Here is a 56,648-nt window from a genome sequence, read left to right on the forward strand (position 1 = left end):
CTTACTTTCAAACTAAATATCATGAGAGAAGTGTTTTGTGTAGTTGAAATAAATTAATAGAAAAATTAAAACAACTGTAAAGGTTTTAAAACTTTGTCAAACAACTGTAACTTTCAAGCTATTAGCCAGGCACATTGCCAATGGAAATTTCCAGTAAGCTGCTTAATAAGCTAGGCTTCTAATGGCTGTAAGCCATGACTTTGCGTCTGCATTGTTGTCCAGCTCCAGCTATTCTAATAATAGCTATAGCCGGAATGACAGACAGATATACGCCATACTGACATACTTTGAGAAAGATATAGATAAACTATGTAATAATGCGATAACTGTATTGATTGCTCTGTATATCAGTAGAAATAAACAATCCTGTTTTATTATAACTTATAAAAGATATTAACTTTGCCCATAAACTCTCATTAGATTCCTTTCGGGGAGAATTCAATAGACATCAGGTATAGTTATCAGCCTTGAACATAGGTTAGTCAAAGTGCAATTCTGGTCAATTCTGTCTAGTTTAAATAAGATTGGCATGGTTGTTGCATCATTACATCAATATACATATATTATATAGCCTCACTCTTTCATACCACTAAGATAGCCAAAGTGAGCCTCTTTCACCTGTTGTTAGTAACATATTTGCTTACAAAGGACAAAAAAATGATCGCACACAAAACTAATAACACGAACCTTGAATTCATCAGTGTTGATAGAGTACTAGGAAGAGGTATAATACACATGGGATTGGAAATGAATCTGCTAAGACAATCGATATTATTAACAGCTAAAAATTATATATCAACGTTGCCACATTTTTTCATTTAATTGTCTACAATAATGTAAAAATATACTTCACATATCACATGCACAACCTCAAGTAGTCAACTTTCTTTGGGTAAAGCCAGTTAAGCATTCATGAGTCATTGTGCATGTACCGGAGTAAACAGATGTGCTGACAAAAACTATGTATGTTGAAATACCAATAACAGTCATGTATTGTTTACAACTGACATGGGCATGATAAACATATGCTGGTAATCTTCATGGTATATATTTATACATTTTATATGATGAGCTGTATTAGGAATATGCATGTAAATATTCTGTATAAAACAAGTAAAAATGGTAAAGTTATCTAAAAACCGGGTCCCAATATGAAATGTTTATAAAATGTTAAATGGTATGATCAACAGCAGGAAATTACTCAAACATTTCCAATTAAAAAATAATTTACAATAAAAACAATGAATTGCAGTGGGAAATAGCCAGCACGGTGTATATACATGTACATATGAAGAATGGTAAAAGAATATTCAGTGTTAAAAGAAGACTTGTGTCTAGAAGCAGGTCAGAGCCCGCCAGAGCTCATCATACAGCTGAAATAGCAATGACAACATGAATGGAGATTATTGTTCATATACAAACCATAGCAAGGTCAAATATGCAGATTTTATACAGGCAAGGGTACAGAAAACACTTAATATTTGCGGCATATTTTGTTGAAATCAATATTTATTTGGAGAAATAAATTTCGCAAATATTTACTTAATTGTATTTTATCATTTTAATTCGTCATTAAACTCTAATCCCATATTTATATGTCAAGCTTCATAGCTTCAAAACATCACAAATTTTCTGATCAAAAATGTATTTTTAGACACAAATAAGAATTTATTAATACAAGTAAATGCTATAACTGGTTTACATATTTAATAAATAACAATTATTGAATAGATATGAAACAAATTACATAAAATAATTTCAAATGTCACATTATTGCAAACCGCAGCTAAAACCCTTATGACCAATAATTGGCTGATGGCTAAACTATTTGAGGGCTTCTGTGGAGAGCTGTAGAGAGGCTTTTAGAGAGCTTTACTAAAAACTCCATGCTTTAAATATTGAAGAAGAGATTTTGTGTTCAAAGGTTTGCTTCAGTTGCATCATAGTAATTCGCGTCTCTGCATTATGAAAGTGAAATTTACAGTGTACGCTGTACATTCATTATACAGTAAATTTAAATTAAGTTTGTATTCTTACAGCGAAGATTGTAACGACATCTAAAAGATCAAGTGTTTTGATATATGAAAATCCAATATGTTCACATGTGTGTAGAAACAGTTGTAGAAAATGGGAAAGGTTGATAACAATTCCGTGATCTACGTAGGCTTAAAAATTGTGTGGAAACTGAAAATATATGATCCAAGATTGCAGGTTATTACCTATGTAGAGGCATATTGGAATGTATTATCTGGGATAATAAAGCATTACTCTAGTTATTTAACAACAAAGACCTCCAAAGACTTTCGTTTTTATTTAGCTAGCTAAAAGCATCTCGGTGAACAGAGTGACAATTCCAAGTGCAGTGAGAAGCTTTTTCCTGCACTTACAAGCAATCTATCCGTTAGTTAACGCTGGACATGACAATAATGTTTAACCAGCTAGCTGTATAATTGAAGGTACGTAAACAAACACTAGACAGTGCCTAAGGCTATAGGGCAAGCATATTCTTATTAAAATATAACTTATTAGATGAGTACATACGGCATCATCAGTGCAGAGAATAGACCTGGCAACACACAGCCGCTCCCTTGAGCTGCTGTATTTCCATAGATGAATCACCCTCCCTGTAAATAGAAATTAGTAATGCTGGCAAAGAATAAGTGAACTAGGGCAAGCTACGAATTTGTTAGAGCACAGGCTGATAACCAATCACGAGTACAAGTGAACCTAGTATAACATCGTATAACTTTATATATATATATATACACATTTTTGCACAGCACTGTATTAATTACTATTCGACAAACAGCTGTTTTTAAGTTTTGCCAGAGAAATTACAATAAACCTTATTAAACTTAATGAAACTATGGATATGCTTCTCTGGACTGGTGGAAATTGAAGTCTATAGTTCAAATAATCTACATAGTCCATAGTAGCAGCTAACGTAAACCTATACATTGCATACATACATATGAATATGCATACATACATATGAATATGCATACATACATATGAATATGCATACATACATATGAATATGCATACATACATATGAATATGCATACATACATATGAATATGCATACATACATATGAATATGCATACATACATATGAATATGCATACATACATATGAATATGCATACATACATCGACATGAAATCTAGTCGATTTTATAAATAGACATGGTAGAACCTCAAGCAATCTAATACATAATGGTAGACTAAATAACATGTTCGTTTGGATGTCTAACAAAACAGAAATGGTATAATAAGATTACATAACCTCTATTTCATAATAATAATGAAGAATTTATAATCCAGAATGATAAATACAAAAGGCAGATGGCTAGAAGGATTCATAAACGAGAGAATAATTTGTGGAGCTGACTAGGCTTCATGTGTTGAGATACTGTTTTCCTTCAAACTCTCACTACTAGTACTAAAATCAAACTAAAAGGTTTTACGACTTAACAAGTTAAAGCTCCCTCTATAACAACGCCAGCTTGTCTGTATTGCTATTAGCAACAGACAGTATGCTTGCATGATGTGAATAATGCTGATTTGGAGTTGTGTGCACACGATGAGTTGCCACACGATAAGCGTATAAATGGACACTCGCATGATACGGATAGACGTAGACGCTTTGTTAAAAAGATAAGGATTTAGTCATAGCGACGTGTTCGGAACTGTTCAAATCAAGATAAAAATGACTGAAATGTGAAAAATGTTTGAAATGGAATAGCTTGCATGGCATTTTCTTACACATCATCCACAAGTTCCCCGTTTCTATCTTTTGCAAACATGAAACATTCAGTAACAATTTGCGAGTAAGAAAACACGCTTGACTTATTCTTGCCTTTTCCATCTACGAATGACATAAACCTGCGGATGAACCGTGTCATGGAAACATAGCGGGATACTTAGCCTTAAGACACTTGGCCTGCAGTCATAATACTCAACAACATCCTTAATAGTTTAACAGTTGTTGCGGTACTCCGCGACTAATCAATTGCATTTGAAAATGAAGTACAAAAGGAAGTACCGGCAACAGTCCCAGTGTATTTCTCTCCAGCGTCGCCGACGAAGAAGGTCTGTCGAGCATGATTACAGGGGTAGGTGATTTGATCAAAAGCACGAATCCTGAGAGATGTGTCTTCGATTAGCGGAGTAAACAAGCTTGTGTCTTTGTTCACCCAATTCTCCGTGTGAAGCAATCCTGCCTCCCGATGCAATGTTATAAAATCCGTGCCTAAAATATCCATAACTATAGTTTGTGTGTAATAACTACTACATAACTAGCTAAAGCTAAGGATGAGCAATGGTCCAATTGAAATCACATTTTTTCAGTTTCAACTGGTACTTTAATAAACTAATGTTAAAAAAACTGTGTAAACAAGAAAAAATATTTCATCCTATCGATTTTACAAAAGAAAAACAATATACTTAAAATGCAAACTTATATATTTATTAACAGGTTTTATGTGACACAGTTTCAATAATACGTTTATGCTGGCCTATCTGTTTCTTGCATTTGCCAATTAGCCCGAAGCGCTATTCACATCCTTTATAATGTATGATCAAATAAACCAGCTATTTACCTGCTATGTTTTAATGAGATACTATTGAATTTTGGCTAGAACAAAACAGGCAAAGGAGTTGGTATGCTGGATGCTTTGGCCAGGGAGACCTATAACCAAAGGTTTAATATTCAAATGTTGCAGAGGTTTATAAAAGTTTTGAGCTCTAAATCAATCTGCTGTATATATTGACAAAACAGGTATTCATGAAAATGACTAGCAAACAGTTTTACTTTGAGATACATTTTGGTACGCAGTGAGAGTACCGACTGTTAACGTAAACTTGAGAAGGAAATGCCGTTAGAAAATATTTGCAATCCTACCAAACAATACTAGCCAAATCAACAACAATGCATACCCGCTTTAATTAGTACTGGAGACTCCGCTACTGGCTCGTCTACCCATCTACGTTTGTGTGCAACAGGAATCATAGCCACATCACTGTTCATCATCGTCCCATCAACTAATGTCAAAAGGATTGTATAGTGTGAGCTAACGTGGTGTGGTAATAGAAAACAAGCCATGTTCATAAAAAGGAATGCACTGTTACTGTTTAGTTACTGAGGAACAAACGAGTGCCAGCTGTCTACCTTGGTAGATTGACAGCAAATTGTATTGTCACTAATAGCGTGGTTCAAGCTGTTCACCAATAATTTCAAATTTACAAACTTTTCAATTTAAGTGAAATTATTGTTTGAGAAGTCATCATATGTTATTTTAGTAACTTTTGCGATATATGTAACAATTCAACAAAACGTGCACTTTACTGTCCATCCTCATAAAGTGATAAAGCTTTGGGAAATAATTATTGCAATAATTGGAAAGCTGACTTTAGTTCCCTATTTCCAAAATAAATAATTATTAATTACTATTTGACAAACAGCTTTTTTGAGTTTTTGCCGGAGATGTATGACAAACAGTGAAAACATTTATATACTTCTCTGAACTAGCAGAACTTATGATCTATAGTTCAAATAATCCGTATGATTCATACTAGCAGTTAATGTAAACCTATTCATTGCCATAGACATGGTAGTCTCTCATGCAGTCTTATACATAATGGCAGATTAGATAACGTGTTCAAAAACTTATACAGCTGATAGAACCATCGACTAGACATTGAGAAGTAAAAATATTTTGAACATTTTCATAGAAACTGATTCTACTAACAACAATATCTTTCTAGGAGTGCATTTTTTTAATAAATTTCAAATCAATGTTATGCCAGAGTTAGAACATTCTAGAAAGCAATTAGGTGAGAGTACTGTGACACAGTTCAAATATTATCATTAAAAGTTTATTCCTCAATCTGTCAAAACATTAGCCAAACATTTGTTTTTGAAGCAAATAATCTATGTTTATTAATCTACTTGCTACTTTAAAAAATTCTTGTATTAAACGGAAAAAGTAGAATAAGAAACGAATGTTTGTCTAATAAAGTACATGTATTAATTATTAAAGTACATATATTGTATTAAATGTATTAGTATTAAAAGTATTAACGGTAGTAGGTAAAGTATATAATGTATTACCATTGAACAACTACTATTAATGAAACTGAAAAGGTTTAACTTCTTTGTTTGTATCCCACAACCAACCGAATTCCAAATGTTGTATACTGGTCGATTGCTCAGCACTCGATTTTCTTTATACATGTATTTCACAAATGCAATGGGTACAGAAAAACATGACTCGTGATAAAACGTTATAATTTTCAGTATTAGTTGCTCAAGTTTCTCAAATCTGGAGACCTAAGGACACAAGTATACAAGCCTGCCAACTCTCACGCATTGGGCGTGAGACTCACGCAATAACACCAAAGAAAAAATAAAAATGAGTTAGAAATGCGTGAGATTTTTGCTCCAATTTCCACAATTTTATATATACTATCATCGATACATCAATTGCCCCAACACCAAATCTCAAGCATTGCCACACTCTTGGGTTGGCAGGCCTGCCAGTATACCTCGAGAAATCGTTTCGACTAGACTGTTAAGAGCTTTACTAAAAAAAACTCAATGCTTTAAATTTTGAAAAAGAATTGGCATTAAAAGGTTTGCTACATTTAGTACATTTTCAATAGCAATTTGCGTCTGCGAGCTAGCTGAACACTACAGTTTGGCTAAGGTAATGCTGTATCCTGTTCGAACAATCTGAATACATGTAAATGGGATCGTTGTGGTAGCCTTTTGGCGCTGTAATGGTTGTATTTAATTTGTGGTTTTTATCTAGGTCTAGGTCTAGGTAAAACTCGAGCCTTTAGACCCCGCTCGCGGGTAAAAGAAGGCCTTCAAAATGTCTGTCAAAAATTCGATAAAATTTCATGGCTTTCCTCGCAGGTTGCGGGAAGTCCTGGGCATAAAACTATATTGATAAAAACTCGAATTTGACTCAATGGCGGGGGGTTCCCCGTTAGTTGTTGACCTTGTATTATGATCATGAATTGTATCTTGTAAATGCTTAAAACTATCAATAAAAGAACTGTGCTTGCCATTTGTTAAGATTTCTAGCATCAATGTCATGCGAGCATTCTTACGCCTTGCCTCCAACAGCTCTAGATCTAAAAACTGCCTTGCTTCCGTAACACTCTGTTTTCCCCTCAAATCTGAAATAAAACGCACAGCCCTTCGCTGCACATTCTCCAACGATGTTATCTGCCTAACTAAATGAGGGTCCCATACCTCACCTGCATATTCCATTATAGGTCTACACAAGGTGAGGTATGCAACCCTCTTCACCTTTCTGGGGGCCTTAAAAAGCACATGCCTCATCATACCCAACCTCTGAGAAGCCTTTGCCGTCACCGAATCAATCTGCAAGTCCCAACTGAAATCACTAGTAATTTCAACTCCAAGATATTTAAAAGCTGATACATTCTCTAACGCTATTCCTCCTAAAAAATAATCCACAGAACTATCAAGACCGTTCTTACCAAACCTGACTATTTGACACTTATCAGTGTTAAACACCATACCCCAATGCTCAGCCCACCTTTCCAACAAAAACAAATCTTCCTGGAATTTTTGGGAACTATCTAAGCTGTTAACCGGGCAATAAAGAAGGGCATCGTCCGCAAAAAGTCTTATTGTCGATGTCTTTATAATGCTACAAATGTCATTAATGTAAACTAGAAAAAGAGAGGGCCCCAGCACGGAACCCTGAGGAACACCAGAAGTTACTGCAAGAGAACCAGACGCTGCTCCCTCTACAACCACTCTCTGCATTCGGTCTGCTAAAAAATGTGCTATCCATCTAACTACTGCTGAGTCAATACCAATAAATAACAGCTTTTCAATTAAGAGACCGTGAGGTACTCGATCGAAAGCTTTCGAAAAATCCAACACTGCAGCGTGTACCGAGTCATTTCCATCCACCATTTTCATAATGTCATCTACTGTTGTGACAAGTTGGGTAGTGCATGAGAGACCCTGTCTAAATCCATGTTGGTTTGGGTTGAGCGTTACATTAAGATGCTGATTAATATTGCTTAGTACTATATGTTCTAAAAGTTTGCATGCAATACATGTAAGTGAAACTGGTCTAAAATTACTGGGGCTGTCTCTCGAGCCTTTTTTAAAAATTGGTACTACGTTTGCCGCCTTCCAGATATCAGGCAGCTGGCCAGTATTAAGAGAATGTTGAAAGATAAGAGCTAAAATCTGACTAGTGACCACCACATCAAGACTGAGGTCCTCTTTCCTCAGCTGGTCAGGGCCTGGGGCCTTTCCGGTCTTCAGACCAATTAACAATTTCCTCACCCCCTCACTAGTAATTGTAATCGGACAGTTCCCTTCAGCCCAAAGCGGCTCTGAGTATGAACTGCTCCCAGAAAAAACACTTTGAAAATACTTGTTAAAAATCTCTGAAGTCTCAAAAGCTGATTTACCCTTAAAAATAACAGAGCCATGGCAGCTCTTCCCACTTTTCCTTCTATAAAATGAATAGAAAGGCTTGCTATCTCCCAAACTCAGTGGTTTGAATAATATTCTATCATAGTGGTCATATTCCATTTTCCTAAAGAGCTTTTTGTTTTGGCGCCTAGCCTGTTTGTACTGTTGTAGGTCTGTGTCCAGGCCACTTTTCTTGAATTTATCATACAATTTTCTTTGCGATCTTACACATTTCCTGGCAGAATCATTAAACCATACGGGCTCGTCTTTGTTTCTGATCTTTTTTGTGCATTTAGGTACATAGTTACTGACTGCTTCTTTCAAGTCAGTTTCAAAGATTTGCCATGTTGTGTTTATGTTTTCTTCATTTTGAATAGCGTTTGACACTTTAGAAAGTGTTTTCTCTAGAGCCAGAGTGATAGCTTCAAAATTTGCCTTAGCGTATATTTTAAAAGAATCATTATGCTTACTATTTGGCCTAAATTCCCTGATTTTTATATTTATGCCTACCATGTAATGGTCACTTAGTCCAGGGTTGATCACATTCAAATCTGTAAAAAGGCTGTCATTATTAGTAAGGATTAGGTCGAGTGTATTGCCAAGTTGGTGTGTAGGCTCAGTCACGAGTTGGGTCAGGTGATGGGATAGCAGACTGCTCAAAAAAGATTTGTGAAGTGTTTTGTTGTGAGATCCAGAACGAACTTGACCTATAATCCAGTCTATGTCAGGCAAGTTAAAATCACCTGGAACAAATATAGTAGATTTAGGAAATCTTGACACTACTTGTCCCAGTAGATCGTCAAGTGGATCAATTGTTTGTCTGATAAAAGACGGTGGGATGTAAAGGCACAAAATTATCAAATCTAGGCCACGATCAACGCATTCTATTTTTACACAAACTACTTCTATTGGAAAATATGTACCCTCTAAGTGGATCTGGTGGTGATTAATACATGGTGAAAGGGCAATCATAACTCCTCCGCCATGGCAATCTCGATCACATCTATAAATACACTTTTGCGATGAGCTCAAAATCATTTCATTATTGAAAGACGAATCAATATGTGTCTCTGTAATGCATAGTATATCATATTCCGATGCTAAAACTTCTATTTCATTCAGTTTACCCTTCACTGACCTTGCGTTTGCTAAAAGAAGGCTTATTGGTCTACTTTCACTATTTTTTTTTTGATTATTTTGTAACGATTTGTAGAATTTTCTGCTCTGATTTTCTTTAACGTCTGGTATAACTGAAAATCCTATCCTATCGATTCTTGTTTGTATTTATTATATTATTAACATTCATTCTTTATTTTAAAAATCATAAATGTAAATTTAAACATAAAAACTTGCATCGACACAAACGAGTTAATAAGGCAATAAAGGAGTTGTGTTTTCAATGTATTACTACGAGTATACAATTGCTACTGGCTAAGCAGTTTCTGTATCGTGTCAGTTGAGTTACGAGTTACAAGTAGGACATGTGTTCAGTGTCGCTTTTTTGTGATTGTGCTTCGAAGTGCTGTCTGCTTCTTTACCAAAATAGAAGCTTGTTTAGGTGCAGCTAGCCACAACACAAAGTTGTCCACCGGGCTTTTCAGGCCTGCCATCCTAGCACAAAGATAAGAGAGGAATGATTGGTTCCACAGAGTCCACCAACAGCTTTCATTCCTGTTTTACATTGTGTATATTTTAAGCAAAAAATGTGTTGAATCCATCATTCTAATCTGCAGATATAAAAAAACCTTCCGAGTTTTTCAATATTGGAGACATTGACACTTGCTTGTTCAGATCAATGATATACAACCAACCACCTCGTTTCCCAGGAGGTTCACTTTCTTCTATTCATCTCCAAGGGCTAGTCTGAGATGTTATAAAATGCACCCTTTCTACTGACTTACACGTTAATAAAAAACTACCTCTTATCACTTCATCACCACAGACTAACTGCCCCTTTTTTGCTCATGAATACCCCTTTCCACTGTGTGGAAAGGGGTTTTCATGAGCAAAAAAGCTCATGAATTCATTTTTAGCTTGGTACATGAATACCCCTTTCCACACAGTGGAAAGGGGTATTCATGTACCAAGCTAAAAAAAACATACCCTTTTTTATGTAAACACTCCAGAGTGTCAGGCCACCAAGAAACACCCCATAAAGCGTGTTTTTTTTTGTTGAGCCCTCGGGGATGAATAAAAGAGAGTGAGCCTCCTGGGGCTCGTTTGGCTCGAGCCTATTTAGGTCAAAGCAAAAGGAGATTACCACATCACTGAGTCAGTAAGTAGAAAACAACTGAGATTAGAACCAATAAGAGTATAAATTGCTTAGCCGAGAAAACTTTACAATGCCAATTTGCAAATCACTTCTCAATCGCTTGTCGTTTTATATCTTTAAGCAAATATCTAATCACAAGAAAGTTATAATTGTCCAATTACAAACTCTTTTTCATACTTTGGCCATAAATCAGATGCCTCTTAGCTCTTGAGAGGTTTTACACCTCATATTTTACTAGCAATATTTCAGGAACCTTCATTATTATGGAATTGTGTGTTTGTTTCATTCACCTCATTTATAATAGTTCAAAGCGCTCTTCTGATCAAGATTGATTGACCACACTGGCACTCCTTAAATTCATATTAAATTATATGTGTATTCTTATATCCTTAAATGTATATTCTTTCCAATAAAATATTTTACATTTTCCATAAGCTAATTTCAGCCCCATTTCAGCAAGCGCCAATCTACAGTTTAAAAAGTGATTATACTTTGGTTGTTCATTCAGTTCAGAAGTCTTAAACCCATCTCAGGAAACTAAAAGGACTTCGGGTGTTAATCTGGAGGAGTTTCAACAGTGTGGACATTAAAAGATGGTTCTCAGATTTATTGAATCAATTTATGTTTGTGCTAGATGAGTGGTGGTCTAGACTTCATTATGTCATAGCATCCACTTTGACTAGCTTGTGAAATATGTAATTAATGAAACCATAGACATACTTAACAACCATTCGAATCATCATTATGATAAATGAGCATTATGATACTAATTACATTCAATGAGCTCGTTCTGTGGATTTTATTTAATGCTTCAGCTGGATAGTAACCTTTGTTTGGACTAGCTAACGAGATGCAAAACTGATAATATCATAGACATACCATATACCATAGATATTCATGTTTATATAATTGAATGAAGGTAAACAAACTTTGAGATATAGGTAACATTTATTTCTAGCCTGAGTTCCAATATAATTAAAGTAGTAATAAATTAACGTTGAAACAATTAAATAATTTAAGTACCACAATTTGAGTGAAATCTTTACGAATTAAAAAAAATATTTGCGACTGTTTCAAATCAGAAGTTTGGCCTTAACTTCGGATGTGTCTTGTTTATATGCACAGAATTGGAAGACATTGGTGTACGCTGAAATGTTTCAAAGTTTGTTATCAACTGTCAAACACATTTTATGGAATCATAGGAATGACACAAGAAAGGGTGGAGTATTATAAGCTATATGATAGTTTAAACCTCTATCCCAAGTTTTATTTTACTTCAATTAAAGGTTTCAAGATTTTTCATGGTTTGTGTCCTCGTTTTTCACATGACAATTACAGGTTCTCAACTCATCTCAACTTACGTAATATGAGCAAATTGCATACAATCACTAACAATCATTTTGAAAATGTCATTGCCAGCTGCCTTTAACAATCTTCCACCTAATATTCGTTCTCTTAGCAGAGAAAGTCATTTTAAACACTATTTGTTAAACTGTTTATTAGATTTCAATGACTCACTGTTGCCCTTTTTTTCTTTTCTGTTTTACTATTGTTGTATGCCCTAATTTGAAAAACATTTCTATTTGAAATGAAACTTTTGCCAATAAAGTAATATATATAGCCTATATATATATTTAATAGCTGTGCTACCCGGCGTTGCCCGAGTAATAAAAAGTTTTGACAGAAAATTGATTTGTATTATTTAACATATAACCACATTTCCCATTCTAACTTTCAAACTACTTATCATGAGAGAAGTGTTTTGTGTAGTTGAAATAAATTAAGAGAAAAATAAAAACAACTGTAAAAATTCTAAAACTTTGTCAAATAACTGTAACATTCAAGCTATTAGCTTGGGACACTGCCAATGGAAAATTCCAGTAAGCTGCTAGGCTCCTAATGACGTACTCCATGACGTTGCATCAGCATTGTTGTCTAGCTATACAGTTATTCTAATAATAGCTATAGCCGGAATGCAGACAGACATACGGACGGACATACTTTGAGAAATGTATACATATATATAATATATATAATGGAATAGATTGCTCAGCAAGACTTGACCTGAAGCCAATCGAATGATAGCAAGTTTGTCTTAGTGACTCTACATGCATCTATCTATTATTTTTATCGACTCATCACAACTGTTCGAATTTGTGCATAAAAATAAACAGCAACCATGAATTCATTATTACTATTGGCAGTTTCTTAGAGATTTATTCTGACTGTAAAAAATAAATAAATCATGCTTGATCAATCGTCTATGTAAATGTGTGAATTGCTTCATAAGTGGAGCCACATCTCCAAACCTCTTAACATAAATGTACTTTACTGGTAGCACTACAGTTACAGCTTCAAGTCACAAATACACTCAAAATCTTCAAACTGACCTTAGCAGTGTAAAGCAAAAAGTTGAGGTCACTGCATCCTTACTCATTTGGTTACAGACATTTTAGCGCATAGAGTATCATAGGCTACATATACATGCATCTGGCATTTCCTATCCTGTGTGTAGTGTAATCAATTCACAGTTCTGCAGAAAAGCTGATAGGAGTAAGGCACAACTTCCTTTCAATACACATCAGCCAATAGTCTGACATACCAGACAAGTACGTGATATACAAGAAGCAGTGTGGCATAACTCTACTCCGCGCACACCCTGGCCAATAGTCTTTATACGTAATATACAAGAAGCAGTATGGCATAACTCTCCTCCGCGCACACCTTGGCCAATAGTCTTATTTATAATATACCAAAAGCAGTATGGCATAACTCTCCTCCGCACAAACCTTAGCTAGTCTTATATACATGATATACAAGGAGTAGTATGGCATAACTCTCCTCCGCGCAGACCTTGGCCAATAGAGTCTTACACACGTCATATACAAGGAGTAGTATGGCATAACTCTCCTCCGCGCACACCTTGGCCAATAGTCTTATATATGTGATATCCCAGGAGTAGTATGGCACAACTCTCCTCCGCACAAACCTTGGCCAATAGTCTTATATACATGCTATGCAAGGAGTAGTATGGCCCAACTCTCCTCCATACAGTTTCTGTGGCTGCATGCTGGCTTAGGTAAGTATAATAACCATGCCTATAGGAAGGCACAGCACTGAATCTGATAGGGTAAAAGAAACAGTAAATACTTTGCTTTTGAGTTTTTAAAGAACTTTCTTTGCCCTAGTTGATTAATCGTTGCTATAGAATATCAATCATGCCGAGAAGTGTAGGTTTTTGGGCAGGCATGCCTACCACATAAGGTCTTGTAACACATTGAAGTCAGCCATTTTTCACTTGCCTAAAATTTCTGATTTTAAATGAGTCTCGAATGTCTTGTTACAACGCATCACATGTTTCAGATGAACCATTACATATTATAATCCAATTTTGCAAAGCGATTACACACAAAATCTTCTCCAGAAAATAGTGTACCTTCAGCCATCAAACACGGAGAAATGCTGCTCGAAAGAATTCATCGAGCAGATGCATATGAACATTGAAGATTAGTAATGAAATGTTAATATACAAACTCATTTGCCTAGCGCCCTAGTTGTGCCTTGATGATGCTTGTCCACTATGTAAGGAGCCATCACACAATAGTAATGATATTAAGTGTATTACAGCAACAAGGACAAAATAGATCAGCAATAGGACTAGAATAAATGAAGCGTTGTAACGGCATTTCTAATGTAAGTAAAAAATGCGTAGCCAAAATCGACATTGTTATTATATTCCAAAGATTTTATAAAAAAATATACAACTTTTATGAGTAAATGCATCAAATGACAAATGCCTTACACTGACTATTATGAGTAAGAAAAACAAGGAGAACATGATGATAGCCTTCACAAAGACCATAAATTTAAAAGATACTGTACGTGATTGTTTTTCGCTGAGAATTATTCAGTAATAACGCAAATAAATAAATTAATAGTTAATAACAATAGATAATAAATTGAAATGGCAGTCAGAGTAGGCCTACTGCATTGGAAATTGCAAATACTATTTGGGATTTAAATGAGCCAAGCAAGCCTTGGAAGCAATGCCTGAAAAGACAACAATTATTAGAAAAGACTAGTAAATGCTAATTCAAACGCGATGCGACTTTGTTACAAGTCGATAGTCAGTTCGTTGTGAAGTTTTCTTCGAGCATCTATCCATTGGATTTGCAGACTGGCTGACACTGGGAAGAGACGAGTACTGTGATGAAGCAAGAGGGAACTGACTCTGCTGCTGACTTTGAGGAATCTCGGCAGACTTTCGAGATTCGAGATCGCCAACTCCGGAATCTTTGCTCATTCTGCTTTGAGCGGCAACGCTCTTCTTCGTTTCTTGCATTGACTGTAGCACTCTCATTTCCTTAAGTTCAGCTATAGAGTCTATCAAATCATCAACAAATTTATCTCGATCATGGTTGTTTCTGGCATTGAAGTAAATCAATGGTACCCTGTCAACCTCGTACACGAGTTTGATGCCATATTGATAGTGTTCGGTGGTGAAGCATTGCACTATAACATCGCTAATACGAACAGTTCTTTTGTAGCTGTATGTTATGGCATCCTTCTTTTTAGCATATATCTTGGTTATGACTAGAAGATCATTAAAAAGAAAAATCTCTCGCTGGTGAAGCTTCTCTTTTTTATTGGGATCAGAAAGTTCATATAGGCGGCAGTAGCACACCAGCCGTCGTTCAGGAATAGCCAAAGATGGCACATTGCCTACCATCGTGCGCTCCACTTTGCGAACTTGTGACACATGGTCTGGTCCAACCCTCAGCTCGTTCTCCGAAATTCTGTTGTAAATTCGAGTTAACATGTCTATGGGTATGTCTTTACCTTGGTCAATCATTCGCAGGTTTCGAATAAATGCTTCCAGTTTCATCTTGCTAGCGGATTTGATGTTGGGATTATGCAAGTCAGTGTTGACCATAATAATGGCATATGAGACTAGGAATATTGTGTCGACAGAATTGAACAGCTTCGTGTAGCTTGGGTTGCACACGCAGTACCACTGAGCAAACCTCTCCATAATACGCTCAATTTTTTGTGACTCACCAGGAAGTCGGAAGAGATGAATCAGCTGGCGAAGCGCTTGATCTATCTCAAGGTCTGCAAAGTTTAGTTGTTGTATCATACACACGAGAACATCTTGATTGAACGAAGTACTAATATTACCCAGATATTCACCAATCATCTGCTTGCTCAAACCCTTCCGACCAATCAAAAACTCTGCAACTGCTCGAGCTGAGTTAGCCAGAAAGCGATGTTCCATTAGATATCGAATACCTTGTGTGGGCTTCCTGTTGAACAAATTTAAACCTATCCTATATTGCCTTTTGCGAGATCGACCACTGCAGTTACTATACCTCAGCTGAATGTCATGCAAACGAGAGTCGCTCGTTGAGTGACTTTTCACATAACTCAAAGAGTCATCATCCTCATCGGCCACAGCCTGGAAACTGTCAGGCGAGGGAGGAGCAGAAAATTCCAAACTGTTTTCATCTCTGGATGCATTCTGCAGGTTGTTCAAGGTGAATGTGCTAGGTCTTTGTGGAGAATCTGGCTGAGATGTGACAGCCACATCGCTCCACACCGAGTCCTTATCAGAAGCAATGTCAGACATAAGAAGACGTTGAACACGCAATTCATCGTGTGTATTCCGGAGCCTTGCAAAGTTTTTGGATAACGTATACTGTTTAAAGCTGGTTTGAATGATCTGGGCAGCTTGTCGTGTGTCAATGCCCCCTCTGTAACGACTCTCTAGTTCTGCCTGTGCGGCACAAGCCTCTAACGACGCAGCACAGCACGGATTCATCTGATGGTATTGTGGAACATGGTGGAGACCAGTAACCGTACCATTACCAGATCTCATGGCAGCTTGACGCCGAGTGTGATTGCCAGCCATCTGTAGTAAGTTTACATAACTCCCTGTAACAAAAATAGTTCGAAACGTGGTCAGATTAATTAATCAAAAACAAAAGATGGCACGACGACTTCTAATTGCACCATAGACAGTTGAAAAAGTAATTACCTAACAACTTTAATTAGTCTGTTACAATTGTGACAGAATGTGACAAATATGTAGAGAACCGGCATAATTTAAATAGCAACTATGCTCATTTAATTATGGGGCATATCCATATTCCTAACAACCACAATGGCTGAGTCCACCAAACCATTTAATGGCCGAGTCACAGGCTGAATATAAGCAGACCACAGTGTTGTTTGTGGTTTGAGCACATTTCCATATAAAAGTTCCTTTTGATTCAGTAGAGGCAATAGGTCTATCACCTTAATCACTTAGAGTGTTTCCTTTGTTAGTTGAATAACTATATATATAATAACTAGTTGTGCCTCCCGGCCTTGCCCTGGGTGTTAAAAATCAGCTTATAAACTAAGTAAGCTTACTAATTCTAAGCTAGTAAGCTAGTAATTCCAGTAAGTTAGTTAATAGGCGCTAGGCTTCTAATGGTGGTAGGTCATGACATTGCGTCAGCATTTTTGTCCAGCGACAGCTATTTTAATAATAGCTATAGCCGGAATGACAGACAGACATTGAGAAATATATATATAGATTAACATATGTAAAAGAATTAATACAAAAGAACATACTGCTGTTATATGATGTGCCTAGTGCCACCACAAACACCAGATATCATGCGACCACAACATTGATAACATCTTACAATGATGTCCCACATGAATGGCACAGCTGTCCACACAATTAGAAATAAAACTATTCACATCGCCGGTAACATATGTTGTAGACCATCATGCTTCAGATTGATTTTTATCAGTAAATGGAATGTGGGACAGCGTTACAATTTCCAATATTAAATTTATAGTTGTATGAGTGAGTATTGAGCAATTTGTTTCACTTTTTGCTGCTGAATGCTAATTTCTTTATTCAGCAGTAAAACTGATTAGTTGTTTAGCCTTTCATTTTAGGTCAACAGTAAAATTTATGTTACGTGTTAAATTTGTTTTCATGGGACCATGAAACAATGGTAGTAGATTTGGTAGTGGTGACCAAAGCACCTCATTAACCAATGGTAGTATATTTGGTAGTGGTGACCGAAGCACCTCATGAAACAATGGTAATAGATTTGGTAGTGGTGACTGAAGCACCTCATGAAACAATGGTAATAGATTTGGTAGTGGTGACCGAAGCACCTCATGAACCAATGGTAGTATATTTGGTAGTGGTGACTGAAGCACCTCATGAAACAATGGTAATAGATTTGGTAGTGGTGACTGAAGCACCTTATGAAACAATGGTAATAGATTTGGTAGTGGTGACCGAAGCACCTTATGAAACAATGGTAGCAGATTTGGTATAGTGACTGAATTATTGATAGGCTAAATAGGACCAAGTTTCGATCTGATGCTAACCGCAATACATTAAATGCAATTTATCATATACATACATCTATCATTGGTTCAAGATTGAGCAAAAATATTGGTGTCTGTTAAAAGCTCAACAAAATTTTTCACACTATATAGATACGTTTGTTAGTACTAACAGCATTCTTTAGCAATGCTTTTTTAGCATTTATTTTCAAATTTTTACAAAAAATAATAAGCCGCCATTATGAGAAATTTCATTTGCATGAAATAGGAAGATATCGAGAGGATGCAACTTAAATGGCCAAGATACAACCGAAAGGCGTATCACTTAAAAATTGCTGTTTGCATAAAGTGTGAAGAAGCCGATGTAAGCAAAATCTATCTTGGCTGCCAACATCATCTGGGCAGTGCTGCTATGAGTGAATACACATGTAAACAAGAAGTAATTGCTCATAAAACTGATTACTCTAAACAAAAACAAACGTTTGTCTGGCGCGGCAAAGGTTTACAACTTATATACTCATAACTAGCCCTCGAGTGCAACACGCTAGAGCTATAGGTTACTGTTAGAATTCAAAGTTTCACATTAATTAAGTTACTAAAGAGTTCAACTAGACGTTTGTAAAGTAAGAACATTTTTGAATGATAGGTTTTGTGTTGACGCAAAACAATTCCTTTTGAATGGATAAAAAAAATTATGTCAGTGAAAAATAAACAAGGGAGTCTTTGACAACAAAGCATAGCACATCAAGCTGCAAGCTTATCCACTAAATCAATGCGCCATTCCAGAAAGAATGCTGTGCATATCGTTAGCTACAATGACAGGCTGCGTAACTGTACATCAAGTGCCTAGCAGCATACTAGCACATTCAACACATTCCATAGTAATTGAAAGTGATTGCTATGGAGTTTACACAGACATTTAGCACAGCTCGAATTCATTATAAAAGGGAATGCATGTGTAAACGCATTTTCAAACAGGTCAAGGACATGAACAACAGAAAAGACAAATATTTTTATCCTAGGTGGAGGCGCCAAGAGCACTTCGCGCTCCAAGCGGCAGTACAGGCCCCAATAACAGCATCATTTATCAAACTACTTAAGCCTTTCCTAAACCTGATGAATTTGAATAACTTACCATGATCTGGGTGCAAAATTTAAAGCCAGTTAGTTGTACATCTCACCAAATAAAGGTCCTGGTGGAGAAGGACTTGCAGAAGCACACCTACAAGGTAATGGTCAGCTAGAGTGTTGTTAGGTTATTTCCAGAATAATTACCAAAACGATTTTTCAAGGGAGGAGGATGAAGGCGTGATGGGTTGAAAGTTGGTACCACCCAGCAAGTTGATAGGAAATGCAGCCTTACGACAAAGCGTACAAAGGAAATATTCCTGCCAGCACGCAATTGTATAGACTTTGATTATAGTGATAATATATGCAGCTTGACAAGCTCTTAACGTTCTATAAAGGAAGTAAGTGGTAATTTAACTGATGACAAACAACATTCACTCATTATTCAGCTTCCATAGGAACCCAGTAAACAGTAAAGCTATTTCAATAAACATAATTGATGGCTACTAATGAGGAAAGATGACAAACCTATCGCAAGAATAGCGGCTCCAATAACAGAGTGCACATTCCTCTTATCATAACAGACTTACAAAACACCTGAGTAAATACTATTATCTCATTTCATAATAGTTCTGGCACTAATATATGACTATCATTTTTGCAAGCAAACAGCTCCTCATAGCTTAAGCAACCAATAAGACAATGAAGGAAGATTGTTAGCTAAAAAGAGCAAGTGAATCATTTATTGCTGTCAGGGATATTTATGACCCTCGAGTTTAACATAATTTAGGCATTGTAAAAAGCTACAACTACAATGCTTGCTAGTCAGTCAGCCATTCGTGCATACCATTTGTAACCATTAAACCTCATGTGCATGAGCACAATTTTAACTCCCTGCGTACCACAACCCACGCATATGGCTCGGCGTAACATTTGCGTATGGCCAAGAGTTGAGTGGTGCGGCTTTAGTAAGCTTCACACAAAACATTTCTGACTAGTGAGTAGTTAATTGACCTAGTGTATCTGTACTTGAACAAAAAAACAATCATCTGTCTGCGTTCAGCAAATAGAAAATTTGTTTACAGCCGACCTTGAGCTTAGTATGGCTTTGCAAAAAAATTATTTTTTATCACGATTTCTTCTTCGCAATGACCAGTCACATCAGACGTATTACAGCTACATAGATTTCACTGATTGTTGATCTATGGACTTTGGGTGATTTATCTATTTAACAATAGAGCTAAGGAGAATGGTTATTTTTACGTTTAACAGTAATAATTTTCCTGTCAGCTATAATAATGCTGATAACTCGTCCAACTAGGAACATGCTCATGGTAGTAGCGAAAATGACTGAAAAGTGTCTGAGCTCATTCTGCAACATAGCTGTAGCCTTTTTATGATATCAGCTGACGTAAAATTTTATGCTGATTAATGTGGTATCTAAATCATTTTTGTAGACCATGTGGTTCAAAGATTATGACAATTTATATGTGCCCTGGTCAAATTACGTCCTGGTAAAAAAATTAATTTAGTAACCACAAGAGTTAAACTAGAGACTGTGACTTCAGAGGCAATGTAGGATACTTTACTAGAACAACCCCATAGTTCATAGTGCTTGTTTGTAAGTGAACACTAATAGCCTGACAGAATCCAACTTATGGAAACAATGCATAATAAATGATTTGATGCAGTGGTATAATAATATATGTATTTTTAGTCAGTACAAAGCGGAGAGGTTTTCCTAGAGGGCATAATATACTACAAGATAGTCCAATACTATTATGGAGCATACAAAATACATCATGGGCCTCCACAATGTTAAATAGCATTTAGACAAGCTGCCAAGTTAAAATAAATACAAAAGTCACAGCAAAAAAAAGCTGGGAGCTTATTTTAAACATCAACACCCTATTAATTACTATAAGCAATGGCGAAATGGCGGTTAGCAACTTTATTTAGGATTGGCACTGGAAATAGTAAATCTTTGAAATTATGTTTATATATCGCAACATGGACTTTTGTTATTACCAAATGTGAATTGATAAAATTTTAAGCGACCAGTACAGTAGACTCCAAACTTATCAAGTGTATCAAAGGAAGCAAATTACTTCGAACTTTCAAATATGTAAGCCTTGTTTGTAACAATAAACGAATGGCAATTGAAAATTTTATATAAAACTGATGGTAGATCTTAGTGTGTTTATGTCTACATTTTCAGCCCAAAACTGTGATCAACTTTTGCTATTTTTGATAGATATTGATAGATGGATTCAGTGGAATCGGTATAAAGAGAGTTACATTGTTCAAGTGCATCTGCATCTATTATTATGTTTCTATTTACTGCATTACATAGTTTTAGCTGAAGGCTATGTATCTTTACGTTTAGTTCCAACATAAATTTGAGATCAAGTGTTTCAGAATAAATAATAAATTTCTCAACTAACTTAACGTTTATAATTACACTGTGAAAACATTAAAAAGCTGATTTATTGGGTGAAACTTATAGAAACAATAATGTCCAAATGAACGCGAAGTAATGTCAAATCTTGTTAATGATTAAAATATGCAAGCATTACAAACAGTAAGGGCGGCCGATAAATTGTGTGTTACATCCACCAAAATTTATACCTACCAAATACAATTGTCAGATTTTTTATTTCATTTTAAATTATGTGTAACAATGTGTTAAATGTGGTTATTTAACAGCATGGAAGTTGCGTCGAGAATAGTATCCACAAATATGTTATAAGTTAATATTAGGCTTGGTGATATAATAAAACAGAGTATATAAGCGCTCCACAAACCAATGCGAGTATGGTTAGCGCAAATGTAAAAAGCTGCGCCAGTGCAGAAGGTTAAAATAACCATAATTATTTACGCGAGCCAAAACAATCGAAATATCCAAATGTACTCCATATAAACAGAAACAAAAACGAACATATGTGCACAATACACGCATACACACACGAATATAATCGAAATGAAGTTTAAACTCCGTTAAAAAAACTAGTAAGAAAACCAAAACCTTGTAAGATATCTAGACTAAAACGATCACTGAGCTGTTATGACTGCCAATCAACAAACAACGTAAATCGATAAATATACCTAACGGCGGCTCAAAATGTTGTAAGGTCACGACAAAGGGGTCAGCACCAATCCCGCACTTATATCCCTACGCAAGCGCATTAGCAAATGAAAACGACAAAATGATTGTCGGTGAGTACGCAACTCCGTCAGAAATTGACTTGCTCGTTATTGTCGTGAAGAAATATTGTTCAGTAAGAAACTCAGTCTATCAATAGTACTGTCGTCAGACACCTGCGCGGAACATTACTTACTCGATAGAAATAGTACGACTTGTAATTAGCCCCAGGGGCCTTGAGAAAGTGCCTCAGAAGTAAAAATTTGGTTAATACTCTGGTTCATCTAGATTCCAGCATTAGGCTGAGTTATGTTTCAGTCTGAGATTTAAGTCTCTAATGGTTTTGAGTAAGCAACTGTTATGAAAGAGGCAAGTCATGGCATATATTGATGTTGGTTCACTCCATCAATATATACCATTAAAAAGTTCCAATATAGTAACATCTAGTCAAATAAAACTTTGTCGGAAATAATAAATGCAAATGTTATTCTCTAGTATGTCAATACTGTAGACTAATCAATACAATGCATATCAAAACCTCAAAGCGTTAGCTTTGAAGTCTATATACATAAAACATATATAAAATGTAAATTATCATCATGTATAAAACAACATGGTAAAATTAGAAGCATGTACCTATTTGAACTCATGCATCGGATTGCAATAATAGAAACTCAAAATGGAAGACTGTTAAAGGAATGGGAATATGAAAAAATTGCCAATAGGCTATTCAATGAAACACTTTTTCATAACCACAAATACGACAAAGAGAGCAGGTAATATTACATTTGCTATGAAATACTCATATCTGATAAACTAAGGGATGACAATTGGGGATCCAAGTCAAACTGTCCGTAAGTTATACGTCGACCTTTCTCTTTTCTTAATGGAGTGCTCTCTATAACAGACTGTTTAATTGGAGGACTATTTGACATGCTTGCAACTTCGAAATCTGTCGAAGAATTCAATGTAAGCAATGACAATTCTGAACCCATCTCATAGCCATCTGATTCAGCAGTGCGAGATAGAGCATTGAAATCTTCAGGTGTGAACTGCCCAGTGATACTGCTGTTCAATTCTTCATTTCGATTTGGTGTTTTCAGTTGCTCAGAAATATCAGCTAACAGCTCATCAATAGAATTCAGGCTAATCTCGTCACAGTTATTTTTACCTGCCATGTCTTGATCGTTAAGCAAGTTATTTGGATTCTCCTTGCTTGTCCATTCAGGCAATGTTTTTTCAATGGAGAATTCAATCTCCTCATAAGGGAGCTCTTGGGGCTCGCTTAAGTAATTGCTATGATTTGCGTGACGTATTTGGTTGCTATGGTAATGAGTCAATTTATTAGCAGTTGTCTCCTCAGTGTCCCACTCTGACAACACATGTGCGGATCCAGGTATGGTGTCTGCTTCGCTAATGGAGTTTCTAGGTTTAGGAAGTATGAGTTTAGGCGGAGGGCGTTTGGACAGGGTATGATTAGACTTTGTTTGGCTTATCTGCTGGCTGGTGCCTTCTTTACTGGTAGGTAGCTTCCCTTTTTTCAATTTGGCTAAATAAGAAAGTACAGAAGAAATGAATGAAAAGTAAATGAAGAAATTACATAAATCTAATGTAAAATAACAAAAAAACTGGGTTACAAGTCATCAAATCAGAAGGAATATGATTTGTAAGGTCTGACTGCGTAGATTGTGCAGTATGAAAAAGGCTCAACTCCAGAATAAAATTTACACGCTCTGGCAAAGGCTATAAGAAAAGTATACAGTGGAACCTTGGTTCTTGTACGCTTCAGTTCTCGATCAACTCAGTTTTCGACCAAAAAATTTGAGATTTGCTCGTCTTGGATCTTGACGATAAATTTGGTTTTCGACCAAACCGGAACATGCGCATTTGAATTAAAGGTTCGGAACACTCCGGAACTAGCATGTTTATACGTTTAACGACGTTGTTTTGAGCCACTTTCGGAAGGTTCTCAAACAAAAGGAGAAGTTTCGCGTCATTAATTCTTTACAAAAAGGAGCCATCTGGGAGGACGTGGCTTCTACCGAAGAGATTTTTTAGGGACACAATTCCTCCAGTCGAGTTACCCTAAATTATTTTGGAGGATTTATAATCAATTTCTGTGATTTTCGGTATTGTATCGTAACCTTTGATGTTTTTGATGTTTTAAAAGCAAAGCATACGAAATGTTTAATTTTGGTTTTTTTCATCATCATAGATAAAAAATCTTTTATTAAAGTTAAACACGATCTATATCTACCTATTTTTATTTATAGTACGCAGTATACAGTAGTTTATGGTGTAAAATGTTAAAAAAAACTTTACCGAAGTTGTTAAATCGACTTGGAACGGATTAAAACTTACATACATTAATTCTAATGGGAAAACTTGTTTCGGATCTCGAACAACTCGGTTTTCGACCAGCATTCTGGAACAGATTATGTTCAAGAACCAAAGTTCCACTGTAGATCTATCTCCCAAGTTTTCTCTTCCTACTAGCACGACTATAAATACCTAACAAGTCATACACGAGATGCAACAACACCACAGTTTATTTGACAGTAAAAGCAAACAAGGTGACTTTCCCATAACTTCTATGAAGTAAATAGGGAAACCAATTAGAATACCACATGACCAAGGGCTAATTCTCTTCCAGTAATTGAAGCCATACACACCCATAGCTTTACTAGAGTTGAACTCTTCAACTGCTCGGGCAAACCATCTCTCCATTGTGACCAGTGGCTCAACAGTGACTAGTGGGAGTGGCTCGGCATCATCTTCGCTGACATACGAGTCTGTAAATAATTAGCATGACGCTAGGATACCGTTGACATTGACTTTATCCTTTCTCAATACCTACAATGCCTAAAACTAAAAATGTATGTCATTTAATTAGTGAGTAATGATCAGAATAATGACTGTGAGAGGCGAACTAACAAGCCTCCCTTGAGCGTTTGATGTATCAGCTGGTATGCTAAAGAAACACAACAACAATGTAGGATGACGTAACGTAGGATAATTTCCTTCTATTGGTGCGGCTCATGTTTTACATTTCAGTCATTTGTCAAATTTTCCAAACATTTCCAGGAATTTGTTAACAATATTCTATATCTTGTTTAATAGGAGAGCCTTATAAGGGCAGCTTTCTCAAATAGTGTATGATGCAGTCAGTATCTGCCACTGCCATGCGCATCATGAATACATACAAGCACAAATTACCCGATGCAGCGATGGTCTGGAGAGCCTGACCTCTGAACAACAGGTGGGGGTTTAATTCCTAGAAAGGCTAACGGTGAGGGTGGTATAAAGGGCAACCTTAAAGACGAACTTACACAAAATTGTAATATGTTTTATCAGGAAGTATCGGTATGTTTCTATCATTTGAGATTGTTTTTGATGTTTGAGGTGATCTGACTGTCAAGATGTTTCAAGATTAAAATTGACTAAACTTGATCACGGTTAAAATGCTCAGAAGAATAATACATGCAAAATGATGTCACTAGTTGCAATCATTGCTATCGGCTATTGCGTTCAAGTCACAGCATTACCCGTATTTATTTTGTCGGTCTCTTTACAACTATAGACGTCACAATCGCACTTTCTCTTGATCCACACAGTTTAACTGCGATCATGTTTTGTCATTTTTGATTTTGAAACATCCTGGCAGTCAGATCACCTCAAACAGCAAAAACAATCACAAACGATAAAGTATTGATACTTTCTGATAAAATCTACTGACAGTTTGTGTCAAATCATCTTTAAATTTCTCCCTCTGCTAAATTAGCAATAGATATTAGCCTATACAACCCCCAACCCCAGATTAAGTACTAAGGCTATGAGAAAAGAATTACCCGATACATGCCACTCCACCTCCAAACACTCCACTCCTTGTCTCACACGCTTCTTCACAATTCTATGTGGTTGGATGCTCACACCTGAGCTCGATCCATATTCACGGAGGTGTTTGAATGTCCAGAGGGTAAGCAGCGGCAGCATCTTCTCTAACGAGTAATTGAGTGGCCACTCCATCTTGGCAAGGTGAAATGCCTAGAGCAGAAGTTTATATCTTGCTCCAAGTACAAGTCTTCTACCAGTCTTCCACAAACTTAACAAATACTGCATTAAATGTTTTCAGTAAGACCTCCTGTGCTTATAGATACGACAATGATGGTAATAAATTCTTCAACCAATAAGTTTTTGTAAGGAATAGAAATATACTTTTGTTTTCATTTGTTGTATTTGCTTTTGTTTCAATAGACTCAGTTTTTGTTTGAAAGGCAAAAGTGGTAAACCTTGCTAGGTGACATAGACCTTGCTAGGTGACATAGACCTAGCTAGGTGACGTAGACCTTGCTAGGTGACGTAGACCTTGCTAGGTGACATAGACCTTGCTAGGTGACATAGACCTTGCTAAGTGACATAGACCTTCCTAGGTGACATAGACCTTCCTAGGTGACATAGACCTTGCTAAGTGACATAGACCTTCCTAAGTGACATAGACCTTGCTAGGTGACATAGACCTTGCTAGGTGACATAGACCTTGCTAGGTGACATAGACCTTGCTAGGTGAAAGGAATCTTGCTAGGTGACATAGACCTCGCGAGGTGACAGAGACCTTGCTAGGTGACATAGACCTTGCAAAGCGACATAGACCTTGCTAGGTGACATAGACCTTGCTAGGTGACATAGACCTTGCTAGGTGACATAGACCTTGCTAGGTGACATAGACCTTGCTAGGTGACATAAACCTTGCTAGGTGACATAGGCCTTGCTAGGTGACATAGACCTTGCTAGGTGACATAGACCTTGCTAAGTGACATAGACCTTGCTAGGTGACATAGACCTTGCTAGGTGACATAGACCTTGCTAGGTGACATAGACCTTGCTAGGTGACATAGACCTTGCTAGGTGACATAAACCTTGCTAGGTGACATAGGCCTTGCTAGGTGACATAGACCTTGCTAGGTGACATAGACCTTGCTAAGTGACATAGACCTTGCTAGGTGACATAGACCTTGCTAGGTGACATAGACCTAGCTAGCTGATGAGAACCTTGCTAAGTGACATAGACCTTGCTAGGTGAAAGGAATCTTGCTAGGTGACATAGACCTCGCTAGGTGACATAGACCTTGCTAGGTGACATAGACCTTGCTAGGTGACATAGACCTAGCTAGCTGATGAGAACCTTGCTAGGTGACATAGACCTTGCTAAGTGAAGGGAATCTTGCTAGGTGACATAGACCTTGCTAGGTGATATAGACCTTGCTAGGTGACATAGACCTTGCTGGGTGACATAAATCTTGCTAGGTGACATAGACCTTGCTAGGTGACGTAGACCTTGCTAGGTGACATAGACCTAGCTAGCTGATGAGAACCTTGCTAGGTGACATAGACCTTGCTAGGTGAAGGGAATCTTGCTAGGTGACATAGACCTCGCTAGGTGACATAGACCTTGCTAGGTGACATAGACCTTGCTAGGTGACATAGACCTAGCTAGCTGATGAGAACCTTGCTAGGTGACATAGACCTTGCTAGGTGAAGGGAATCTTGCTAGGTGACATAGACCTTGCTAGGTGACATAGACCTTGCTAAGTGACATAGACCTTGCTAGGTGACATAGACCTTGCTAGGTGACATAGACCTTGCTAGGTGACATAGACCTTGCTAGGTGACATAGACCTTGCTAGGTGACATAAACCTTGCTAGGTGACATAGGCCTTGCTAGGTGACATAGACCTTGCTAGGTGACATAGACCTTGCTAGGTGACATAGACCTTGCTAGGTGACATAGACCTTGCTAAGCGACATAGACCTTGCTAGGTGACATAGACCTTGCTAGGTGACATAGACCTTGCTAGGTGACATAGACCTTGCTTGGTGACATAGACCTTGCTAGGTGACATAAACCTTGCTAGGTGACATAGGCCTTGCTAGGTGACATAGACCTTGCTAGGTGACATAGACCTTGCTAAGTGACATAGACCTTGCTAGGTGACATAGACCTTGCTAGGTGACATAGACCTTGCTAGGTGACATAGACCTAGCTAGCTGATGAGAACCTTGCTAGGTGACATAGACCTTGCTAGGTGAAGGGAATCTTGCTAGGTGACGAGAACCTCGCTAACTTGAAAGCAAATTGCTGATACTAAGGGCAATATAACCACAGTGCCCTCTGCAAGGTTGAAAACCGCTCCATTTTGCAATATGGAGAACCTGCAGTAGAATATTGTATGCAGTTTACATTAATTTGTAATTCTAGCGCCACTTATGCTGTGCTGTCAAAGTGCAGTTGACCACATTTTGTTAATGATCAGGACAATAGTCAAAGCACACGAGAGTAGCTCTCTGCTGCTGGTAAAAATTTAAATATTTTTTACAAACGTATATAGTACATAGGTACCTGAGCTTTGGATATCAAAGGTTTCCTCCATATGCCGACCTCAGCAGGTACTTTACACGATTTGTTAGCAAATTCTGTCAGCATCTAAATTCAACAGAAACTGAAACAGAACCTGAATTGGATAGAATACTAATAATAAAGCCAAGATGTTAGACTATATAAAAGAAGAAAATGAACAGTAAATCGTAGGAGTAAGGAAAATAGCGGGATCTTGGGCATTATGAGATCCTGTGAAGGATGCTCCCCTGGAAGCGGGAGAGAATCAACTGTGAGCTAAATGGCAGAGACATTTCAAGGTTCTCACACTGAGTGACAATGTGAAAGCAGTTGCTGCTAACGTTTGAATATGTAGCAAAGGGGAAAATACATGGATAGTAAATAAAACGACCGCCATTTTGGGCAAGACGCACGAATAGAATTAAGGAGCCCTTTTATTTGTTTCTAGTTTAAGCCATTTTTTTGACGATGCACTTATGAGCAATTAACAGAGTCATGATCATTCATAGCTTTTTCAGCAAAAATATAACAGCAACGATATTTGTACTATAATTGTACTGGCTATATGATGGGTAATTTACAATGATATTACGACAAACCGTTTACAGAAATCATCATGGCTATCATGACCATGCCGAGAGCATTTTTCATTATTACATAACTGCATAATTTCAAAGACATGTAGCGAAAATTCCCCTAACTAAAGACCACTAAAATTATGTAAACGAGGAATATTAACCATTTTGTCTTAAAATTCACTTATATTGCCCATACTTACATCTCACTTCACATTGCCCCTTATAAATGACTAAAATACCCCATAAAAAGAAAATAGATCTCAAATGTTACCTGTGAGAAGTTGTTAGCAGTCATATTACATATCTTCGTGGCAATGAGCGTTTCTGCAGAGGTCTCTGTTCCTGATAGGCCTCGAGTTGCCCATTGCTCAAGCCTAAAGCATTGACAATTCCTCATAGTCTGAGAGCACCCGACTCTCGGCTACTAGCCCGTTTAGTAGTCAAAATCTTTACCAAAGACTCACATGGTAGAAAAGTAAACATATAACTAAATTTGCCCTTTCTCAGGACAAGCGTTGTTCAGATGCTACCATGTATATCTCGTACTCATGACATCGTTATTGTGAAAACCGTCTACATTGTTTTAGGGCAGCATTCGTTTTACTTTTGCATTGTACACTTCATCTTCTAACAAACAGTGCTAACAATGAATAAGAAAATTTTTTCCAAAACTAGCGCGGCACTTTTCATATCATGTATGGCTTCCAAATACATAAGACAGGCTGTGCTACCCGGTGTTGCCCGGGTAAAAAAAGTCTTTGGTCAAAAAATTGATTTGTATTTAACATATAACAAAATTTGCCATTCTAACTTTTAAACTACATATCATAAGAAAAGTGTTTTCTGTAGTTGAAATAAATTAAGAGAAAATAAAAACAACTGTCAAGGTTTTCAAACTTTGTCAAACAACTTTTAAACTTCATATCATCATGAGAATAATGTTTCGACTCTGGTCAAATACTTAGATGTTTCAGGTCAAATACTTAGTAAGTAATAACTAAATTAAGTCGGTTTTGCTACGATTACAATAAAAGATGATTCGGTAATGATACAATTAATACGAACTGAGAAAACAAAATAAAAGTCCTGAATATGTAGAATTAATAACAATAATTCTTGCATAGAAGTGTGTGTATAAAAAAGATTACTGTTCCACCAGAAGCTATCCACCCAAACTTTGGATACGACGATACGGAGACAATATAATTGTCCGCCCGAGAATAACTAGCCTTGACCCAAGATATAGTAATCGAACCTTGGGAAAAATATTTCCTAACAGGGGCATCGTAACGCGTGGCCGCATCGGTAAAATAATCAGCGTAATCTCTAACAAGTGCACAAAATACACGCTTCTCTAAAACTAGATTAAAAAACTAAGGCATATTTTCATACTTTTTGAGAATGTCGTCACCAGATACTTCTGTACAGAACTTGATTGCTAGAGTTTTGCCCACACCAGGAACTCCCTTGGGACAATAGTCACAACCGATGAGTATGGACAGGGCAATCAGATGACTTCTAGTGAGCTTCACTTCTTTCTCAATGTCTAGGACAGTATAGCTCTCTACACTAGGTGTCTGTGATGAACAAACATTGCATTAAGTTCTATAGCAGATGCAGAATGGAAGAAATGCTCAAAACTCTACCATAACACTGAGTATCATTGTGAACACAACTCCAAGATTAATTAGTGTTTTTGAGTACTTTTGACTAAAATCTTTGCTCAATCAACGGCTTTGAGCTATGGTAAACTTTTAGGCCTGCAAAATGTAGAGAATGAGCAATAGCTCCTATACCAGTCCATAGAGGTTACCACATTTTGCTCTACCAATATATTACTTTCAATTAAATCTCATGAAAGGTTTACAACGTGGCAAACTTCTGCTCTTGCATGGCATACACCATCAGTCTGCACACGCTACACTAGCATAGAATACTGAATAGCCCTTTTTCTTGACATTTTATAAACTCATGAAATCAGTGAAATGACATATAAAAGTAATTTAGCCAGAAAAGAATAAAAATCAACATGCTTTAGGTAGGCTACATTTGAAAAGTCTGCATATAATCTTAGCTCCATGCGAGTGAGAAGCATAAATATCAAAACTAACATCAAGTTTACAAAATTGTTGATAGACATAGACATGTACCTTGGTAGTGGTGAAATTGATAAATATAGACACGTACCTTTGTAGTGGTGAAATTGATAAATATAGACACGTACCTTTGTAATGGTGAAGTTAATAGATATAGACACGTACCTTTGTAGTGGTGAAATTGATAAATATAGACACGTACCTTTGTAGTGGTGAAGTTGATAGATATAGACACGTACCTTGCAGGCTTGGGGCCACTAGCAGTGCAGTGCAATTTAAAAATAGAAATGTCTAGTACAATGCTAGTGCAAATTTGACATGAGTCCCTGGGTGCACTAGTGCAAGTGCAGTGCTTAGTGTGACATGCTATGTACTAGTGCAGTGCCTAGTGCGGATTGGAAACTCTTTCATAAATGCACTAGTGCAAGTGCAGTGCCTAGTGCGACATAGTATGCACTAGTCTAAACTAGACCTAAATTGACTGACGCCAACTTTAAAAGGCTAATGTTCCTTCGGTCTAATAAACATCTTCTCTGAACAATAATGCTTATCAATCTTGCCATCAATATGACTTACTGTTTACATGATACTGGTTTATCCAAGGGTAGATTTTCTTGTTGTACATAGTACATTTATGTAATAAGAAGTGAATTCTTCCATTCCATGCTTGCTTGGTATATTTAGTTATTGTAAATGTAATACATTGCACTATTTGGTATCTGTTGTCATCTGCACTATTTAATATTGAGCATTATTGTAGGTCTATGGTTTGTTTGAAATTTTAGGTGAGGCTAGTTTATTTGACAAATACATGGCTGACATCCTTTGCACGGCTATAATTGTACTATTGCAGTGAATAGCAGTAGATATCTGTTGATTAGCAAGCAATTCTTGCAGCTGCTATAGCAAAAAAGCTCATTGGTCTAGTGCCTAGTGAAGTTTAATAGTGAAGTGCCTAGTGCATTTATGATTTTACACTGCACTAGTGCTAGTGCAATGTCTAGCGCACAACAATTTTTTCTATTGCAGTGCCTAGTGCATTTTTTACTTCACTTTTCGATGCACTAGTGCTAGTGCAGTGCCTAGTGCACAAGAATTTCTGCTAGTGCAGTGCCTAGTGCACCTTACTGTCGTCTAGCCAGCAAATAGTGCAGTGCGCTCAAAACTCACTAGTGGCCCCAAGCCTGGTACCTTGGTAGTGGTGAAGTTGATAGATATAGACACGTACCTTGGTAGTGGTGAAGTTGATAGATATAGACATGTACCTTGGTAGTGGTGAAGTTGATAGATATAGACACGTACCTTGGTAGTGGTGAAGTTGATAGATATAGACACGTACCTTGGTAGTGGTGATGTTGATAGATATAGACATGTACCTTGGTAGTGGTGAAGTTGATAGATATAGACACGTACCTTGGTAGTGGTGAGGTTGATAGATATAGACACGTACCTTGGTAGTGGTGAGGTTGATAGATATAGACACGTACCTTGGTAGTGGTGAGGTTGATAGATATAGACATGTACCTTGGTAGTGGTGATGTTGATAGATATAGACACGTACCTTGGTAGTGGTGAAGTTGATAGATATAGACACGTACCTTGGTAGTGGTGAGGTTGATAGATATAGACACGTACCTTGGTAGTGGTGAAGTTGATAGATATAGACACGTACCTTGGTAGTGGTGAGGTTGATAGATATAGACACGTACCTTGGTAGTGGTGAGGTTGATAGATATAGACACGTACCTTGGTAGTGGTGAAGTTGATAGATATAGACACGTACCTTGGTAGTGGTGAAGTTGATAGATATAGACACGTACCTTGGTAGTGGTGAGGTTGATAGATATAGACACGTACCTTGGTAGTGGTGAAGTTGATAGATATAGACACGTACCTTGGTAGTGGTGAGGTTGATAGATATAGACACGTACCTTGGTAGTGGTGAGGTTGATAGATATAGACATGTACCTTGGTAGTGGTGATGTTGATAGATATAGACACGTAACTTGGTAGTGGTGATGTTGATAGATATAGACATGTACCTAGGTAGTAGTGATGTTGATAGATATAGACACGTACCTTTGTAGTGGTGATGTTGATAGATATAGACACGTACCTTGGTAGTGGTGATGTTGATAGATATAGACACGCACCTTGGTGGTGGTGAAGTTGATAGATATAGACATGTAACTTGGTAGTGGTGATGTTGATAGATATAGACACGTACCTTGGTAGTGGTGAGGTTGATAGATATAGACACGTAACTTGGTAGTGGTGATGTTGATAGATATAGACACGTACCTTGGTAGTGGTGAAGTTGATAGATATAGACATGTACCTTGGTAGTGGTGAGGTTGATAGATATAGACATGTACCTTGGTAGTGGTGATGTTGATAGATATAGACATGTACCTTGGTAGTGGTGAGGTTGATAGATATAGACACGTACCTTGGTAGTGGTGAGGTTGATAGATATAGACATGTACCTTGGTAGTGGTGAAGTTGATAGATATAGACACGTACCTTGGTAGTGGTGAGGTTGATAGATATAGACACGTACCTTGGTAGTGGTGAGGTTGATAGATATAGACACGTACCTTGGTAGTGGTGAGGTTGATAGATATAGACATGTACCTTGGTAGTGGTGAGGTTGATAGATATAGACATGTACCTTGGTAGTGGTGAAGTTGATAGATATAGACACGTACCTTGGTAGTGGTGAGGTTGATAGATATAGACACATACCTTGGTAGTGGTGAGGTTGATAGATATAGACACGTACCTTGGTAGTGGTGAGGTTGATAGATATAGACACATACCTTGGTAGTGGTGATGTTGATAAATATAGACACGTACCTTGGTAGCGGTGAAGTTGATAGATATAGACATGTACCTTGGTAGTGGTGAGGTTGATAGATATAGACACATACCTTGGTAGTGGTGAAGTTGATAGATATAGACACGTACCTTGGTAGTGGTGAGGTTGATAGATATAGACACGTACCTTGGTAGTGGTGATGTTGATAGATATAGACATGTACCTTGGTAGTGGTGAGGTTGATAGATATAGACATGTACCTTGGTAGTGGTGAAGTTGATAGATATAGACACGTACCTTGGTAGTGGTGAGGTTGATAGATATAGACACGTACCTTGGTAGTGGTGAGGTTGATAGATATAGACATGTACCTTGGTAGTGGTGAGGTTGATAGATATAGACATGTACCTTGGTAGTGGTGAGGTTGATAGATATAGACATGTACCTTGGTAGTGGTGAGGTTGATAGATATAGACATGTACCTTGGTAGTGGTGAGGTTGATAGATATAGACATGTACCTTGGTAGTGGTGAAGTTGATAGATATAGACACGTACCTTGGTAGTGGTGAGGTTGATAGATATAGACACGTACCTTGGTAGTGGTGAGGTTGATAGATATAGACATGTACCTTGGTAGTGGTGAGGTTGATAGATATAGACATGTACCTTGGTAGTGGTGAGGTTGATAGATATAGACATGTACCTTGGTAGTGGTGAAGTTGATAGATATAGACACGTACCTTGGTAGTGGTGAGGTTGATAGATATAGACACGTACCTTGGTAGTGGTGAGGTTGATAGATATAGACATGTACCTTGGTAGTGGTGAGGTTGATAGATATAGACACATACCTTGGTAGTGGTGAAGTTGATAGATATAGACACGTACCTTGGTAGTGGTGAGGTTGATAGATATAGACACGTACCTTGGTAGTGGTGAGGTTGATAGATATAGACATGTACCTTGGTAGTGGTGAGGTTGATAGATATAGACATGTACCTTGGTAGTGGTGAAGTTGATAGATATAGACACGTACCTTGGTAGTGGTGAGGTTGATAGATATAGACACGTACCTTGGTAGTGGTGAGGTTGATAGATATAGACATGTACCTTGGTAGTGGTGAAGTTGATAGATATAGACACGTACCTAGGTAGTGGTGAGGTTGATAGATATAGACATGTACCTTGGTAGTGGTGAAGTTGATAGATATAGACACGTACCTTGGTAGTGGTGAGGTTGATAGATATAGACACATACCTTGGTAGTGGTGAGGTTGATAGATATAGACACGTACCTTGGTAGTGGTGAGGTTGATAGATATAGACACATACCTTGGTAGTGGTGATGTTGATAAATATAGACACGTACCTTGGTAGCGGTGAAGTTGATAGATATAGACATGTACCTTGGTAGTGGTGAGGTTGATAGATATAGACACGTACCTTGGTAGTGGTGAGGTTGATAGATATAGACACGTACCTTGGTAGTGGTGAAGTTGATAGATATAGACACGTACCTTGGTAGTGGTGAAGTTGATAGATATAGACACGTACCTTGGTAGTGGTGAGGTTGATAGATATAGACACATACCTTGGTAGTGGTGAAGTTGATAGATATAGACACGTACCTTGGTAGTGGTGATGTTGATAGATATAGACACGTACCTTGGTAGTGGTGAGGTTGATAGATATAGACACGTACCTTGGTAGTGGTGATGTTGATAGATATAGACACATACCTTGGTAGTGGTGAGGTTGATAGATATAGACACGTACCTTGGTAGTGGTGATGTTGATAGATATAGACACATACCTTGGTAGTGGTGAAGTTGATAGATATAGACACGTACCTTGGTAGTGGTGAAGTTGATAGATATAGACATGTACCTTGGTAGTGGTGAGGTTGATAGATATAGACACGTACCTTGGTAGTGGTGATGTTGATAGATATAGACACGTACCTTGGTAGTGGTGATGTTGATAGATATAGACACGCACCTTGGTAGTGGTGAAGTTGATAGATATAGACACGTACCTTGGTAGTGGTGAGGTTGATAGATATAGACATGTACCTTGGTAGTGGTGATGTTGATAGATATAGACACGTACCTTGGTAGTGGTGAAGTTGATAGATATAGACACATACCTTGGTAGTGGTGAGGTTGATAGATATAGACACGTACCTTGGTAGTGGTGATGTTGATAGATATAGACACATACCTTGGTAGTGGTGAAGTTGATAGATATAGACACGTACCTTGGTAGTGGTGAAGTTGATAGATATAGACATGTACCTTGGTAGTGGTGAGGTTGATAGATATAGACACGTACCTTGGTAGTGGTGATGTTGATAGATATAGACACGTACCTTGGTAGTGGTGATGTTGATAGATATAGACACGCACCTTGGTAGTGGTGAAGTTGATAGATATAGACACGTACCTTGGTAGTGGTGAGGTTGATAGATATAGACATGTACCTTGGTAGTGGTGATGTTGATAGATATAGACACGTACCTTGGTAGTGGTGAAGTTGATAGATATAGACATGTACCTTGGTAGTGGTGAGGTTGATAGATATAGACACGTACCTTGGTAGTGGTGATGTTGATAGATATAGACACGTACCTTGGTAGTGGTGATGTTGATAGATATAGACACGCACCTTGGTAGTGGTGAAGTTGATAGATATAGACACGTACCTTGGTAGTGGTGAGGTTGATAGATATAGACATGTACCTTGGTAGTGGTGAGGTTGATAGATATAGACACGCACCTTGGTAGTAGTGAAGTTGATAGATATAGACATGTACCTTGGTAGTGGTGAAGTTGATAGATATAGACACGTACCTTGGTAGTGGTGAAGTTGATAGATATAGACACGTACCTTGGTAGTGGTGATGTTGATAGATATAGACACGTACCTTGGTAGTGGTGAGGTTGATAGATATAGACACGTACCTTGGTAGTGGTGATGTTGATAGATATAGACACGTACCTTGGTAGTAGTGAAGTTGATAGATATAGACATGTACCTTGGTAGTGGTGAAGTTGATAGATATAGACACGTACCTTGGTAGTGGTGAAGTTGATAGATATAGACACGTACCTTGGTAGTGGTGAAGTTGATAGATATAGACACGTACCTTGGTAGTAGTGAAGTTGATAGATATAGACATGTACCTTGGTAGTGGTGAGGTTGATAGATATAGACATGTACCTTGGTAGTGGTGAGGTTGATAGATATAGACACGTACCTTGGTAGTGGTGATGTTGATAGATATAGACATGTACCTTGGTAGTGGTGAGGTTGATAGATATAGACACGTACCTTGGTAGTGGTGAGGTTGATAGATATAGACACGTACCTTGGTAGTAGTGAAGTTGATAGATATAGACATGTACCTTGGTAGTGGTGAGGTTGATAGATATAGACACGTACCTTGGTAGTGGTGATGTTGATAGATATAGACATGTACCTTGGTAGTGGTGAGGTTGATAGATATAGACACGTACCTTGGTAGTGGTGAGGTTGATAGATATAGACACGTACCTTGGTAGTAGTGAAGTTGATAGATATAGACATGTACCTTGGTAGTGGTGAGGTTGATAGATATAGACACGTACCTTGGTAGTGGTGAAGTTGATAGATATAGACACGCACCTTGGTAGTGGTGATGTTGATAGATATAGACACGTACCTTGGTAGTGGTGAGGTTGATAGATATAGACACGTACCTTGGTAGTGGTGATGTTGATAGATATAGACACGTACCTTGGTAGTGGTGAAGTTGATAGATATAGACACGTACCTTGGTAGTGGTGAGGTTGATAGATATAGACATGTACCTTGGTAGTGGTGATGTTGATAGATATAGACACGTACCTTGGTAGTGGTGAGGTTGATAGATATAGACACGTACCTTGGTAGTGGTGATGTTGATAGATATAGACACGTACCTTGGTAGTGGTGAAGTTGATAGATATAGACACGTACCTTGGTAGTAGTGAAGTTGATAGATATAGACATGTACCTTGGTAGTGGTGAGGTTGATAGATATAGACACGTACCTTGGTAGTGGTGAAGTTGATAGATATAGACACGCACCTTGGTAGTGGTGATGTTGATAGATATAGACACGTACCTTGGTAGTGGTGAGGTTGATAGATATAGACACATACCTTGGTAGTGGTGAGGTTGATAGATATAGACACGTACCTTGGTAGTGGTGAAGTTGATAGATATAGACACATACCTTGGTAGTGGTGATGTTGATAGATATAGACACGTACCTTGGTAGTGGTGATGTTGATAGATATAGACACGTACCTTGGTAGTGGTGAAGTTGATAGATATAGACACATACCTTGGTAGTGGTGAGGTTGATAGATATAGACACGTACCTTGGTAGTAGTGAAGTTGATAGATATAGACATGTACCTTGATAGTAGTGAGGTTGATAGATATAGACACGTACCTTGGTAGTGGTGAAGTTGATAGATATAGACACATACCTTGGTAGTGGTGAGGTTGATAGATATAGACACGTACCTTGGTAGTGGTGATGTTGATAGATATAGACACGTACCTTGGTAGTGGTGATGTTGATAGATATAGACACGTACCTTGGTAGTGGTGAAGTTGAAAGATATAGACACATACCTTGGTAGTGGTGAGGTTGATAGATATAGACACGTACCTTGGTAGTGGTGAAGTTGATAGATATAGACACATACCTTGGTAGTGGTGATGTTGATAGATATAGACACGTACCTTGGTAGTGGTGAGGTTGATAGATATAGACACATACCTTGGTAGTGGTGATGTTGATAGATATAGACACATACCTTGGTAGTGGTGAGGTTGATAGATATAGACACATACCTTGGTAGTGGTGATGTTGATAGATATAGACACGTACCTTGGTAGTGGTGAAGTTGATAGATATAGACACATACCTTGGTAGTGGTGAGGTTGATAGATATAGACACGTACCTTGGTAGTGGTGATGTTGATAGATATAGACACGCACCTTGGTAGTAGTGAAGTTGATAGATATAGACATGTACCTTGATAGTAGTGAGGTTGATAGATATAGACACGTACCTTGGTAGTGGTGAGGTTGATAGATATAGACACGTACCTTGGTAGTGGTGAAGTTGATAGATATAGACATGTACCTTGGTAGTGGTGAGGTTGATAGATATAGACATGTACCTTGGTAGTGGTGATGTTGATAGATATAGACACGTAACTTGGTAGTGGTGATGTTGATAGATATAGACATGTACCTAGGTAGTAGTGATGTTGATAGATATAGACACGTACCTTTGTAGTGGTGATGTTGATAGATATAGACACGTACCTTGGTAGTGGTGATGTTGATAGATATAGACACGCACCTTGGTGGTGGTGAAGTTGATAGATATAGACATGTAACTTGGTAGTGGTGATGTTGATAGATATAGACACGTACCTTGGTAGTGGTGAGGTTGATAGATATAGACACGTAACTTGGTAGTGGTGATGTTGATAGATATAGACACGTACCTTGGTAGTGGTGAAGTTGATAGATATAGACATGTACCTTGGTAGTGGTGAGGTTGATAGATATAGACATGTACCTTGGTAGTGGTGATGTTGATAGATATAGACATGTACCTTGGTAGTGGTGAGGTTGATAGATATAGACACGTACCTTGGTAGTGGTGAGGTTGATAGATATAGACATGTACCTTGGTAGTGGTGAAGTTGATAGATATAGACACGTACCTTGGTAGTGGTGAGGTTGATAGATATAGACACGTACCTTGGTAGTGGTGAGGTTGATAGATATAGACACGTACCTTGGTAGTGGTGAGGTTGATAGATATAGACATGTACCTTGGTAGTGGTGAGGTTGATAGATATAGACATGTACCTTGGTAGTGGTGAAGTTGATAGATATAGACACGTACCTTGGTAGTGGTGAGGTTGATAGATATAGACACATACCTTGGTAGTGGTGAGGTTGATAGATATAGACACGTACCTTGGTAGTGGTGAGGTTGATAGATATAGACACATACCTTGGTAGTGGTGATGTTGATAAATATAGACACGTACCTTGGTAGCGGTGAAGTTGATAGATATAGACATGTACCTTGGTAGTGGTGAGGTTGATAGATATAGACACATACCTTGGTAGTGGTGAAGTTGATAGATATAGACACGTACCTTGGTAGTGGTGAGGTTGATAGATATAGACACGTACCTTGGTAGTGGTGATGTTGATAGATATAGACATGTACCTTGGTAGTGGTGAGGTTGATAGATATAGACATGTACCTTGGTAGTGGTGAAGTTGATAGATATAGACACGTACCTTGGTAGTGGTGAGGTTGATAGATATAGACACGTACCTTGGTAGTGGTGAGGTTGATAGATATAGACATGTACCTTGGTAGTGGTGAGGTTGATAGATATAGACATGTACCTTGGTAGTGGTGAGGTTGATAGATATAGACATGTACCTTGGTAGTGGTGAAGTTGATAGATATAGACACGTACCTTGGTAGTGGTGAGGTTGATAGATATAGACACGTACCTTGGTAGTGGTGAAGTTGATAGATATAGACACGTACCTTGGTAGTGGTGAAGTTGATAGATATAGACACGTACCTTGGTAGTGGTGAGGTTGATAGATATAGACACATACCTTGGTAGTGGTGAAGTTGATAGATATAGACACGTACCTTGGTAGTGGTGAGGTTGATAGATATAGACATGTACCTTGGTAGTGGTGAGGTTGATAGATATAGACATGTACCTTGGTAGTGGTGAAGTTGATAGATATAGACACGTACCTTGGTAGTGGTGAGGTTGATAGATATAGACACGTACCTTGGTAGTGGTGAGGTTGATAGATATAGACATGTACCTTGGTAGTGGTGAGGTTGATAGATATAGACATGTACCTTGGTAGTGGTGAGGTTGATAGATATAGACATGTACCTTGGTAGTGGTGAAGTTGATAGATATAGACACGTACCTTGGTAGTGGTGAGGTTGATAGATATAGACACGTACCTTGGTAGTGGTGAGGTTGATAGATATAGACATGTACCTTGGTAGTGGTGAGGTTGATAGATATAGACACATACCTTGGTAGTGGTGAAGTTGATAGATATAGACACGTACCTTGGTAGTGGTGAGGTTGATAGATATAGACACGTACCTTGGTAGTGGTGAGGTTGATAGATATAGACATGTACCTTGGTAGTGGTGAGGTTGATAGATATAGACATGTACCTTGGTAGTGGTGAAGTTGATAGATATAGACACGTACCTTGGTAGTGGTGAGGTTGATAGATATAGACACGTACCTTGGTAGTGGTGAGGTTGATAGATATAGACATGTACCTTGGTAGTGGTGAAGTTGATAGATATAGACACGTACCTAGGTAGTGGTGAGGTTGATAGATATAGACATGTACCTTGGTAGTGGTGAAGTTGATAGATATAGACACGTACCTTGGTAGTGGTGAGGTTGATAGATATAGACACATACCTTGGTAGTGGTGAGGTTGATAGATATAGACACGTACCTTGGTAGTGGTGAGGTTGATAGATATAGACACATACCTTGGTAGTGGTGATGTTGATAAATATAGACACGTACCTTGGTAGCGGTGAAGTTGATAGATATAGACATGTACCTTGGTAGTGGTGAGGTTGATAGATATAGACACGTACCTTGGTAGTGGTGAGGTTGATAGATATAGACACGTACCTTGGTAGTGGTGAAGTTGATAGATATAGACACGTACCTTGGTAGTGGTGAAGTTGATAGATATAGACACGTACCTTGGTAGTGGTGAGGTTGATAGATATAGACACATACCTTGGTAGTGGTGAAGTTGATAGATATAGACACGTACCTTGGTAGTGGTGATGTTGATAGATATAGACACGTACCTTGGTAGTGGTGAGGTTGATAGATATAGACACGTACCTTGGTAGTGGTGATGTTGATAGATATAGACACATACCTTGGTAGTGGTGAGGTTGATAGATATAGACACGTACCTTGGTAGTGGTGATGTTGATAGATATAGACACATACCTTGGTAGTGGTGAAGTTGATAGATATAGACACGTACCTTGGTAGTGGTGAAGTTGATAGATATAGACATGTACCTTGGTAGTGGTGAGGTTGATAGATATAGACACGTACCTTGGTAGTGGTGATGTTGATAGATATAGACACGTACCTTGGTAGTGGTGATGTTGATAGATATAGACACGCACCTTGGTAGTGGTGAAGTTGATAGATATAGACACGTACCTTGGTAGTGGTGAGGTTGATAGATATAGACATGTACCTTGGTAGTGGTGATGTTGATAGATATAGACACGTACCTTGGTAGTGGTGAAGTTGATAGATATAGACACATACCTTGGTAGTGGTGAGGTTGATAGATATAGACACGTACCTTGGTAGTGGTGATGTTGATAGATATAGACACATACCTTGGTAGTGGTGAAGTTGATAGATATAGACACGTACCTTGGTAGTGGTGAAGTTGATAGATATAGACATGTACCTTGGTAGTGGTGAGGTTGATAGATATAGACACGTACCTTGGTAGTGGTGATGTTGATAGATATAGACACGTACCTTGGTAGTGGTGATGTTGATAGATATAGACACGCACCTTGGTAGTGGTGAAGTTGATAGATATAGACACGTACCTTGGTAGTGGTGAGGTTGATAGATATAGACATGTACCTTGGTAGTGGTGATGTTGATAGATATAGACACGTACCTTGGTAGTGGTGAAGTTGATAGATATAGACATGTACCTTGGTAGTGGTGAGGTTGATAGATATAGACACGTACCTTGGTAGTGGTGATGTTGATAGATATAGACACGTACCTTGGTAGTGGTGATGTTGATAGATATAGACACGCACCTTGGTAGTGGTGAAGTTGATAGATATAGACACGTACCTTGGTAGTGGTGAGGTTGATAGATATAGACATGTACCTTGGTAGTGGTGAGGTTGATAGATATAGACACGCACCTTGGTAGTAGTGAAGTTGATAGATATAGACATGTACCTTGGTAGTGGTGAAGTTGATAGATATAGACACGTACCTTGGTAGTGGTGAAGTTGATAGATATAGACACGTACCTTGGTAGTGGTGATGTTGATAGATATAGACACGTACCTTGGTAGTGGTGAGGTTGATAGATATAGACACGTACCTTGGTAGTGGTGATGTTGATAGATATAGACACGTACCTTGGTAGTAGTGAAGTTGATAGATATAGACATGTACCTTGGTAGTGGTGAAGTTGATAGATATAGACACGTACCTTGGTAGTGGTGAAGTTGATAGATATAGACACGTACCTTGGTAGTGGTGAAGTTGATAGATATAGACACGTACCTTGGTAGTAGTGAAGTTGATAGATATAGACATGTACCTTGGTAGTGGTGAGGTTGATAGATATAGACATGTACCTTGGTAGTGGTGAGGTTGATAGATATAGACACGTACCTTGGTAGTGGTGATGTTGATAGATATAGACATGTACCTTGGTAGTGGTGAGGTTGATAGATATAGACACGTACCTTGGTAGTGGTGAGGTTGATAGATATAGACACGTACCTTGGTAGTAGTGAAGTTGATAGATATAGACATGTACCTTGGTAGTGGTGAGGTTGATAGATATAGACACGTACCTTGGTAGTGGTGATGTTGATAGATATAGACATGTACCTTGGTAGTGGTGAGGTTGATAGATATAGACACGTACCTTGGTAGTGGTGAGGTTGATAGATATAGACACGTACCTTGGTAGTAGTGAAGTTGATAGATATAGACATGTACCTTGGTAGTGGTGAGGTTGATAGATATAGACACGTACCTTGGTAGTGGTGAAGTTGATAGATATAGACACGCACCTTGGTAGTGGTGATGTTGATAGATATAGACACGTACCTTGGTAGTGGTGAGGTTGATAGATATAGACACGTACCTTGGTAGTGGTGATGTTGATAGATATAGACACGTACCTTGGTAGTGGTGAAGTTGATAGATATAGACACGTACCTTGGTAGTGGTGAGGTTGATAGATATAGACATGTACCTTGGTAGTGGTGATGTTGATAGATATAGACACGTACCTTGGTAGTGGTGAGGTTGATAGATATAGACACGTACCTTGGTAGTGGTGATGTTGATAGATATAGACACGTACCTTGGTAGTGGTGAAGTTGATAGATATAGACACGTACCTTGGTAGTAGTGAAGTTGATAGATATAGACATGTACCTTGGTAGTGGTGAGGTTGATAGATATAGACACGTACCTTGGTAGTGGTGAAGTTGATAGATATAGACACGCACCTTGGTAGTGGTGATGTTGATAGATATAGACACGTACCTTGGTAGTGGTGAGGTTGATAGATATAGACACATACCTTGGTAGTGGTGAGGTTGATAGATATAGACACGTACCTTGGTAGTGGTGAAGTTGATAGATATAGACACATACCTTGGTAGTGGTGATGTTGATAGATATAGACACGTACCTTGGTAGTGGTGATGTTGATAGATATAGACACGTACCTTGGTAGTGGTGAAGTTGATAGATATAGACACATACCTTGGTAGTGGTGAGGTTGATAGATATAGACACGTACCTTGGTAGTAGTGAAGTTGATAGATATAGACATGTACCTTGATAGTAGTGAGGTTGATAGATATAGACACGTACCTTGGTAGTGGTGAAGTTGATAGATATAGACACATACCTTGGTAGTGGTGAGGTTGATAGATATAGACACGTACCTTGGTAGTGGTGATGTTGATAGATATAGACACGTACCTTGGTAGTGGTGATGTTGATAGATATAGACACGTACCTTGGTAGTGGTGAAGTTGATAGATATAGACACATACCTTGGTAGTGGTGAGGTTGATAGATATAGACACGTACCTTGGTAGTGGTGAAGTTGATAGATATAGACACATACCTTGGTAGTGGTGATGTTGATAGATATAGACACGTACCTTGGTAGTGGTGAGGTTGATAGATATAGACACATACCTTGGTAGTGGTGATGTTGATAGATATAGACACATACCTTGGTAGTGGTGAGGTTGATAGATATAGACACATACCTTGGTAGTGGTGATGTTGATAGATATAGACACGTACCTTGGTAGTGGTGAAGTTGATAGATATAGACACATACCTTGGTAGTGGTGAGGTTGATAGATATAGACACGTACCTTGGTAGTGGTGATGTTGATAGATATAGACACGCACCTTGGTAGTAGTGAAGTTGATAGATATAGACATGTACCTTGATAGTAGTGAGGTTGATAGATATAGACACGTACCTTGGTAGTGGTGAGGTTGATAGATATAGACACGTACCTTGGTAGTGGTGAAGTTGATAGATATAGACACGTACCTTGGTAGTGGTGATGTTGATAGATATAGACACGCACCTTGGTAGTAGTGAAGTTGATAGATATAGACATGTACCTTGGTAGTGGTGAGGTTGATAGATATAGACACGTACCTTGGTAGTGGTGAAGTTGATAGATATAGACACGTACCTTGGTAGTGGTGAGGTTGATAGATATAGACACGTACCTTGGTAGTGGTGAAATTGATAAATATAGACACGTACCTTGGTAGTGGTGAAGTTGCGATATACAGTTCGAGCGCCATAAAGAAAAGCATCACCGTCATCCGTAATCACTGCATCCACCAACTAAAGCATACGTCAGGTATTTAGGGCAGTGCAGGAAGCAGCCAACAGACTAATGTCATGAAGTGAACAGCATCAGTTTTTTCTAGTTAATAGAGATGCCAACCTACTCCATGGCTGTTGAGGGCAGCACACGTAGCCTCTGCTTCTCCATCTGCCATAATTATTGGGACGCCTAAATAGCCTAGCATCTCACAGCACTGCAAAGAGGTTATTGAAGTTATGTCACCGTTGTTGCATATTGCTCAAATGATACGGCTAAATGACAAAACATCAAATTAGCCACAAAGTAGAACCAACAAAGTTGTGTGAGGACAGCTCCAAGTCTATCACAAAGCAGAATATAATCTCAGACCTCTTTAATGACAGAACTGAATTGACTTCTATTAGCTCGCCTGGCTGAAGTTTTTCCCGAGTTTGATTCAATGCGCCTGCCATGCCTTTGATTCTGGCGCTCGGCCATTACCTGCCATTTCAGCTCTGGGGCTTTGCCATCAATAACAAACACCGGCAGAATATTGGCGTGAAGCAGAGCAGAGGTTCGGAAGAAAAGATTTCTGTCAAACAAAGCAAACTTGCAAACAACTGATCAGAAAATCTATATCAGAGTCATTCATAAAAAATATGATGAAGCTACTTTTCCATAACAGTTGCTGGCAGTCATGTAAAATACTAACCCATTATGATTTAATTTAGAAGTCTAAAATGAATTTAATTCAACATTGTCTGGATTCAATGAATAATGATAAGGAACATATACGCACTGTATCAAGAGAAGTGACTCATTCAGAGCAATGAAGAATAAATACTTACCTCAAATGTGGTCGAGTAACAGCGCCCATCATTTGCTTGACACACTGAGAGTCAACAACCCAAATACTCAAATCTATAGCTACTTTCTGGCCTGAGATATCATCAAAACTCTTTTTGCAGGCTACTGGGGTTAACAAAGGCCACAGCTCTTTCACACCCATCGTTGGGTACAAAATGGAATTTAGAGGAGTAGTATGTCTGAAACAGAAATTTGCTCAACATTTGTTGGCTCTATTCTGCTCTCTGCTGAGGGAGGCTATTTAAACCATAACTGTCACGAACAACTTTTATCATATTTATTAAGTAAATCAGGCAAGCGTGATTCCGATTTTGAACTCAAAATAAAGATTAGTCTACTAACCTTCAAAGTCATTTAGGCTTTTTTAAAGCGTTTCAATATCCGTTTCGAAAACAACACAATCGGCATTACAAGCTCCGCCCATAAATATGTGACGAAACCTAGCTTTTTCAGGAACAGAAGTTAGGAATGTTTAGTCCGATTTAGAATAATAGAGATAGGTGTCTTAAAACCCATTATTATCTAAATCCAGCCTGTAAAATAATCTGTCTTTTAAGAAATGTATATAAACTATTTAAAATTGCTCGTAGCTCGTTACATGACGTTTAAATGGACTGAACGCCGAGAAAAATGAGCTCAAAAAGCGCGGTTTTATCACAAGCTAGCTAAATAGCTTATCTACCTTTCAGAAAAGACTGATATTATTTTTAAGACTGAATTTCGATAATGGATTTTAAAACACCCATCTCTATTATTCTAAATCGGTCTAAACATTCCTACGTAACTTCTGTTCCTAAAAAGCTAGGTTTCGTCACGTATTTATGGGCGGGGCTTGTTATGCCGATCGTGTTGTTTTCGAGACCGATATTAAAACGCTGTAAAAAAGCCTTCATTACTCTGAAAGTTAGTGGACTAATCTTTATTTTGAGTACAAAATCGGAATCAGCGTGTCTGATTTACCTAGTAAATACAATAAAAGTTGTTCGTGACAGTTATGGTTTAAGATGCCAATAAATAATGCCAAAACATGATTTAAAATAGTCATCGAAGTGTAAACTTTCAACTATTTTTTACTCAATAAACCTCACAGCTCGGTATGAAAGCACACTTCCTACATAAAAGAATGGTAATTCATTAAGTGACCCTTTCATGACTGATCCTACATAGAGAAAGAAACTATTATAGCAATCCTTCATCATTTTATTACCATTTCTAGTTACCTCCAAACATGACAAGGTTGTGGGCATTATTTAGAATACTTGAACATTTGAGATACAATTTATTTGTACAATTTATTTATTTGTACAATGTATTTGTACAGGAAGGGCTTAGCATAAACAATAGTTTCATGAGCAAAGGTTTCATATTAGGTAGTGACTAGATGAATGCCCAGCATTGCATGGGTTATAAAAAACAGCTTATAAACAGGCTGGTAATGTAGTAGCCATTGGCTAAGTTGACTAACTAGCCAATGACAGAATTAGCAAATAAGCTAACTTGAGCAACTCAAGCTAGTAACCTAAGCTTGCTTATATTGGTAAATTTACTTTAATAAGAGCTGTAAGGCAAGCTCATGTGCCACACAATTTTCCATCCAAATTTTGATGAGAAATTTATAAACCAAGCACGCCACATGTGTTAGCTACACCTGTGTGTGCCTTGGGTGCAAACACTTAATTCCTAATGCTGAATCAGAAGCAAAACAGATTTAAAATGGGTTACTCTCCTCAAATGTGGTGTGTATGACATGTAGCTTTCTACCCTCTTAACTTTCATACTCACGTGCAGAATGCCAGTATATTCATTCACTATAACAACAGAAATATAAATAGAGAAAAACTTCGAGGAAAAGTCTGCTCCATTTTACTAGTAATATTTTAGTGAAAATAAAAGATACTTAAAAAACATAAAAAAATTCCCTATTCACTATGACAACATAGCATACTCACAAGTAGTATAACACGCGTATAACAGCGTTCATTTTGTAAAACCTCTCCCTCTATGTAATAGCAAGGTAATTTGTCGAAATATAAGATAAAATTGGATCAATGACGGAGATGTGATTTTAAAATTTGCTTCTAATGAGGAAAAAGATGAACTATCAATGCTTGCTACAACAAACTAACATATGACTATTAAACATAATTTGCATACTTCTATAAAATTAATGGCCTGCAAATTTATTTTTAAGCAAAAAAAAGAAATTTATTTCTAAAATATGGAATGTTTCCTTTTTGTTACATACTCCTTCGTAAGTGGCGTTCCAAGCCTAAGTTGCTAATATCAATATTCTAGAGGTAAAGTATCTATTGTTGTTGCTATCATCAAATGAGTCAGGTAACTTAAACTGAAATTATGCGGTCATTTGCAGAATCAGTCCACACTCATTCAACTGCTAAATGCCTACAATAGGTGTTACTGATGTTGTCAAAGTTGAAAGCAATAATCATGACATTGTTCAATACAAACCCCTAAACATTCCGCTAGCTTATGAACGGAAGCTGGTGCAGCTTCTTAACTAATGCATAATGCCACATATCCACCTAGTTGGTTTGATAGGTAGCAGCATCATTTCTAAACATTCTTTTTTTAGGGGTTGACCAGTGGTAGGTATGCTCCATAGTAGTGCAGTTACAAAGCTTTTTGTACCTGGTTTAGCTAAATTACTATGTTCGATAAAAAATTTGATTCACTTTTTTTCCTTATCCACAGAAGCTTATACACAAAATTTCTGGTCTGACTAGCTACTTTTGACAATCAGGAGGTCGCTGGCAGGTTTATTTTGTGTAGTTGGTTTACTGCAGTCACTGGCCCTAAGATTAAAATTTTTTGTTTTACTGCATGAAGTTGCCCTTAAAAGCTCATTTCACTGATTACTAAGGCAATGAGACCTTAGAACAGCTGAAGTAGTTTTTCGAGATTCTTTTTAAAGATGACACGTCTGGTTTGAGTAAATATGACTACTTTTGGAAGTTCATGGCTAAATTTGATAGTTTACTTAAAGGTAGCTAGTGCTAATTGTTGTATTTGTGTGTCTATTGTATATATCTTTATTAGTAAATATCGAATATGCTGCGATAACACAAGTACGAGTATTTAATATAAGCGCGTGTACTCAGTAACTGCCGGAAAACGATCCGTGCACATGCGTCAACCACAAATATAAAAGATAAGATAACCGCTAAGCATATACGGTAAGATAACTATGAAATGTAAACGAATGTACAGTGTGAGAGAAGATGACTCTTAATTATATACAACATCTCCTTCCCAAGCTAGCTCTCACAGTTTGACCTGACATCTAATCCTAAAAATGCAAAATAATTAATATGACTAACATTCCTCAATCAGTCTGCGTGGCTTATGAATTACACGACATGATTTTCTAATTGGAGAATCTGATGGCCTGGGTGCGGGTGAGATGGCTGACGGGGACCGAGTTGGTGATGCCTCTGGCAGGTCACCTTTCTGAGCAGGTGGAGGAGTATACACTAATGCTGACCGATTACGTCTTAGAATGTTGCCATTAGAATTAACTGTGTAGCTGCGGGTGCATGGATGTCCTTGTTGTACAATTCCTTGGCGATGCATGTCACGTATAAATACTTGGTCTCCTGGAGCCAATGTTGAAAGCTCTTTAACTCTGTGCCTTGCATCATGGTTCTGCTTCATTTGTTGTTTGTACATCTGATTTTTAATGTAGTGCTGTTGATGGTTAGTTACGTTGAACTCAACATTTGCTGACGGTATTGTTGACCTAAGTGTCCTGTTCATCATGAGTTCAGCTGGAGAAAAGCCTGTGGACAGTGGAGAAGTTCTGTATGCCAATAAGCCTAGAAATGGGTCTGCCGACTTATCCAGAATGTTTTTCATCGTCTGTACCATCCTCTCGGCTGCCCCGTTAGCTCTTGGGTACCGTGGGGATGAAGTCACTGAGCGAAACTGGTATTTGTGGGTAAACTCGCGAAACTCTTCCGAGGTATATTGACCAGCATTGTCTGAAATTAGCAACTCCGGTATTCCATGTCGAGCAAAAAAGCTTTTGAGGTGTTTAACTATTTCCTTTGATGTGGTGGATTGCAGGGCAGTTATTTCCGGATATCTGGAGTACAAATCTACTACTAAAAGATAATCTCGTCCATTGTGATGGAACAAATCTGAAGCCAATACTTGCCATGGATGTCTTGGGGTGTCTAGAAGCCTCAAAGGTTCTCTCACTTCGGGTGCTCTGTTTCTGCAGACAGAGCAGTGGCTAATCATTTCTTCTATAGCTTTGTTCAGTGAAGGCCACCACACTGCTCTTTTTGCTCTCTGGGTACATTTAGAAACTCCTAAATGCCCTTCATGAATCCTTTCCAGGATCTCCATTCTTTCTAGTTGCGGAATGATGATTCTATCTTGGTATAAAAGAAGGTCGTGTGCGGGGTGGAGTGTAATAAGGCCTCTTTTTTCGAAGTACGGCTTTATGACTGAATCGGTGTTTGATAAGTATGCAGGCCATCCTTTCTCGACATATTCTCGTATGATCTGTAGCACTTCATCTGACTTTTGAGCTGCTGAAAACTTTTCCAGCCTAATATCTGTAGCTGGGAGACTATATGACCTGGCAAATGCTTCTATTTCATCTGTTGCAAGCATCTCACGAACTGTTGGCTTTTCTGACGGATACCTTGATAATGCATCTGCTGAGCTGTTTTGCTTTCCTGGAACGTATACTATGTGGAACTTGTACCGCATAAGTTTGAGCTTGAATCGTAATATCCTGGGTGGTAGCTTGTGTATAGGTTTAGATCCCAACAGTGACACTAATGGTTTATGATCCGTGTGTACTTCAAAGTCTTGTAGCCCTAGTAGATATCTAGAAAACTTCTCTAACCCCCATGTAACACCTAACGCTTCCTTTTCAATTGTAGCATATCCTTCTTCTGCTGACATCAGCGACCTGCTAGCTGCTGCTACTAGACGCTCGGAGTTGTCCTCTTGTATTTGCGTCATGACAACTCCCAGGCCTTTATTAGACGCATCTGTTGAAGCGTAAGAAAATGCGTGATGCAGATGCGTTGAAACGCATCTGCAGAAGCGTAACAGCGCATAAGCCAGTAGCAGAGGTAGAGCAGGAAGAGCTCACCGATTTATTTCTAGGCGTTATTGAGGTAAACGAGGCATCTTCAAAGCCATGGACAGCACAGATAACCACTAAGCTACCAGATACTAAGCCAGTTGACATTACAATTAAACTAGACAGTGGGGCTGCAGTCACTATCTGTTCACCCAAGGAAATACCCTCTGATGTAACAATGTTGAAAAGAGACAAACGTTTAGTAGGTCCTGGAAATGCAGAGATACCATATTTAGGATTTGTAAATGCTGTCCTGTGTCATAAAAATTTTTCTGTAAAAGAGGACATTTTTGTGGTAAACAACCAGAGAGTCAATCTATTGAGTAAACGTGCCTGTGCTGCTTTGTCTTTGCTTTCATGTTCAGTAGATGAAACTGATGTGAATAGGTCTGAGTTGAAGTTAGACAAATTCTTGCCAGTTTTTGAGGGCCTGGGCCAAATGAAGGATGCATTTTACGATATCAAACTTGTTGACAATGCTGTACCATATGCTATAACTGTTTCTAGACTAGTACCCAATGCCATTGTTGGATAAAACTAGGCTCGAATTGGAGAGGATGGTGAACCTGGGTGTGGTTGAGAGGGTCACTGGGCCGACCGAGTGGTGCTCGCCGATGGTAGTGATCCCCAAGAGCAACGGTCGAGTAAGAATATGTTCAGATGTAACTCAATTAAATAGATATGTCAAACGCGAAGTGTATCCAATGGCCACGGTAGATGACAGCTTATCACAAATAAGTGGGAAAGTATTCTCAAAACTGGATGCCAATAGTGGCTTTTGGCAGATCCCTTTGACTCCAGCATCCTGTGAACTAACCACCTTTCTCACTCCTTTCGGGAGATTCATGTACAAAAAACTACCATTTGGATTGTGTTCATCTCCAGAAATATTCTACAGAGAGATGTTACGTATACTGGGAAACACGGAAGGCGTAATCGTCCACATGGATGACATATTAGTCCATGGGAAGAATAAATGTGAACACGACAAGAGACTAAACGATGTACTGCAGAAGATCAAAAGTGCTGGAATGACACTTAACCGCAGTAAGTGTGAATTTGGGAAAGCTAGCGTTACATTCTTAGGCCATAGAGTAGACTCAGACGACATTCACGCTAGCGAGGAGCGAATTCAAAGCATACTCAATTTCCATACGCCGACCTCAACACGCGACATTCAGAGTTTTTTAGGATCGGTAAACCAATCAGCAAAATTTAGCCCGAACATTGCTAAGCTTAGCGAGCCACTTGTTATATTAGTTAGTTTTGTTTATGTATCTATCATTGGTTTCCCAGGCTAGGTTTCCGCCAGGGAGTCGCCATCTTGATATTATTTTTCAGTCACTGATCTGATGCCAATAAAGCTGGACTTACATGCATCTTATTACATAAACGATATAACATGGTGTCAGGACTTTGAACCACGCTATTGCCGTTTTTGTTATCTGCACTGTGAATTGACTTTATTTCAACGGGAATATTAAAGAAGATTGTGGCTAGTATCATATCGGAATGACGGAGGCCGATGCTGCACGCCCCCCGCCGTTGAGGATAAAAGTTGACACTCCTGGACATTTGGATTTTGTTAATGCCTCCACGCAGTGGACAGAGTGGTTAAAAAGGTTTCAGCGGTTTAGGAACATTGGTGGCTTAGCAGAACAGTCTAATGCAGTGCAGATCGATTCTTTGCTCTATATAATGGGTCCGGAAAGTGAGGATGTATATGCACAGCTGCAATTTACGGGAGATGAAGCGGACAGAACATTTAAAGCAGTAGTGGATGCCTTCACTGCTTACTTTCAGCCACGCAGAAATGTTCTCAATTACAGGACGCAGTTTTACAACCGTAAGCAGAGTGCTGATGAGTCGGCTGAAGAGTACATTCGCAGCGTTCACACTTTGGCAGTTAAGTGTCGATTTGATGCAGGATTGACACAAAATGATATGGTCAAGGACCGACTACTCTCTGGTATGTCTGATACTTCGCTTAGTTCCGAGCTACAGCTTGATGAAGACGTAACACTAGATGCTGTTATATCTAAGATGCGCGCTAAGGAGGCAATAGTGAAACAAATGCAACTCGAAACGAAAGTGGCTGCAGTTGAATTAACCGGTACTGCTAAGAGTAATCAGAAACAAACACGCACGATAAGGGACTGCAAATATTGTGGAGGTTCTCATCCGCCACGTTCATGTCCAGCTTTTGGAAAGAAGTGCAACAAATGCTCCAAAGCTAATCACTTCGAACGTGTGTGTAAGCAGAGCAGAGCTCAGGCTGCCGAGGTAACCGCGAATGGTACAGCTAAAAGTGAAGACTCGGATTTCTTCATTCATACACCAAACTTACATGCCGATGCTGTTAGCAATGACACTAAAACCATTTATGTTGATAGGTTTGATTCTGCTATTATTACTCATGCTTTTAGTATCACTAATGAATGGTTGGAAGATCTTGTTGTGAATGGTCAGGTGTTAAAAGCAAAAATAGACACTGGTGCTCAGGCAAATGTTATCACATCTAATGAACTTCAACGGGTTGCCCCAAATTCTGTGATTAATCCTAGTCGCACGAGGTTGACTGCCTACTCGGGACATGTTCTGCCTGTTGTAGGTGTGGGTGAGATGGAGGTATCATACAAGGGACAAAAGCATTCTCTTAGCTTTCACATACTGAAAGGGGAACGAACAGCACATACTTTGATTGGATTGCCGTCCATAAAACGACTGGGCCTTCTCAGTGTCTCTGTGGTAGGTTCAGTAAATTCTGATACTGTAGGTAGTAAAGGTAAGTGTAGGATAGCCAGTCAGTTCCCAGATGTCTTTGAAGGTTTTGGTAAGTTGAACATTACACATAGTATTATACTCAAACAAAATGCAGAGCCATATTCTTGCCCACCAAGGTCGGTACCGCATGCACTCAAAGCCAAACTGAAATCTGAGTTAGAGCGATTGGTGTCATTGGGAATCATTGCTGAATGTAAAGAACCAAGTGAATGGGTCAATCAAATAGTGCCAGTCCTAAAACCTGATGGATCACTCCGCATATGTCTTGACCCACAACAACTCAATGCAGTGACTATCAGAGACAGATATGTTTTACCAACTATCAGTGACATATACGCAAGGTTATCTGGCTCCATAATTTATACTACTTTGGACGCACAATCAGGATTTCACCAAATACCAATTGATGAACAGTCCTCCAAACTAACAACATTCATGACACCTTTTGGTCGCTTTAGGTACCTACGTTTGCCATTTGGTCTCACATCCGCACCGGAGTTCTTTCATAGGACTATGGTGGACATAGTAGGGGATATACCAGGGGTGGAAGTATACATTGATGATGTATTGATACATGGCACTACAGAAAAAGAGCATGATGAGAGACTTAAAGAAGTTCTCACTCGATTCCGAGCAGCTGGTTTGAAATTAAATGCAAAGAAATGTCAGTTTAGGGCTCAAAGTGTGAAATTCTTGGGTAATATTTTGTCCAAAGATGGTATCCGGCCATCTCCAGACAAAGTTCGAGCAATACAGAACGCTAAGACGCCCAGCAATAAGTCAGAAATTCGTTCATTTCTTGGTTTGGTGACGTACCTGGCTAAGTTTTGTCCAAATTTGTCACAGTGCACAAATCCCTTACGACAATTGGTTAAAGATGGGGTGGATTTTTGTTGGGAGTCTGCTCAGGAGCAAGCATTTCAAAAGGTGAAAAGTTTGGTCACAAACGCACCAGTATTGGCACTCTATGATCCTAAAGTTGATGTAACTGTGAATGTAGATGCAAGCTCGCATAGTTTAGGTGCAGTACTCATGCAAAAGGGACAGCCAATAGAATTTGCAGCACAATCGCTAACTTCGACACAATGTTTGTATGCTCAAGTGGAAAAAGAAATGCTAGCCATTCAGTTCGGGCTTACACGTTTCCATCAGTATGTATATGGGCGAGAAGTGATTGTCGAATCTGATCATCAGCCTTGAGTTAAAATTAGCAAGAAACCCCTCAGTGATTTAACACCCAGGCTTCAACGAATGCGCATGCAAATTCAGCACTACCAATACCAAGTAGTACATGTACCAGGCAAGCAAATGTTTGTATCAGATTACCTCTCAAGGTCTTGCAAGGCAAAGACGCATGAAGTAGACTTGAATTTAGATGATCCTATGCCTCAAATCTGTGCGCTCAGAGTTCGTGATGCAACTGCTGTTGATGCTTACAAAGAAGCTACTGCTAGTGATGATACATTGAAAATAGTAATGCACTATACCAAGACAGGCTGGCCAAACCAGAAGCGATTGTGTCATGCATTGGCTAAACCTTACTGGAAATTTCAGGGTGAAATCAGTGAGTGCAATGGTTTGCTGTTTTATGGTAGCCGGCTTGTGGTCCCTTATGAAAAGCAACAGGAGGTACTTGATCAGCTGCATGCTAGTCATTTGGGTATTACAAAAACGCAGCAGCGTGCAAGAGTAGCTGTGTTTTGGCCTGGCATGAACCAAAGAATAGAAGACAAGATCATTTCATGTAGCGTATGCAAAGCTCATGAGAAGTCCCAGGTTAGTGCACCTCTCATACCCAGTGAAATTCCAGATTACCCTTGGCAAATCATAGGCAGTGATCTTTTCCAGTTTGATGGTGGCCACTACTTGCTGAATGTGGATTACTACTCCAAATGGGTAAATGTTACCAAATTGGGTGAGTTGTCAAGTAAAGCGCTAATAGAAGAATTC

The 56,648-nt window shown here is 38.3% G+C and overlaps 2 protein-coding genes across 3 annotated transcripts; both read right to left on the bottom strand.

Moving 5' to 3' along the window:
* Positions 1-1,016: 1,016 nt before the first annotated feature.
* LOC137394645 (uncharacterized) lies at positions 1,017-6,687 on the bottom strand. Of its 2 annotated transcripts, none has more exons than XM_068081401.1 (5): positions 6,651-6,687; positions 4,937-5,041; positions 4,044-4,250; positions 2,542-2,624; positions 1,017-1,373 (listed from the first exon to the last, which is right to left on the bottom strand). In XM_068081401.1, exons 2-5 carry the CDS (start codon positions 5,028-5,030, stop codon positions 1,335-1,337), a joined length of 423 nt encoding a protein of 140 aa, XP_067937502.1. In that variant the 5' UTR covers positions 5,031-5,041; positions 6,651-6,687; the 3' UTR covers positions 1,017-1,334. The 2 variants fall into 2 exon arrangements, with proteins under 2 accessions (XP_067937502.1, XP_067937503.1); XM_068081402.1 differs by lacking the exon at positions 6,651-6,687 and adding an exon at positions 6,111-6,211.
* Positions 6,688-14,341: 7,654 nt separating this feature from the next.
* LOC137393916 (uncharacterized) lies at positions 14,342-46,937 on the bottom strand. Its single transcript, XM_068080630.1, has 11 exons — positions 46,777-46,937; positions 46,319-46,520; positions 46,074-46,163; positions 45,883-45,966; positions 30,668-30,852; positions 29,547-29,649; positions 28,701-28,784; positions 26,152-26,347; positions 24,976-25,095; positions 23,106-23,852; positions 14,342-16,671 (listed from the first exon to the last, which is right to left on the bottom strand). The coding sequence occupies exons 1-11, from the start codon at positions 46,935-46,937 to the stop codon at positions 14,834-14,836; spliced, it is 3,810 nt and encodes a 1,269-aa protein (XP_067936731.1). The 3' UTR covers positions 14,342-14,833.
* Positions 46,938-56,648: the final 9,711 nt, after the last annotated feature.

Source organism: Watersipora subatra, chromosome 4 (genome assembly GCF_963576615.1).
Source record: "Watersipora subatra chromosome 4, tzWatSuba1.1, whole genome shotgun sequence".
NCBI classification, from domain to species: domain Eukaryota; kingdom Metazoa; phylum Bryozoa; class Gymnolaemata; order Cheilostomatida; family Watersiporidae; genus Watersipora; species Watersipora subatra.

What these genes read in the sequence shown, in the direction of transcription:
- LOC137394645 (XM_068081401.1), bottom strand. Translation starts at nt 5,030, where the DNA reads ATGATGAACAGTGATGTGGCTATGATTCCTGTTGCACACAAACGTAGA. An exon ending in TCCAGTACTAATTAAAGCGG is followed by an intron (nt 4,251 to 4,936) that starts GTATGCATTGTT and finishes TGGATATTTTAG; the next exon opens with GCACGGATTTTATAACATTG. An exon ending in TTCTCTGCACTGATGATGCC is followed by an intron (nt 1,374 to 2,541) that starts GTATGTACTCAT and finishes TTGCTATTTCAG; the next exon opens with CTGTATGATGAGCTCTGGCG.
- LOC137393916 (XM_068080630.1), bottom strand. Translation starts at nt 46,937, where the DNA reads ATGGGTGTGAAAGAGCTGTGGCCTTTGTTAACCCCAGTAGCCTGCAAA. An exon ending in GGTGACGACATTCTCAAAAA is followed by an intron (nt 29,650 to 30,667) that starts GTATGAAAATAT and finishes TCAATGCTTTAG; the next exon opens with GCTTGAGCAATGGGCAACTC. An exon ending in GGTGGAGTGGCATGTATCGG is followed by an intron (nt 25,096 to 26,151) that starts GTAATTCTTTTC and finishes AATTATTTACAG; the next exon opens with ACTCGTATGTCAGCGAAGAT.